Below are 71,565 nucleotides of genomic sequence, written 5' to 3'. Positions count from 1 at the left end.
ACATGTTACGTGTCTATGGGCCACGTCGGTAATGAAAAATGAGAATACATTTCTTCTTTCAAACAACTCGGGTTGAACGACCTTCCAAGTTTAAAGATGAGAATGATAAGGTCGTGAAAGAAGAACTGCCATAGAACCTTGGCCTAGTACCCCGATCACATGATGTTAGTATGATTTGGATCCTTCGCTTGAAGGCCCTTGACAGGCACTCACTTTGCTCAGTCTTTGGGTTGTGTTTGGCAACTTGTAGCACTTTGTTATTGTTTTTCACTGCACGGAATGAAAAAAGGAAGAAGAAGAAGTGTTTGGCAAACCCATCCGTTTCTCCAAATCCTGACTTTCTAATTCTAGCAGTAAATTAAGCTAGTTTTTCAAAGCAAAGTGGAGTAGTTTTGGGCGATTCTGCTTCACCTGTTTTGTCTGCTTTGAAAGTTGGAGAATGATAAGTAGTGCAGAGGTGTGGCCTTTATAACCATTGGACTGTAGAATCAGAGGGCGCTAGGATCATCATAATGGAACTATTTTTTGGGCACAACTTATTTACGTTGTGGCAAGGACGGTATGGATCATCCTATGGTGTGGGTCATACAGTACTTTTTGAAAAATATTGGACTATAAGGCTTACACCATATAAATACGAACAATATTTGGCTGCCCAATGCAACACCCTAAAATAAAGAGGAAACAGTGGTGTGGTAATATCAAACATGAGGTATGAAAATATCAGACCATGGAATTGATAGTGCCACACCCCCTGCTTTTAGTGTATTTTAATGCGTTACACAGGAACCTCCTGCGCAACGTTGTGTAGCCAAGTTTTTTTCAATAAATACTCCCACATTATGGATTGTTGCTCTTTTTTTAGCGGTCAATTAGGAGTATTTATAGGATGTCGGGGCGTTGATTTTATTACTTCACATGGTCGTTTATGGAAAACCTTTATAGACCATGGCAATGGCAGGAGCCTCGTGCACTGGGCCGCCCTTTTAATGTATTTACCTTGTGGCCCATCATATGTATGGTCTGGATCATCCTATGGTGTTATCTGTACACTACTCGCCATATAAAATCTCATGGCACCCTTGTCCCTCATTATGTTATTGATTACGCGCTGTAACGTGCGACACCGTATGCGTATGCCTTCACTTCAAGGAGATTTTATATGGTGTAAGCCCTTAGAGTCCTGTATTTTTTAAAAAGTACTGTACGGACCACATCATAAGATGTTCCAAACCGTTCATGTGATGGAACACAAAGTAAATAGGTTGTGCCCCAAAAATCATTTGCATAAGACGCTTGACTAATTGAGTTCGTCTCACAAATGAAATACCATGACGAGTACTACCAAATGGACGGTCTAGATCTAAGCAATTTCATATGTGTTTGGGCCGAATGAGGCTTCTTAAATTACAACATATGGAAAGTTCTCGCGCAGATCGGTACTCGGCTTTGGTCGTTCGATAAAAAAAAATTAAAAAAAAAGCTATGGTAAATTCGCACCCTCTGTAGGATGATTCGCACCCCTTGTAAAGGGAAGAGGGTTTTTAAAAAGTCTCAACAAAACATCCAATCGAATTTAGATCTCGATCAGCTAGTAACCAGAGAGAACGGTAATAGGAGATCGGAACCGATCTTCGTCAAAAGAGAATTCCCCTTTTTTTTACCTTTTTCTGGTAAAAATCTCATCTTCTTCTAATTATCTCTCTTAGATTTTGCAAAATTATTCTGGTAGTAATTCTTGAGCTTTTCCTCCGCACCTTAAAAATCTTTCTCCTTTTTTCAATTTATACTCATAGAAGCTGAAATCTCAATTCGAGATTTTTCTTGCCCTAATTTTGTACTTTCACCAAATCCCTCGATCAATTTTTTGTTTTCTTTTTCTTTGTTAGGGTTTAGATGAATCGAATTATTTGAGCATCATTGTATCACGCTTCATTCTTGTGTTCTCGATTTTCAGTGTTGATTTTAGGGTTTGTGAGATCAGCTTAGATTTCTGGTAGTTTAGAACGGATTTCGCTGAATTCTTTACAATAAGGTTAAGTAAGTATTTACTGTAAGTTATATCGACAGTTTTATTGTTATACCAAAGCAAATCATTGAGGAAAACATAGAACTGTATATGTATAGACTTTGTAGTGTGATTCTGTAACTTGCAGAATGTCATGTGGTTTTTCTTTTTGGGGTTTAAGTCCTACTTTTCTTAATCTGTGGTATTTCTTGATGAGATATTACTTTTCTTAATCTGTGGTATTACTTGATGAGATATTTTATGTGATGGATCTTGCGGAAATTGAAATGATCATTATGGTTGAGTTGGATTTTGTCCAAGTTGTTTACTAGTAGACCAGAGTGTTGGTTGAGGTGTGTGCTTTGCATCAGTTATGCTGACTAAAAATATGTATGCATGTGGTAAGAGTAATAGAAGTCTAGTTTGTGTATTTGTTGAGTATCTTTGAGTGCAGGTCCGTGTTTGGACACCAGACTTGGCTTTGAGGCTTCTTTGGCTTGTGTAAGATAGTGAAATCTTCCCCAATTCCAGATCATTGTATCTGTACTTGTCATCTGATAGACATTTACCCGGTCGGCTTCCATTCTTATTTTCAATGACCCTCGTCCATGGCTGCAGCATCTCCTCCCTGAACTTCCATAGCCACTTCCCAAGCAGAGCGTTCTTGATTGCTTTCAATCTTCTGATGCCAAGGCGACCAACTCTAATAGGCTTGCATACCTCTTTTTCCAGCTGACCAAATGAAATTTTTCGTTTTTTGTCCGATCGTCCCCAAGGAATTTCTTCTTAATATGTTCAATATGATTTATTACACTCATAGGACATTTCATTACTGAGTGCTGGTAGATAGGAATATCAGCAAGCATTGCTTTAATTAGGGTAATTCTACGCCCACCCCCCCCCCCCCCCCCCCCCCCCCCAACACACACCAATAAAACCAAGTTCATTTTCCATGTGTCCAATCTTTTCTCCACCCTCTCTACTATAGGGTCCCAATCCTTACTAGGTCTCCCTAGGCACAATGGAAGACAAAGATAAAGTCATCTGGAAATGATATTCTGAGTAGCCCATTAGACCTGCTATGATCTCAATCTCGGCATCAATTGTATGGATACCAAGAATCCTAGATTGCAGAAATTGGTCCTCTGGCCCGTTACCACCTCATATCATTGGATGATAGCCTTTAACTTCAACACCTTTTCTACCTCTACAGTACTGAAGAGGACTATGTCGTCTGCAAACTTGAGATGGGACATCTCCTATCCTTGATTTCCTATCTTGAAACCTTCTATCAAACCATTGTTTCTTCCCTTGTCAATCATTCTACTAAGGGTCTCTACAATGATTAAGGCTAAGAACGGAGAAAGGGGGTTTTCATGTCTAAGACCCCTAGATGACTTAAAGAAGACTTTAGAAGATCCGTTGATCAGAACCAAAAAGCAAGCTGATGATACACATTTGATGAGCCAGGCACACCACCTGCACCCAAAACCCAATCTTCCAAGGAGATAATTCAAGCAGTCCCACTTAACTCGATCGTAGGGCTTTTCCATATCCAACTTGCAATCCCTAATTTTCTTTGTTTACAGTAGTAATCCACCACCTCATTTGCGATCAGTGCACTATCAAGAATTTGTCTTTCTTGGACGGCAGTAAACTGATTGCTTGAGATTATCTTAGGAAGAACCTTCTTTAGGTGCTTTGCTAAAACCTTGTACACGCATCCCCCTAAGCTTATTGGTCGAAAATCCGCTACTTTGATTGTCCCTTTCACCTTGGGGATGATGGCTATGAAGGTAGCACAAGTTCCTTTATCTAGTTCCAGTCCCTCATAGAAAGACTTGAAGAACCACAAGGCATCACCTTTGGCATAATCCCGGTGACTTTGGAAAAAAGCTACGAAAAATCCATCTAGGCCTGTGCTCTATCCCTGCTTAGAGCAAAATAGACTCATCCTGATCTCCTCCTCAAAGGGTTTTTCTAAAGAGACTCTTTCCTCCATCGTGCTGGACATCACCCCATAGGGTCTGGGGTGATCCATTCTCTCAGATGCATACAAGCCCTTATAAAACTCCACGATCTCCTTTACTATTGCTTCCTTGCCCTCCCTCAGCTCTTCGTCGATTTGCAAGGTGCTGATACAACTGAAGGCTCAACGTTATTGCAGTTGAAGTTCGCTTATGCTTTCAAGTCCAACAAATCAAACCCAAATAACTACTCTGCCCTAATGTCCGATGATGCGACTTTTCATGCACCTTGCTTGCATGTTCACAATCCAGGACACAAGCCTTCACTTCTCACAATCCTTGTTCCTACCATGTCCATCCTTGTTTAGTTTTTTTCCTCCATTACGGTTTTGCTAGGAAAGACTTCCCCCTCTACATGGACCCCTAAACGCTAGAGCATAGACCAACGCAAATCTGTTTTAATTAAGTATTGTCCATTCTACTACAACTATTTAATTTATAATCCTTATACAACTAGATTCCGAAATGGGTAACTATATTAAGACATGGTTGTGTAAGGGCTGCCCCAAGCAGCCTCCTAATGTTGCCGTGTTTGCTAAAGTAAGGATATATGGTCATTTAAAAAATGATGGTATTTTTTGTCCAAAAGCTGTCATTAATGCATTGCCTGTTAGGTCACTTGCTAAGGAGGGCTGTTAGGAATCTCCCCGACCCGCGGCATGTCTTCGAACCACTCAGTCACCTCCAATCAAAGAAATAAATAATGAAGCAATTATCTTATGTTTTGATATCTCAATCATGTGTCATTGTTTTATTCTTATATAAAAATGATAACTTACTATTGCCTTTGTCCCTTGAGTATCCGTGAAATTCTTTCTTTTACTTGGGAACTATACCGTTGCATTTATTCCTATTCTTTGTCTACTTTTCTTTTGTGGCCCGTGCAAGTTTAAACTTTAAAAAGAATTGCTTAAGGTGAGATTTCTTTCTTTAATTGTTCAACTGCTTAAGGTGAGTTTTCTTTCTTTAATTGTTTAATTGCCTTTGTATTTGAGCCCCCAGATGGACGACAAAAGATCCAGTAGTAGACAGGAGACAAGTTTTCAGGATAAACGACTGCTAGAAAGGGAAGAGGTAAACAGCAACCAAACACTTAATACTATGCTACTTCTTCTATTAAGGAGGACTGATGCACTCTAGTGTTTCAAATTATGCTATGTCGCTTCTTGGATCTATGGGTTTGTTCCAAAAAAAGGGTTTAAGTTTCCAAATATAGTTGGGGTCAGGTCAGTTATTCTACTAATGGATCAATGAATATCCATTAAAACAACTTGTAGTATTTGACTGCTATTTTATTTATTTTTCGAATGGCAGCTTGACTGCTAATTTGAAAGTGTGTTTCCCTCATCGAAATATTCTTTTGCTGCTGCAATAGTTTAGAGTTTTCTCAGTGAACTTTTTATTGCTGTCAGATCTATTTCCAGCAAGACCATTGAAACTCCTAGAACCATCAAGTGTGCAAACTAATTGATCAGGTGATGGAAAGGATTGACCTTCCCCTACGGCTGACACGAGCAACCTTCTCAAGAAAAGTTTGTGCAGGATGATTGTACAACTAACACTACTGACTTCATCTTAAGGTTTCTCTGTTTTTTTGTTTCATTCGACTTTGGAGGACTCCTTCCAATTGTTTCTCATTTTTCTGCTCGATAGCAACCGTGCCACTTCTTTCTAGCCAACCTTTGTGACTGACTGTCGGATCTTTGTGGCAATAATTACCACTATTTTCTGGCTTCCCCCCATCTTTCTTGGACTTAATCTAGTCTATCCCTCTTCCCCATAGAAGACTATACATTGCTTCAATTGGCCTGTCTTCCATCTACAGAAGTGTCCTGCACAACCATATTATCCTTAAAAGCTTGACATGTTGGAATTTTGAAGTTTCCTTGCACCACCCAAGTCCATTAAGATTTCATTGAGACCCTTCAAACCATATGGGTGCCATGTTGCTACTTCGATCATCGCACCCTTACGAAGTGTAACTGCTGGTCTGTTAAATGTGTAAATTGAGGAACACCAATCTCATATTCATGGTGTTAAAAACAACACCCAACTAGAACATCACAGACAACCTGAGAACTTGACATAAGGTTGGCCCTAAGTTTAAGCAGTGATATTTGGTGTTGAAATCCTCACACCAATTCCACGGAGAGCTCATTCACCAACAACTTTCTTGTGCAACTTATTTTTCTCTTGAAATGAAAATGAGATACTCGTGTTTCGGTTGGAAACCTATTTGAAACATTTTATTATGAAACATTGAGGTTTGCTGGTCTGGTACATTCAAACCAAATTATATTGCAACATGCACGCACGGCAACTTAAACCTATTAAGATAGTAAGGAGGAGGAGGAAGTAGTGAGTGAGAGTAGAGGAATGAAGAGAAAGACGAAGGGATGGGAGGAAGTCTTGAGCTTAAAAGAGTGAGTCAATCCACTGCCCCGACATTGTCATGCTTAGAAGTGCAATGCAAAATGTTCTCTTAGCGTATTTGCGCTACAAGTATATGTCTGCGGGCAAGGCAAGCCTTACCCAAGCAAACATCGAGCTGGCTAAGATGGTTCCTATCTGCGTGGATGCATGCATGACTGCTTTATATAGTAAGCTGCGAAGAATCCACAAGAAGTACGGAAATCATGCTACACATTTCACCGCTCCGCCCAGTTATACTAAGGATATTGAACTTCCTCTCCCTTTTGCTGATGCAATTCAACAATTGGTGTTTTCAAAACGAAATGTATGGAAACCAACTATGTGATGGTCCCCGTCTATCCTGAAAGCGTTAAGCATGAAGGCCGTTCGACTGAAGAATGGCATGCGTACCAGTACGAAGCTTTTGTTCCGATTTTGAAAGCGAATGGTGTACCAGTTAAGTCTCTGGACACAAAGGTCCAATTTGGCTCAGCTTGGTGGACATATCGTGTCAAGAAAGTATATTCGACTTACGACTACGAATGTATCCTCCCCCCTCTGCATTACTCTGATCATTCAGCGATTCTCGCATCTGTGTTCCTCATTGTCGATTCCGACAAAGAAGATGAACCCTGCCCGATTGTCAAACCGAAGAATGATGATGCAAACTATGGCATCAAGCTCAGATATGTGCCGAACGGTATCCAATTACGGAGTTTCTCTGCCCTCTGCAGATCTCCAAGCGAAGAATGGATGTCCAGTGCTAGTATAGTCTAGCCTTAACAATCATAATTTGTGCAAATGTTGTAGCGAACATTTAAACAATGGTTGTTTTGTATTTTCCCTCTTTTCACCTAATATTCAAATTTGAATGTTTTGAACTTTGTTTAATCAATGTGATGATCACGGTGTAGTTGCCTAATTATTTATCTATAATTTTGCACTATTAACAACTTGGTGAGTGGAGCTTGGCTTTCTTGATGTCTCAGTGTAGACATTAAGACGCTTAGTCTATGAGTTAGCGAAAGCACATTACACCCAATTCAAAAGAAAAAAGATCAAAGAGTGGTGGCAATCAGATGTGCCATCAAGTTGGGTGGTCAGAAACTTGCAAGTAAGCTGAGAAAGGTGAAGGATAAACTGAAAATATTGGTTACGAATACAGAAATGGAAATTGAAGATAACACGTTGGAGGTGCGAATGATAATAGAAATGAGGAAGAGGGGCAACTGTCGGAAGAGGACAGTCAAAAGTATGTGAAAAGTAAAAGACGAGCTGAGGACAATAATCATCCCAAGATAATTAATGGAAGCAAAGTGAGAGGGTGAAATGGCTAAAGAAAGGAAATAAGAGTACTACCTTTCCCACAACATGGTGAATGCTATGAGAAGGCACAATCACATCACCAGCTTGTTAATCAATGGGGAAAGAAATATGGACGTCTCATCCATTGCAAACGAAACTGTTTGGTTCTAAAAGGAACGATATGCATCAGATCTGCACTTTAGTCCCCGGTCAAATGTGTTGGAATGTCTCTATTGATGAAGCTAATTGGAGCAAAATTGAAGAGTTTACTAAGAAGGTTGAGGAAGTGTTATTCGCAATGAAGGGGGTAGAACTTTTTTTTTTGAAAGGCAACTTTTATTAATAACAAAACAGTACAAGCAGGCAGGGACAAGATGTCCCCAGAAAAGAAAAAATTACAATGTTTTCACAGGAGGCCATCAATACCCGACTCGATTTGAATTACGAATCGAGTATCAGGTAGGTCTGCCCCATCTTTAGCCAGGACATCCGCTACAGTGTTTGCTGTTCTCCGACGGTGTCGCAGTAATGGATGAACCTCCCCCACTAGATCCCGAATTTAAGGGGGTAGAACCTTGGGTGTGCATGTTTTTTGTATGTTCTTTTTCCATGTTTGTTGGGGGTTCATAAATAAGTACTTAGTCATTTTTAAGGGGTTCCACTAGAGATCTAGGTTGGATACCACTAGAGATCTAGGTTGGATATGGCAATTGTGCTCGATGTTTAAAACTCCCCTAGTCAGTCAGGCCCGACTCAGCCCCCTTGTAACTTTTCTGAGTTCTCGTCTGAGTTTCAAATTTTGCCCAATCAAATCATTCAAAACTCCTTCGACTTGAGAGAGTTGAAGAAAATTTGACCGCATCAACAATTTACTCACTTTTACCTTGGCTGAGTTCTCATTTGAGTACTAGTTTTGCAACACATGATTCCAACGAAAGAAGGAGCAGAGATCTTAAGGATTACAAACCAATATGCTTAGCAGGGAGTGTGTCTAAGATTCTTGCGAAGGTTTTTAGGCAGAAGACTTGGAGGAGACTTGAAGGAGTTTTGGAATTCATCTTCTCGCGGGCCCATCTGCTTTTAATACTGGGAGTCAACTACTGGATAGAGCCTTAATGGCACATGAATGAATTGATGCTCACCATAAAAGTGGAACAGGAAGAATTATTTGTAAGATAGATATGGAGATGGCATATCATAAAGTGAAGTGGGCCTTTTTGAATTATATGTTTGGGAGACTTGGATTTGGAGATGGTGGATGAGAGCATGTAAGTCATTGGCATGGTTCTCGATTCTTTCCAATGGTATTCCGAAAAGCTTCTTGTCAAAGGTATATCAAACAACAACTTCAGGAATACTAAAGCGCAAAGGCAAGGCACCGGTAACTCTTTCTTTGTTTTACCGAAAGGCTAAAGATTGGTATTCAAATCGTTTCAAGTGATGCATATCTTGATCCTAGTGATGGTTCCCAGGGCTTTGATGAGTGCTTATTGTGAAGTGGAGGTTTTAATTAGAGGAAGTAGTAAAGGTTGATGACTTGTAGGATGATTGCTGCTTTGGTTTTTGACTTGGTGAAGTAGCTTCTCAAGGGATCTAGAACCAAGTATGTTTATTTTTAGGGTTCGTTTAGTTGTAGAAAAAGGAGTGGTTTGTAGTAGTATATGTTAGACCTATCATTCTTATTATCCACTTATGCGCTTGTTTTATTTTATGCACGTCATTTGTTGTCTTTGGTATTAGTTAAAATGTCATGTTTGCTAAAAAAAAATTACTTTTAAACAATTTTTGGGATTGAGACGGCTTTTGGATGGATGTTTGAAGTTCTCAAGCATTCCTTGCATTATGGAACATAAATAGTTGCATTTTTTAACTTTTTTGTCTCGGTGTTTAGTTATCTATGACTGCTTCATCTCATCCCAAACCAAAACCTTGTGGTTCTCTTCATGCCTACTTTTGTGCCCATGGATTTAAGAAATTGAAAGGGAAAATAAAGAAAGTTCGAGCTCTTTAATGCAATAAGATATTTACTTTTTGTGGTTCGGTGTTGTAGGCTTATGAAGATTCCCTTGTCGAGGATTTGGGAGAGGATTTTCGTCTGCCAATCAATCACAGACCCACAGAAAATCTTGATATGGATGATCTGGAGCAAGCTTCATTGGACACACAACTCACATCATCCAATATAGGGTTTAAGCTTCTGCAGAAGATGGGTTGGAAAGGGAAGGGCCTTGGCAAAGATGAGCAAGGTATTTTCTCCTTATTATTGGTGCCATATTCTCTATTATCCATTTATGAACTTCCATTAAGTACAAATTGCACGCTTTCCCCTTGATTATACTATTCAGATTGCTTTAGTTTGGAGTGGATATTTTCGTTACAATCTGCAGTTATTAGTCTTGTACTCGTAATTTTATGCATGAATAGGATGCAGTTCTTTTTCACATTAGATAGATAGCTATCAGTGTTGGCCCTTCTTTTATGTGCAAAAGGATGTTGTCATCTGTATTTTTTCTGCTAAGCAAGCAAACGGTTCTCCAGAAATTAAGTATACAGAGTGAGCACCAGAACTTAGTGTTTAGACTTTAGGCATACTGCAACCTCCAACGGACCTCAAAAATATGTGTTTATAAAACATTGTTCTGGGGTTCATAATTTGTCTATTCATTTTAGGGATCTTGACAATTTAAAATGCATAATGATATCCATCATGTTATGGCTGTAATAGAACTCTTCGAGGACATGCATCAAATTCCTCTAAACATTCCTAGGTTTCTAGAGAGACTCAATGCATAATGCATTTGCATCGGTTTAGTATTTAAAGTTACTTTATTATTTATATGGTGCATATATTCAGGCATAGTTGAGCCGATAAAAGCTGGGATTAGAGATTCAAAGTTAGGTGTGGGGAAGCAAGAACAAGATGATTTTTTTACTGCCGAAGAAAATGTTCAAAGGAAAAAACTTGATGTTGAACTAGAGGAGACTGAGGAGTTTGCAAAGAAGCGTGAGGTATGTCTTCAGATGTCTACTTTTATCCACTTGTATTTTTATTATCAGATGCTGTGAGGTTGATGCATGAATTCTTCTGAAACCTACATCTAATAGCAGAAGGCTGCATATAGCATATATGTGTGTTGCCTTTTGACGGGAATGATATGTGATAAGCGAATATCAACTTTGGAGGGTCTTGAGAATTTCGTGCAGTTTTTATTACCTGGTGGCTTCTACTGCCTGCTTCGTGCACATGGTGAAAATCCAGGTCATAGCAGAGCGTGAGCAGAAAATTCAAACTGAGGTGAAGGAAATACGCAAAGTCTTCTTTTGTGATCTCTGCAACAAGCAGTACAAATTGGCTGTGGAATTTGAAGCTCATCTGAGCTCGTATGATCACAATCACAGGAAGGTAAATCCAATTGATTTGCTTAAAACATCCATGAATCCTTTTTACAATTGATCACAACCACAACTTTGTGTTCCTGCTCACCCCCGAAAACTATGTGCCCTAATGCCTATGTTTCTTGGTTAAGCGGGAGATGGGGAGTCAACAAGAATCCCATTAAAATCAGAATGCAAATTTTATGAATTGCACCCAAAATCCAAATAAATTGCACTCAACTAGCTGTAGTCTCTGTCTAATAATCTATTGGGACAACATTTGCAGCGGTTCAAAGAAATGAAGGAAATGCATGGTGTCACGAGTCGTGATGACAGGCAGAAAAGAGAACAGCTACGTCAAGAAAAGGAAATTGCTAAATTTGCTCAAATGTATCCATTCATCTACTACTTTTCTGTCACAACTCTTTTTTATAATAAGTTTTATATCTCTTCTCCCTTTTATTTTCCCTCGATGGATATGATTTGCTTTTTTATTCCTTCAACACCTCAACAGTGCTAATGCCCATAAGCAACAGCAACAACAACAAAAACAAGAGGAAGAACAATCTGAAGTGCCTCTAGTGTCCAGTACAGTGAGAAGTGCTACTGCACTTGCGGTTCAAGATCAGCGGCAGACATTGAAATTTGGCTTTTCATCAAGAGTAGGTGCATCAAAGGTTTGTCCTCACAGAACGTCTCTTGGTACTTTTCTATAATTATTGCATAGAAACCATTCCAATACAGAGATGAAACTAATGCTGTATGACTTCTTGTTATCCCTTTAATTTATAATTTATAAAATAGTTTTTATTTCCCACATTATTGTGAATTCCTAGATTAAATTTCATAAGGCTTCAGGCAAAATATATATCTGTGGCTGCTTCTGGTTAGTATTTTCCAAGAGATTTAATATTGTTATGTACCAAGGAATTGACAAAAAACAGATACTAAGGTTACAATTGCCATGTTTGCCCAAAACCTTGTGAACAACAAACTGATTTAGCAAACTAATTTGCAAATTTTGATACTATCCTCTCTTCACTTAAATAGGAAGGTAGCAAGCAACGACCTCTGTGTAGGTTGAACTTACTGCAAGCCACGCAATCTTGAAAGATATTTTTCCCTAACCTTATTTGAGGATTTTTGGACCATTGCATCTGGACGATCCATGTAGGTTGAACTATTGCAAACCGGGCAATCTTCAAAGATAATTTACCCTGACCTGGTTTGAGGATTGTTTGAACCATTGCATCTTGATTCTTTGCTCCAGGAACCTGGCCTCTGACATGCCTTTGTTGCAGGTAAACATTCAAAAGCGCCATTGCCTGGACAGCATTAGTTTCCTCCTCTTTTACTTGTCTAACATTTTGTGGGTTAAAAACAATAAAGTTTAACAGTGTGCAGAACTTTTCTTTGTGGAAATTACTCTTTATTTCTATTTAGATCATAATTTTATATAACCCATCACCAAAGCGAAAAGATCATACTTTTTTTAATCTTCCTCTAACCTCATTTGTATTTGAGAATAATATGGTGTCTCCATGAATTATTCCTTGGAGAGATGGAGAAGGCAAAGCGACATGTTGGCAGCACCCACTGTATAATTGGGATCGCATTCTTCAGATGGATGAAGAAGCCATACAATGGTTCATTTGACTGGAAAACAACAAAAAAGATGTTACGTGGTTTCACTTTATGGAAGTCCTGTGAGTGCAGTTTGGGTATACTGCATACAAGGGCGTCCATGGTGCCTAAAAAACTGCGTCAACCATATGTAGTGCAGGAGTATCAAGCTATGTGCGAACTTAGAACAACTTTCCAATCGAGTGGCGTGGACCAAATTGATTCTCGTGGGCTATTTTATCAATGATCTAAAGGATGAGATTCGAGTGGATGTACGGAAGTGTTGACCCACTATGATGTTAGAAGCTATCGGTTTGGCTCATTTATAGGAGGAACAAATTTCAATCCAAAGGCATCAAATGAAGGCAGATTCTGGGCACATGAGTTTTCTTAATCCTACACTGTCTACATGCCCACCCACTACTCCCACCAACGGAAATGAAAGATCGTAGAATGTAAAAAAACAACAGCTTTTCCTCATGGAAGGTAGCTGGTCCGAGGATTTTGGAGGGCTAAGGAGTATATAAAATCCTCCAAAGAAGATTCTGGAGACTAAGGATCTTCTTGATGAATTGCATGGGGCCAAACATTTTTCGAAACTAGGTGATACAGATATTAGGATTTATTTCCGTATTATTTAGTTTCTAGTATTTTTATTTCCATGTTATTAGTTTCTAGGATTTTATTTTCTATGTTATTTAGAATTAGGGAAGTTAATTATTTTCCATGGAATTTTTTTTACTTTCCTAATTCTAAATAACATAAAAAATTAAATCCTAGAAGCTACTAACATGGAAATAAAAATACTAGAAACTAAATAATACAGAAATAAATCCTAATATGTGCATCACTAGGGTTTTGGTCTAGTTATTTTCAAATTCATGTTCCAAAAAACAGCCTTCAAAACTCATTTCAACCACTTCTAATTATGCCTTTTGGACCGGCGTGTGCGCCTTTTGCATTTTAAAGCTTGATGAGTGATGTTTTTGTCCATTTGTTGGTAAAATACAAAAATAATGCTGGTTCTAAAAGTCCAAGTTAGTCAATATCCACCTTGAGGATGGAGAGAAAGATATGATGGCTGGATTGCTTGGGTGTTCCATGGATCACTTCTTAACCACTTACCTCAGCCTTCCTTTAGGTGTGGGGAGACCAAAGAAGAGGACTTGGGATCCAATCGTGGAAAGGAGATTATCTAATTGGAAGCGAAACCTTGTGTCTTTCGGGGGCAGAATCACCCCTATCAAAGCAGTCCTCGCTTATATTCCCATCTGGCACTCATCGCTTCTTAGATACCAATTAGTGTGATTAAGTGCATTGTGCAGATTCAAAAGAAACCCTGTTTGTTGTGTTCGATGACAAAAAAAATTCACCTAGTTAGTTGGGAAGAGCTGTGCAGACTGATTAAGGCTGGAGGGTTTTGCATTTGCCAGTTAAGAAGTGTCAATAAAGCATTGCATGGTGAGTGGTTGTGGTGGGTTGGAGAGGAGAGGCATCATCTTTGGACGAGCATAATTGAAGGCAAGTACGGGGCATGTCCTGGAAATTGGGTCACTGATAATAAGTACAAAAGTAGTGACTTAGGGGTTTGGAGGGACATCGTGAGACACAATCATAAGTTCTTGAAGGCATTAGATATAGAGTGTATGAAGGAGACGGAGTAAAGTTACGTCTAGACAAATGGTGTATAGGAACATCTCTCAAGGACATGTTTCCTGATTTCTTTAGGCTGGCTTCTAATAAAGACGCTTTTGTTCAGGATTGTTTCAACAAGATAGAGGACCAGATTGCTTCGAAGCTTGGCTTCATGAGGAATTTCTTTGACTCACAAATCAACAGTCGCCCAGCTATTAGATATTTTGGAGCGTATGTACATTGGCAATAATGGCAGCGATAAAGGTGTTTAGATTTGGAACACATATGGGGTGTTTAGTGTCGAATCCTTCTGCCTCCATATTATTTCTAGCCCGCTTTGTTCACATTTGGTCGAAGTTTGGAATATCACTGCACCACGTTGAGTGTGCTTTCGGATGGACTACCATCCTTGACAAGATCCTGACAATTGATCATTTGCGCAACCGACAGATCCTGATCATACTGGCTTTCTTTGATGATAAATACTGGTCCACTAACGACCTCGGCTTCTTTTTATTAAAAGATCAAAGAGTTCATTTGGCGAGACCAAAGTTGATTATCTTGGTCAGATTACTTCTAAAGGAATTTCAGTAGATCCAGGCATTATCACGAGTATGTTGCAGTGGTCACGACCAAATACACTGAAAGGTTGCGTAGATTTCTCGGGTTTACCAGGTATTACTATAAGATTGTTAAGAACTAAGGGCAGATCAGCACACCTCACACTACTGTACTCCATAAGATACCTTTTAAATGGTGCCTTGATGTAGAGCAAGTTTTCAAAGCCCTAAAATAAAGGTTGTACCCAGATGGCCACAGAAGTACAACCTTTATTCTATCGTGTTTAACAGTAAGAAAACTTGCCCCTATGAAGTGAAATATACTTCATCATTCTTATTGTATGTTGTTGCTGTTCTCATCAGTCACACACATGGCTAATATACAAGATGACTACTGCATATTTCCTCATTCTTATTGTATGTTGTTGCTGTTCTTCATCATTCCTATTACCCTCTTGCCGGCGCCGTTGCACATGGGTACTGCATATTTCCTCTCTGTATCATGTTTTTATCAGTATTGTAGTTATGTATAAGATGACTTTCGAAGGCCCGAGCCTTGTTGTGGTGGCTAAAATGGTTCGTGGAGTATTTATTTTACCCTTCTGTAGTGGAGGGAGACTCATCTATCGTTATAGCGTGGACAAAGGACTCGTCTCCTGGCTCGTGGGAATTATTAAAAATGATTTTGGAGATCCAAGTTTGCTGTAGGATTTTCTGTCCCCAATTCTCTTGCATGCTTCCATCAGCAAATGAGGAGGCAGATAAACTCCCCAAAGAGGGAGTGGAGAAACTAGGCAGGAAAGTAAGAGTCACAATCTTTGGGTAACGGATGTTTGATGTATAGAGCAGATCAATAGGTACAACAAAGATTGTAATTGAGTGATTTGAAATCATCTATTTATTGTCGGAAATTAATGTAGTTACCAAAAAAGTTGCCAATATAAGATGACTTAATCCCAATGTTCTAAAAAGCGTTGGGCGGAGCTGGGCGGAGCTGGGCGGCTGACTGACCTCCCAGCGCCCAGGCGTTTTGAGGCGCTTTTCATTTTTTTTAGATATTAATATATTTTCATAATATCTTACATTTTTTTATATAAAATACAAATACTTGAATACATAACAATCCAAACAATTTTATGCATAAGCACTAAACACTAAATAATAACAAAAAGTCAAAAACGCCCGGGGCCTGGGCGGCCGCCTAATAACGCCCAGGCAGTGAGACCGCTTTTTTAAACGCCCAGGGCATGGGCGATGCGTTTTTTCTACGCCCAGCGCCTAGGCGGCCGCCTCTTAGAACAGAGCTTAATCCAGGAAGTTGATTACTTAAAGCTCGTGCATCCAAAGCATTTTTATTTATTTATGTCTAATCCAGGAAGTTGATTACTTAAAAGCTCATGCATCCAAAGCATATGTTTTTATTTATGTCTTTGTGTTTGAAACCACAGAGAAAACCACCATTCTCAATATTTGTTTCATGCTCTCTGCAGGCCTCGTTTGGTGGCATCGCCAAGAAGCCTAAAGTGACTGTTAAGGTATCCTCTGTTTTCGGTGAAGACAGTGATGAAGAAGTATGATGGTATCATTTTCTAGGATGTAGCTAAGAAAAATATGCTATACCATAAAAGAATAACTGTAACTATCATAACTTCATTTGCCTTATCTGTTCTCATAAATATAGAACAGGGAATGCTAAGTACAGGCACACACTACACCCAGTTGCAGGCGGTTTGAACCAATGTTTCAAAATGGGGATATTAGCTAGAATGTGGCTAAAGAAAACCATAGTCGTGTGGCCCAATCAAGAATTTCCGCGACGTGGACAAAGGAGTTTTGATTGACTTTTTAGGGCAAAACATGGATTTGGACAAGAACTCAGCCAAGGTAAAAAGGTAAAAGGAAGTCAACAATGATCAGGGGGAGTGTTGAAACTGTGGTTTCAACCCGTGGATCACCTTAGAATTAGAAACTTTGTTTCAATGTGCTTAACTGCCTAATAGGTTGCTTTGTCTATTGTCTTCAGATTGCACTTAGCATTCTCATATAAACATTTTATTTAGCATGACAGACTCGTGCCAAGGATGTTCCTAACAGACATCCCTATTGTGCCACGTGTCCTGCTGCATTTGTTACCATTTTTAATGACTAGAAACTCCCTGTATTTCATATAAAAAGGCAAAAATACTCTTACTTTGATACACATGGTAGTATTACGATAGCTGTTTGAGATAACACGGACACAAGCCGTCTCTCTATCATTTTCCCAAATTGGGATTTGCTAAGCCTGAAGTGCGACAGACCAGCCACAAAAAGCCTTTTGTGATGGATGCTAGCAGTTCCCATATTTCTTTACTCTCTTTTTTATAGAATTTGAGAGAATGAGGAATAAATAGGAAATAATTATTAAAAATGATACCTGAAAAGATAATATTGTGGCATCACCCTTGGTAGACCACACCAAGACGAAGCAATCTTTAGGCCTTGGTTGGATTGCAAAAATCTTCTGTAAAGGGAAAATATTTTTGAAATTTCTTTCATTTTTACACACTAGAAGGATAAGTTGAATAACATCCCTCTATTCAATTTTTAATTTTTATCAAGAGAGAACTTCAATTCATGATGACATCCCTCTAAATTAACCATGTTCATGTTGTTGCCTTCATGATTCTAGACCTTTGTGTTCAATCGTGATGAGGAAAAACACATGCACTAAATAGGAGTTTGCCACTCAAAACAAAACCCAAAAATAAAGGTTAAAACTAAACTCAAGAAAGGTGAGAGTTCGCCTCTCAAAATAAAACCCAAAAAGCGAAGTGAACATCCCTAGGCATAAAAACTGTACTTGAAGTCCATGCGTGGAACCAACGTTCATGATGATCTTAAATTGAGTGGGGCCACCACGGCAAAATCCATTTAGTGGACCATCATGAAACAATTCTTTGCTCCATGTTGAACAGAGATATAATTTATAAGTTTAAGGACTGTTTGGATATCCATGTTTTAGTTTGAAAGTGGTGTAAACTTCTGGATTTCAAGCAAGAAATCCAGGTTTTAGAAATCTAAAAGGACACACGTGACGATCTCCTAATCTCTAGTTCGACAAAAACAAGGGTGAGAAATCAGAAAACAACGGGACGGTCTCGATTTCGAAATCCAAGATTTTAAAATGTTGATATGCAAACGGCCCCTAAAAGTCCATAAAAATCATAACTTTAACTTCTAATCGGTGGAACCCTAAACAGAGCAACCAATCAAGGTGGGGCCAACAGCAATGGGCCAGCATGCAGCAGCTTCCATGATCTTACACACATCCTCAGATAGATATTCAAATGCAGGATTATCACTACTTTATGAGCCTCTTAAAAGTCCTCCCTAACGAGCCATTATCCATCTCTCTATTAGCCATCCATTTAAACTTTAAAGCTTGGGAAGCCTATGCCTAAAGTATTTAGAAGCTTTGATAGGTCTTAGGAGGAAGGTCTCTTAGACCTACTTCTGTATTACCCAGTTACCCCTTCTATCAAACCATTCAGAAACAACATAAACAGGACACTACATAAACCACTTTGATTCCAAGATAAATCAGGTCTAAACAACTTTCACCAAGCACTTTGACCAAATGCAAGGCATATAGGAAATAGTTTTGCTTTTGATGTGACAGCAGCCCATGGTCAAGCCATGACCACCCTATTTTCCTACCAACAAATTAGCCCTGGCAGATCCATTTACAAAATAATTGCAGGACAGAATGCATGGAGACCTTAAAAACTAAAATGGTAAGGCCAACAAATTCCTGGTTAATTGACAGAAATTATTTCAACTTCTGTGAGTTGTTCCAGAGGCTAAAATCTCTTTGTAAGAGGAAGTATGGTTTAAGTATTTATTTCTTTGGGTTTCCAATAATTTCACCATCCCTCCAAACCCAATTCTGGCATCTGTAAAATAGCTGCCACTTGTTTTTCTTTACCTGCTATATTAAAGCCAATCTGACTATGTAAAAAAAAAACACTACCAACAAATTAGCCATGGAGTTCCACTTACAAGATAATTGCAACAAAGAATGCATCCATGTACTAATCCAAAAGAAGCACCACAAACTAAGGTATAAATTTGTGTCCATGGGAATAATAAACACAGAAATTAAGCCAAAACATTGCAAAACCTGGTGGTAATTGGTAAGCCCAAGAACAATCATTCCTCCAAGCTTTTGACATCCAGTCTAAAGCTTCTTCGATATCAACCCCATTACTCAATTTGCATTCGAGAAATACTGTTAAAAAGGAAAGGCGTTGATTGATCTCTTCTCCTTCCTCACGATCCCTCCACTTTCCATCCATCTCTTGCTTGGTGGGTCTGAAACCAGAACCCAAAACAGGAAACTGATTTTGGGGCTCATCGATCTCAGCCATAGATTCATCTCTAATCGAGTTGCATCTGCGGCATCTACGTCATGTCACCTCGTTTGGTTGCTAGTCAAAAACATCCATTGGATTTTTGTGGGAGAATTAGTAGTGACATCAGCTTTTCCTTGGAAGTCTCCCATGTAATTTTCTAGGGAATGGTGCTCTCTCTTTCTTTCTCTCTCTTCCCTCTCTCTCCACTCATAGACGTCCTTGTCTAATAAATGCTTGTCTCCTCCCTTGTCTCCTCCCTCATTCCACAAAAATCCAATGGAATTTTTTTTTACTAGCAACCAAACGAAAAAGGGGACCAAAATAGAACGACTAAGCGCACGGTAATGTTTCGATCAATGGTGAGCATGTGTAATCAAGACCGTTGATCATGTACAACACTAAACAAACATACCTTATGATGCCACGTCACCGTGGACATAGAAATTGAAAATCCTGCAACGTCATTCCCGCTCCTTGGAAAAAGAATCTTTTTGTTTTTTTGAAAATTAGAGCAATGTTTAGGAGGAAAAGGAATCTTGCATCTTCATAAAATTATCCAAACCATACATTTGTTGGGTTTTAGCCAATAGATCATCTCCATAGGATGATCAAAACCCTCCGATCAATAAGGGGCCATTTGGATACACGGATTTTAGAATCCGGCATTTCTTCAAAATTGTAGCTAAGAGATAAGAGAAGAAGCGGACTAGCCGTCATTTTTGACTTATTTTTTACTTCTCGCCCTTCTTTCCGTCAGCAAGAGAGTAGCAAATCCTCCCACATTTCCAAGTTTTAGAAATCTCAGGATGCAGGAGAGATTTTTACAACCTGAATTTCTCGGTTAAAATCCAAGAAACGTTGTCAAGACAAAATACCGCAGCTTGATCATGAACTCTCATTTACACTGTTTTCAAACGAAAAACCTGGATTCTAAAATCCGTGTATCCAAACGGCCCTAAAGGTTTCCATGACGTGCAATCCCTCTATCCTATGAAAATGATTTTTGGAGCACAACCTATTGTGTGGTGGCCCATCAAATGTACAGTTGGATCATCATATGAAGTGGACCCTGCTGTAAGCCCACACATGATATAAAATCAGAAGTGTAAATCTTTTAATTTGTTATTTTTTTCGGCTAGGAAGCTGGGATTGAACCTCCAGCCTCATGGCTGAAGCATACAGCTGGGATTGAACCTCCAAACCAAACACGACCCAAGGAACCATTTACTCAGCCTGAACTTGACCCGACCCGAGTTCCAACCCAATGAGGTTCAACCGACCCAACCTAAGGGACCCTTATTTATCCAACCCGACCCGAGCTTTTAAGCTTTAAATATACAAACAAAAAACTAAAAGAATGTTGGGTTTCACTAGGGTCGGGTTGCCCAAGCCCTCAACCCGAACCTGACATCAACCCAAGTTACAAAAACTCGACCCAAACCCAAACCCAACACGACTTTTTCCGGGTTGAACCCGACCCGAGTTGCACCCCTAGGTGAAGTCAAACAAAATTCCGGAAACTAGTGTCTGAGAAGTTGCTAAAAACTAGTGTTTCCGGATTTTTAACTTCTCTTACGGGAAACACATTTCCGGGATTTGTTTCCTGCTTTTTAGCAACTTCACCGCATCTCCATTTGGAGACCCGATTTATCATGGAAAAAAATTCCCGGCAGCCAAACATGCCCTAAACCTTTAATTGCACAGGTGCAAAATACAATTTTGAATTCTTTTTAAACTTGTAAAACCCTCAAACCAGAATGTTCATCAGGAAGTGACCAGTCATCATGACCTCATAGCAATCAGAATGCTCCTAGTCCTAGCAGAACCCTTACTGTGACTTTATAGATAAACAGGACTAGGATCATCCATCCATGTGGGGGGGGGGGGGCTGCGAGCAGCGATGGGCCAGACTTGGGAAAAAATTTCCCACAAGGATGTTAATTCCTCATGAGATATAGTGCGGATTATTAGCCTATCCAACCATGGAGATTCCTATCAGCCCAAAGCAGAGTCCCTCGATCTATAGGAATATGCTATTAAGGTGATCTCTGTGAGATTTGTTTTGCTGACTTATAACCCTTGAGCCTACTACACCAAGGGTCAGCTTTCCTATCTGCATATATTCAATAAAAATGACCAGTATATCTTATTCTGGGCATATTTTCATACAGAGAGCCAGTTGCATAGATTGAGTTGATTTTTCAGTAGTGGGCTAGCTAACACACACTTCCCATCAAACTCTCTTCCAATGTAAATGGGGAGGCACTGGAAGAGTTTGGTCTCATCCGGCCACCTAGTAGGGATGATATTTGTTTGAAAAATAAGGTATTTCTGTACTTCTAATCATTTCTTTGGGTTAAAAATATGAATTTTACGTTCCTTCCTGAGATAGAATTATTGGGCGCCATTTTTCTACATCCGCCAATAACAATGGGTGAAAGTAGTGTAGGCATGTTTGACAACCACGAATATTAGTGAGGCCAGTTGTGAGAGATGGGCTTAGGGAGACTTTAGAGGTTGGGAGGGAGGAATAGCACCAAAAGCCCCTGAAAACAAAGAAAAAAACACTACTTGAAATAGCATTTTTCCCAGTATTTTAGGGATTTCTCAGACTCTCTCCATGCCCTCTCGACTAATGCCCTCTCTCCCCAGTGCTTTTTTTTTTCTCCAACAATCCAACAATTACTTCGTATTCAAGGTGAGACTGGGACTTAAATCCCAGAGCAAGAGAACAACAACCAACACTGGAATTTCAGTTCTTACTGTATAAAGAATTATATACCACAGTTCTGGTTCAAATACTACACAGCACATGGTAATGCAAAATGGAATTAAGAGAAATACCAAAGGGAAGAATTATCTATAACTTCAAAGTGCTTCAAAGTAAAATTAACCTGCAAAACATTTACTCAATGATGTTGGGAAAAAAATTGAAGTCTAAGGGCCATATGGCATGTAAAAGAAATCTGATTTCAGTAAGACTTGATCTGAATCATAGTTCAATCCGCCCACTCACCACAAATTGCCCCAAACTATGTTTCACAAGACCGCTAGTCATGTTTCCTGCACACCAATTGATGGGATCCTTTGGAAGAGACAATATCTCCTAAGACATCTCATGGTACTTTAGGACTAATAAACTAGGACTAATAAACTATGATCAGACTCATCCGTGAGTTATTATTTGGAGTATGTTCTTCCCTTGTCAGCTATTAGTTCCAGATTGGAAAAACCCAATGGCTTTGCTACTGTAGTGTTCATTTTGTTTCCTACGTTCAGCCCTTTTCAACTTTGAGTTTGGTAGATAAATCTAACTTGCGAAGAAAAGATTGTTTTGTTTAACAGGGGGATGATGCAGCTTTGAATTAGTTGGACGGTTTCCTTGTTTGGGTGATTAACCCATAATGCATAATATCTTGTCTTTTTAAAGAAGCAATAAAGCATACAGAGATGGAATCTTCAAAACTAAATCAAATGTAAACAATTCCATGCCGTAATATCCACACTGTTGGTCCTAGGTCCTTACAGGAAAAGGATAACAGACTCTAGCAACACCATATCTGGCATTCGTCCACAATCAAACAATCATAGCTTCCCTTCCCTGCGTTTCTTTTTTGAGACTTCCGATATATCCTAACCTATGGTTTTATGTTAAACCTTCAAGTTTTTCTTTTAATGGCAACGATTATATTAAAGGGCAAATCCCAAGGATCAAAATGATCAGAAACAAGCAAAATCAAGAAAAAAACAACCAGCCAAGCAAACAAAATATGGACGGGAAAGATGATCAAAAGTCTTTGCGACGCAAAACGAATCACCAGAAACTCGCAATTCTAAAATTTCAGCAACTTATAAAGAAGGTAATTCATTTCACTCGTGCAAAAATCTCACATGGTCTCAAATCTTACAAATCCTATAACAACTACAGTATATTTATTGTAGAAAAAAAATTAAGTTCTCAATCTACTAAGTTTATCATAGGGTTGGAGGGGTGCAAACGTATACCAGGAAAGTGCAAGCGAGAGTTTTGGGAAAGATTAAGGAAAACATGATGTTTAAGCTGAAATGGGATGAGTAAAACAAGAAAAACTAGGGTTTCGAGGATTTAGGCAAAGGAAAAGAATATTTGTGGTTTCCGGGCATATTGTTTTTTTAGAGGAAACCAAAAAAAGAAGAGAAAATAAGAGATATAGATTGCAAATTCTTCCTCTATTTTTTTTTAAATAAGAGATATACACTAAGAGTATTCCTTGCCATCTCATCATAGAAGAAGATTATAAAAGAATTGGGTGGAGGCTGCTGTTGAAACAAAGGGAATAAGATACTCTCAGTAAGGGCTTCTAATACCAAGGCCCTGTCAATTTGGACTAACACATCCCCTCCCATTGACTAATAGAAACTTTCTATAATCCCCTTTATCATTCGATAGACAATTCTTTTGATTTTGATTAGTCCTAATCACAACCAAAATGAATCCGAACTAAGACATAATACAAAGGCATGTTAGCAAGCGCAAACTTGATTAGAGTAATCCTACCTCCCATATGTGCTTAGCGGCAAGGGAGACCGTTGATCACCTGTTCATCCATTGTCATGTAGCAAGGGAAGTATGGAGTGGTATTCTGGCCAGGCTTAGTGGAGGGAGACTCCCTCAATGTGATTCAGTGGTTGGATGGGAGCAACCCTCCCCCTTGGAGATTTGACGACATGATCGATGAGATTTTGGATTGTTTGGAGGGTTGTCTGACTCGTTATTATCATTTGTGCTGGTCAGCAAATGGAGAGGCAGATCATCTCGATCATGGTAGAGTGGATAGGCAGTCATTGGAGATTTTCGATTACCTCCCTCCTTGAATTGTTTTTTCTTGTTTTATTACTGTCTTTCCTTTGCTTGTTATCTTGCTAGCCCAACCATCTCGATCGCTGGTCTTGGTTTCCTTTGATTAATAAATCTCCACCATTTTGAGGGAAAAAAAAAAACTCCAAGATGTTAGTGTCTATTAAAAATTGTCCTGATGTGACGTCTTGTTTCGTACATGCACCAAGATGACCAACTCCATGTAACCCCTTAGATAAGGGAGTTTCACTGAAAATGTTCACTTCTATAATTAGCAGTCTCACTTTTTTTTTTTTTTTCGAGGACTTTATCCCACTTAACAAAGGAGTTTCATTTTCTGTTTTCAGTTAGTTTCATTTTCTATTAAGAGTCATAGTTGGTTCCATACCATTAGGAGGAAACTTTGAAATTTTGTGGGACTTTTTCCCAATTTGGAGTAAGTTCACGCAAGTCTTTGGAAAGTGTCAAAATTAGTATTAGGGGCCATATAAATGTAGTAGGCCTTTCGCCATTCTGATATATGTTATGATTACAGAAAAAATATTAAGCTTACTTGCTTTTTTTGAATGGTAAATTAAGCTAGCTTGATTAGTGGATGGGCAATTCTCCAGACCTACGACCAAGGGTGTGATGCCTGATCACCTCCTTTGGTGTGATGCCTTTCGATTAGTTAGAGGTGTGATACCCCCCAACCCCAACTACACTTAAGTCTTTCCCAACTCAAGTTTCTTCTTCTTCATTTCTCCAAATCAATTGATCAAGGCATCAATTGATCTAATGGTCAGATTTAATTGAAATTCTTGTGATTTCCTTTAAGTCATATCCAGCATAACATAGACAAATCTCAGCCCGATCTAAAGGTGAGATTTTGATCTATGCTTAGGACCAGATCTGAGCATTTGGTAAATTCTGCAGACTTGGTGAAGTACCCAGATTTGTTTATTGAGATCCGATTGACCTCAATTTTTTATATTGCCTATGAATAGTGTCTTCCTGCCACCAACACAAAGTTTTCAAGAGATCCAATGGTCAGATCTTTGCCGATTCATTGGGACAATTGCCAAATTTGATCAATTTCTTTAATTCTGAAATCCTAAGCTATCTCTTCAAATCTTTTGGCTGGATTCCATCTAGTCTACTCTTAGAAATCCATATTTTCTTTTCTATCCACAAATCAGTCCATCCCTACAAATATCCTACGACAATTGCCAAATTTGATCAATTTCTCTAATTCTGAAATCCCAAGTTATTTCTCTTCAAATCTTTGGGATGGATTCCATCTAGTCTACTCTTAGAAATCCATATTTAGTCTTTTCTATACACAAATCATTCCATCCCTACAAATGTTCTACTCCAACTTTAGTTGCCAATCTCGTTGTATCCACCATCATACATACATTTTGTAACCATACTATCATACATCTTAATGAATCGGCAATTGGTGCTTGCCGAGATAAATGAGATAATAATTGCACTTCAAATTCAGTTAAATTGTCGTGCAGAGAGATGAAAAAAGAAATATTGACTGTACTCTCGCACTTCTATCATTATACTTCCTGTAGCAATATTTTTTTTATGAAAAAATCATGTACTAATATTTTTTTTTTTTTAATATCATGCACTAATATATATTTTTTTTGAAAGATGACACTTTTATTGATACTATGGAAATTACATTGGGGACCAAAGGTCCCAGCTAGCAATACATTGAATCAATTAAGGATGGCCAGGAGCATACTCCTAGACCAACTAAAACCAAAAGAGTAAATCTACTAATTCATCCGCTACAGTGAGCACCACCCATCTATGCGCTCCCATCCTATCGAGTAAACTAGTTTACTTCCATACTGTCTAGAATCATAGCCTAGAGAGTCTTCACCACTCTCATCCCCCACCCCCCTCACCCCCAAAAAAAAAAAAAACCATAGCACTACCCCAAGGCCTCCAAATCGAATCCAACATAAAGTGCCATATTTGGGGCCTCTCATGCAAAGCTTTCCTCAAAACAGATTTGTCATCACCATTTAGAGTCATTCAGTACGGTGATCTAGGCAAGCCATCAAAATCGAGAGAGACTCATCCATACTATGATGAATCTAGAACTCTAGCAGATATACAACCCCGAAAATCGAGATCAGGACTTCCAAAGGGTCGTTGATCGCCAGACGTTCCTCCACCATACGGCAACCCACCGCCTCAAGGTGGAACCAACTCAGTCTCCATTCAACCCATAATCCAATCCCCAAACTCCTGGCGGGATCCCAGAACAAAAGAGCGAGGGAGAGTTGACAATTTAAGGAAACCCACCAAAAAGCAGCATGTGCATAAGATGAGTGTAGCGGAGATGCGAATGCTTAGATGGATGTGCGGCCACACAAGGTTAGGTAGAATTAAAAATGAAGACATTCGTAAAAAGGTGGGGGTGGCTCCAATCGAGGAGAAGATGAAAGAGCACCGCTTAAGATGGTTTGGACATATCCAACGTAGGCCTTTGGATGCTCCGGTGAGAAGAGGTGACTCGTGCCAAATTGAGTGAGTAAAAAGAGGTAGGGGTAGACCGAAAATAACATGGGTAGAAACATTAAAAAAAGACTTGATAGCTAGGAACATAACAGAGCACAGAACCTTGGATAAGATAGAATGGAAGAAAATGATCCACGTAGAAGAACCCAACTAGAACCAGGATTAGAGCCGGGTAGATCCCTTTTACCTTCTTCATATATTTTTTCTAAAAGGATTCATTTAGCCGACCCCAACTAGCTTGGGACAAAGGCTTTGTTGAGTTGAGTATTCTTCTCGGATCCTCAAGGGAGGCCATTCCTACTTTAGTAAGGATCCTATCTTCAAAACTAGATGGAGAGGGCCTTTTAATAGCAGAACCAAGGACTATAGAGCATTGGAACTTCCACTCCTTGAGAAAAGTGCTATGAGTCTGTCAGTCCGCCTCCCTTACTACCAACGAAAATACAAAAACGATACATCCAACTACTTTTAATTGTCAAGACCTCTTTCAGCCCCGGGAACCCCAGCTATCGATTTAGCTATAGATAGGGCCAAACCTAGGAGGCCTGGAATAGAACTTTAAGAGCCTCAACAAACTACTAAATTTGTTCTTAGCACCCGATTTGGAACCCAAGATAGTGCTCATTCTATTCATAATGAGATATTCTTGGGAACTTGACCCCCTGACTGGGAAGATTGAATCTTTGTACAGGGGCGCGAATGGCGAGATTCTTCTTGGCGAGTGGAGCATGCTTCCGCCTAAAGTGAGGGGTAGGTTTCTTGGGACTCAACAACAAACCCAAAAAGTCTTCATTCCTCTGTTCAGGTCTCATCATGTCTTTTTCAAGAATAGCTAACGGCTCAATCTCAGACCTCCCAGCAAGGAAATTTGAATTTGAATTTGAAATCCTCATGGGGCCCAACGGCTCACCAGGCAAGGAGGAACCCGATTCCTGGGTGACAGATTCAGGGATTTCCTTAGAGAGCTCAACCCCAATGTGATAGTACTGGTCAAAAATTGAGTTTTACAACAGAAATAGGGAAGAGCCATCTAGGGGCTAGAATCTTAGCCGAAACGAAAGCCATACAGTTCTGATGGTTGCCCTCCATCTTGGTTTCTACAACTTTACCAAAGAGGCCCCCTAACGCCTCCACCGTAGAAACAGCCCAGGCATGCAAAGGGATGCCATAAAAACGAACCCAGAGCGCCTCCTCTCCTTGAGTAAAGTCCTTTTTCCATGGTAAGAGGGAAAGGAGATGGTTGTCCAAGGCCGTAGATCTCTTATCAAGGATCTGTGAAGCCTGCGATTCTGAATCAAACATAAAAACTTTGATAGTAAAGAAGGGCATTGTAATGATGGGAGTTCCCAGGACACACTTGTGCCCAATTCCACAGTTCCTGTAAAGTCTCATTATGGCTTTTCTTTTTTTCCAATCAAACAAGATCTGAGGGAACCTGAGGGAACCTAATCGCACATCTACTTCCTTACCTGAAATAGATAAAATTGGAACCACTGAGTTTTTATTACGATAAATTGTGCCAGAGTCAGGCCAAAGGTTATTTTCATCATCCTTATCTTGCGCCCTGGAAGATCGAGGAATCCATTTTAATGATGATCTGGTCGAGTGACACCAGCGACAATCAACCGGCCATTTATAGTTTAGGTATTGACAAGGGGAGCAAAACCATGCCCCGAGTCTTTTATCTTGAACATGTTTGGGCCTCCCTAAGAAAACTCCTTCCCCACCCCTATGAAGCAGGGGGGAGGGAATCAATCTAGCCTGTGGACAGCTTCTGCATCTAAACCTCCATCCAAAGTTATGATAGCGACAAGCACGGCACTGCCAATCCTCCTCCCCTCCCCGCATTATATGGCTCAATCCTTATATCAATCTAATTAGCCCTTTTTTAAAACCTAGAAAGTGTAACTAAACCCCTCCTAGGTAAACAGGGATTGAACATCGGGATTGAACATCTGAGCTCCAGAAGAACAAAGCCTTGATCATTGAGCTAGAGGCTCAATTCCTTCTCTTTTTCTCGTAACTCTCTTTGTTATAATAACCCTTGAGGCTTTGACCCGCATGTTCACCCCTTACCCTTCATGGAGTAATATTTTTGAAATAGGATATAAGCATAATCGATTGAAAGAAACTTTCCTTTACTTTTTTTCTTCATCTTTGCTCGAGGATCTTCTCTTTCCTATGAGATGATGCATCATCTAAAGCTGATGACACTAATCGGAAGCATATCCTTTCAACTTTCAGGCCACTATTTCACCACACTCAATAAATCAAGAAATTCTTTGATTTGCAGCAGTCGAAAACCTTTCCACCACACTCAATAAATCAAGAAATTCTTTGATTTGCAGCTAGCAGTAGAAATTTGGAATCTCCACCTTTATATGAACATCAAGTCCACAATCTAGCGCTGAAAGTTTGTCTCTTCAGCAATATGTGATGGAATTCCTTCCTAAATCCATTGGCGAGCCAGAAATCTTGTCTACCACGATATACAGCTTCTAAACAACAATCAAAGGCTCAAAATTTCACGCTTATACAGGGTCATCATACAGAGAATGGTTATAGAAGGGGAATTCAGGTTCTTCCATACCCAAACTATCATCGTATGGATCTAGAATTCTCGCACATTCTAGCCATCATGTAATGTAATCCATGCAAGTTGTTGCCCAAGTACTTGCATCTCTCCTTTCTCTAAAAATCATGACCTAAAATGTCTCTCACAGCCAGTCTACCACATCCACAGGCAGCCATGCAGTTCACAAGAAATCACAATATTCAACATGTAATTGAAGGATTCAGATGATCTTTTGTTTTTTTGAATGGTAATGGAAAAGATTTCATTAAGGAAAATATACAAGGGAAAAAATTGCGACCAAGATGGTCGGTGCAAATATAGAGAATGCGAAGGGGAGAAAAAAAAAAGCTATGTATATAGGATTCAGATGATCTTAATGCCAAGATGATGCAGACCCGAAGGATGTAGCTTGGATTTCGAGCAGAAATGAAGTATAAATAAGAAAGGAAAAATAAATGAGAAAAGGTGATTACTCCAACTCATCCAGCAAAAAAAACTTCAAGTTCCAAAAAAGTAGCTGTGTATTTCAATATTCCAATCGATATTTTAGACCCAAGCACCAATATCTATAAATCAAATTAAAAAAAGGCACATCCACAGAATACCAATGCACAAAGAAAAATATTAGATATAGAAAGAAAAGAAAATAATTGCTAACAAATAGAAAAGGGACGTCAGTTTCCCCTCTTAACAGATGGCTGAAAAGATCAAAAGGTAGAAATGATAGGAATTGGAAGGGCAGCTCATGGCCTTTTCACTATTTTTCTCAGTCTCCCCGTGAGAAAGGCTCTCAAATTTCCAAATCTAGACAAGATTGTTCTCTTTTGCAAAAAAATAGGAAATAAAAAAATCTCAGTTTATTTTTTAGAATAAAAAAATATACCATTGAAAAAATTTAGATATCATATAGTATTCAAACATGCCCTAATTTCCAACTAAATTGATCAAAAATGTTTTTTATGACATGGGTTGGAATTCCCATTAATAGACAGTACTAAAAGCTCCCAAATTTGTCTATTTTATCATGATAGAATAATAGACAATATTGATTATCAAATTTATTGAAACGAATATACACCAAGTTCTAGCTACGATTTGGGTTCTTTGGAAGGAAAGGAAAGCGGAAGTCTAAAATAGGCTCTATTCGAGAGGAGCCTTTACTCTCCTAATAACAAGAACACAAAATTAACAATTGCCAGACGTTTTTTCCATTGATTGAGTAAGTGTTTTTAAATACATAGAGAGAACGTTCATATTGATAAGCTCTATCTTATTTTCGATAGACTCCAACTATCCACCTCATCAATTATTCCTACTAATTCTCTACCAAACCCAACGACCTAACCCAAGAGACATATCCTAATACACTACTACTCTATCCTAATACACTCGTATCAATCCACCCCCCTTGCAACAGCCTTGTCCTCCAGGCTCACATCTGGAAATTTGGGCATGAGCTTTATCTTGAACTTTGGCTTGCTGTCCGTATGAAGTGAGATCCGATGATCGTGTGAGCAATCAAGCAAGCTCTTCATTCCCAGATCCATCGCAGGTGCTTCACGAGTCATCTCTAATCGAACAGTTGAAGGAGAAATGCCTTTCATATCGGTGACCTTCTTACTTTGTATTGTGCAGCCCCTTTGTCGTGTCTTTTTTAAATGATTGGAACGTTGACACACGGATGGCCATTGGATAAGTTGAGAGGAACGATGAATTTTCCGGCGACAACCCTGTCGAAATTGGCAATGCTGATAAACGCCTTTCTTTCGTGGCTTTTTCTCCATTTCTTCTTTCTGATTCTTTTGTTTTTTTCTTTTTCTCTTCATGGAAGCCTTCTCGACATTACTACTGCTGCTCAAATAAATTTCTTCGTTCAATTTCTTCGGACATGGGGGTTCATCTAGCTTTAGGACGAATGCTGACGCCATTCAATCATAACTGGCACTTAATGAAACTAGAAGCCTTTTGATCTCTCGTATATTCTCCTCCCAATGATCCATTGTTCCTCTGAATGCCGCGGAATCGTGCTGCTCTGATACCAAGTTGTTATGTTCGTTTTTCCTTATTTAAGGGGATTTCTAGACGCCCTGCTTTCCTTTTCATAAAAGTGATAGCCCTCTCGATTTCATGGGTAAAATCTCTCCCATGTTTCAGATTTATTTCAACCTACAACCTATGGGAAGGTTGGAAATAAGTGTGCTGGAGTGTGGAAAATAAGCAAAAAATAGTTCAAGAGCAGGAGCCCCTTGCGCATGGCTCCCTAAAGCTTAATTTTGACGGTTCGAGCTTGGGCAATCCAGGTCCAACGGGAATTGGAGGGATCCTGCGAAATAATTTTGGGGAGGCGGACGTTACAGAGGCTGAGGTTCGCGCAGTTAATCAAGGTTAAAATTATTGGCAAGAGGTCAAGTGGACAATGTCGTAGTTGAAGGGGCTTCACTTAATGTTATAAGGTGGCTTCAACGTGTGCACAATCACACATGGAGATTTGACAGATTCTTTGATGAGATGTTTGATTGGCCGGGTTCTTCCCGGGAGTCCATCTCGTTCGTCGCTTGGCCAATAAGGTGGAGGATAGCCTTGCTAGAGAAGGGGATTCTAAAGAAGTGTTGACTTTGTTTGATTTTCTCCCTCCTTGATTTCCATTTTTCTTTTAGTCTTTTTCCTTCTGTTGTTTTCTATTATTCGGTTTTGTACTTGAGAATCTCGGTCCCTTTTTTTGTAATATATCTGGCATCATTCGGGAAAAAAAACTGCACCAAGTTCACATTTAAGAGTGAAGAGTTGCTCATGAAGTGAAACAAAAAGACCATCTGTACTGGAATTTGGAGCTACATATTCCCAAACCTAGTTATTGCTTTCCTCAATGCTGCTCCAATTGGTGCAATTGGATGGGGTCACCCAATACGGTCATTTTTGGTAGGTGATATTGTAGGTCGTAGTGGCCATGAGAGACAATGCAACATTTGAACTCTACAACATCCCAATGTATCCTCTATAAGACTCAATGACAACCCATGCAAACATAAGAAATTGTTTCATAAGAATCATGACAACTATGGCCACAGTCTACATCATTGAAAAGAACAGAACTAAGCAACCTTATAAAAATTACACACGCCATATGAAGTTATACGAAGATCCTAAAACTGTAACTATTCAACAACCAAAATTTCAAAAGCCCAAACAAAGCATACAACTCACCCATTGATAATGACAGTGAAGCAGAATTTTAAAGATTGGGGAACACCAATAACACTGAATATGTGAAACTGCCAATAAGGAAGACAAAAATTCACAGGAGAATATTTTAGAGGGCATGCTCAAGTAATACGACAAACTCTAAGAAGCAGAAACAAAGACATGAGGCAAGTATGTACACATATAAGTAATCTCCTTTCTTTCCATCAATTCTGCCAGTTATTTTTCCAAGTTATAAACGACAAGCGATCTAGTGATCTCATATCATATGGAAAAGATGAAAAAAGGCAGAAAAAAAAAAGAGTTATTCCCAGTGTTCCTTACCTATATCTAAAGTTAAACAAAGAAATTCAAACTGATTAAATACGGATCAAAGTTTACTAATGAACAAAACATCAAATACTTACTACCCTCGATTGAAGAAGAACCCCCCTTTTAAGTGCCAGATTTAAGCTCCTCCAAGGTCGACTTGATCTGCTCCTGTACCAATTCCAAGCGCTTGGAATACACCTCCAGCTCCAAAATCTGCTGCTTCTTCCACCTCTGATCCACCGCCTCAGAACTCGATAAATTAACAGAATTTCCCCCAAAATTCAAGGGCAACGGATTCAACGCCACCCCTCCTATCCCTCCAATCCCTGAATTGCAAGGTCCATTGATAGCACAATAAAGCAACTCCTTAAACAAGGGCGAAAGGCAACTTCTCACAGTATCCTCAATCACATTCGGAACAGACGAAGGCACAGCCGGAGGAGGAGGAGGAGGAGGAGGGAAATTCGAAAGATCTTCCTCCGCCACCTCAGCCGATCTCTTCCTAGAACGTTTTCTTGACCTAGAAACCTTCTTTTCAGAACTATTCGCATGATTAACATTAGGAGTATTAGTATTATTCTGCAAATTCCCTTCTTCTTCTTCGAATCCTCCCTCTTCCACTCCAGATCCAAGTCTAACACTCGTACCGCTCCAGATCTTGCGCGAGATCTCAAACGTGGTCTGATCGTGAGGGCTTTTGAAGGAAAAATCCTTCCCGGAGCTGATCCGGCTCACGACATTCCGATACTTCTTTTTCAGCCTCCGGAGCTTCTCCACCAACTGATTCTTGTTGAAATCTAGCTGTAAACGGTCCTTGATCTGATCATAAAACGGTCCTTTATCAAGATGAGAAGAAGAATTAGAAGGATCTCGTTGTGATATGTAGTCTAAAAACCCTTGCAAGAGACCGATCTCGTCCTCATCGGTCCAAAGACGCTGAAAAAGTCGTCGCGAATCGTCTACGGCCGGAGAAGGTTTTTCGACCGTTCTCAGACGTTTCCGATCCGGCGAAAAAGAGGATCCTCCGGCCGGCGTGGTGGCCGCCGGCAGCGGATCGGAGACGGATCCGTTCTGAGGCGGTGCGGATGCGGCTAGGGCGACGGCGACGGAAGGGGAGACGGAGGGTTTGGGATCGAGGGAAAGAGGGTTAGGGTTTTTAGGGTTTTCTTGAGAGGATGAAGAGGTAGATGGAGAATGAGAATTTAGGTCTTCTTCTTCTTCATCTTCTTCTACTCTTCCTGTGATTTCTTCATCTTCTTCTTCTTCTTCCTCTAATTCTTCGCTCTCGTCTTCGTCTTCTTCGTAGATGTTCGGATCATCTTCTCCGGCCATCTCTCTCTCTCTCTCTCTCTCTCTCTCTCTCTCTCTCTCTCGCTCGCTCGCTCGTTTTTTAGGAAGAGAACGGGAGATTGGGAGTTACTTTACGGCAATGAACACTGCGAGAGAAAAAAAAAAGGTTTGTGGGGACCCCATAGTTAGATGATCTAAACCATTCATTTGTTTGATATGCTGTACCTTAAAATCCATGTCCGTAGGATGATCCTATCTTCGATTTGCGGTTGTTTTTGGAACTTTCTAAGCGGTCCATTTGAAGTATAATTTTGGGGTACATATCTACGGTGCGGAGCAACAAATGAATGGTTTAGATCGTTTCAAATAGGTGGCCCCAGTGTGTTGTATAAAATATGCCTGTGAAAAGAATAGTGTGGGCCCACAGAGGACATAAGTGTGATCCGACCCTTTATTCGTTTGAGCTTTATAGGATTAGGGGAGATGAAATCACCAAAAATTGCTTATCCGATGATTTTGCCTCTGAATTTAAGTTATTTGATCCAAAAATCAAGGGCCCTCGTTGAACGATCCAGATATGTTTACATGCATGTGGGGCCAATAAAATGGGAAATCCTAAACTGACTCCAATATCAATATAGAGTCCTACCCAACTAAGAGTTTTATCGCGGAGATGATAAATTCGCACCCTATGTAGGATAATTCAGACCCTTGTAAATGCCGTTCTGCCATCTGTTAAAGGAGTGAATTCCGCAGGCAGTTTTCCACCCCTCTTGAGAGAATGAGAGTTGAGACTGGCATCAAACTCCTTTACCCTCACATAACCACACCACCTTATCCAAAGGGCATATGCTCACATGGTTCCTCTTCTCCACGCCCTCAACAATAGAAACCCAACCCAAAAAAAACCCAAACAGACCAAAATAGGAACTCAATGGCTACTGCATCTGCAAGACTCACCTTCTCTTTCCGACTCCACACCTCCAAAATCCAACCCCCACGCCCAAAACCCAAAACCCATCTCCCCCTTCCCCTCCACCACTCCATCAAAACCTCAATTTCACCCCTCCACAGACACCCAAAACGCAAATTCACCTCAGCCTCAATCGACGTAACCAAAGAAGACAAACCCATCTCAGAAAACTCCACCCCAAAAGAACCCATCTCACAAAACCCCCAATCATTTACCATTCCGGCCGATGATTCCCCACCGGAATCCGGCGAGACGAAATTCGACCCTCGTCGTCTTGAGGAACGATTCGCAGTTTTGAACACCGGAATCTACGAGTGCAGATCTTGTGGGCATCGGTACGACGAGTCGGCCGGAGATCCGGCGTACCCAATTCCGCCGGGGCTGGAATTTGGGAAATTGCCGGAGGATTGGCGGTGCCCTACGTGTGGGGCCGCGAAGTCGTTCTTCGTTAGCAAGAGTGTGGAGATTGCGGGGTTCGCGCAGAATCAGCAGTTTGGGCTCGGTGGCAACACCCTCACTTCAGGGCAGAAAGCAGTACTTATTTATGGTAGTCTTTTTTTCACCTTTCTGTTATTTCTCAGTGGCTATTTTTTGCAATAATTCGGAGAAAGGTGAGGTTTTGATGTTATTGTAGAAATGTTTCTTGTTATCATCATCTTTGAAATTGTTTTCATATGTGTAATAGAAGAATTCTGATAAAGTATGTAGCCTTTTTTATGTTCTTTTTTTTTCTTTCATATTGAATCAATTAGGAAGACAGGATGGGATTATGTTATATAAATATTTATAAGTTTTATCTTTATGAAAAATGTGGAGTAGTCGATTGATTTTGATTTATCAAATGGAAGTTAGGAGAAGAGGAGCTCAAAAATTGTCTCTTTCAATGTAAACTGATCATTTCTTTTTCCTCTTTCCTTGAATTAGAACAAAATAGAGAGGGTAAGTATATATTTTCATGGCATGACTGTTCAAGGTCCAATATGTATAAAATTACTATTGATTTTTTTTTTTTTTTGAAAGGTTATTTTACAAGTGAAATATGTAAATGCAATACTTGAGGCTAATGCAATCCCCGTTATGATAATTTGATGAGTGGCAATTCAAAATTGAGTTAAGTATCTAGATGATCGTGAGGATTAGGAAGAAATCCACATGGTGGCCCTCGCTTTTGTAGCCATCTTATGGTATTGAGTACACCCTCTCCAATGTTTGGCATTACGTTGGAGTCCTCTTTGATTTGATTCTGCTCCAAAAACCTTGCCTTCGGTTGCACTCTGCAATCCAGCAATCCAAAGGGAAAGATGGCATCACCTTTTGCCGCTGAAGCTCCCCCGCCTGGGTTGCATTTTGTGGTTGTTGTCAAAATTTTGGTTCTGTTTATACTTTTTTTTGAAATGGAAAGATAAAATTAGGATTGAATAAATATAGGGAAAAAGATTGTCGAGTTTCAATATGGATGAAACCTAACTGTCCATCTTCCCCAAATCCTTGTTTCAGGGAATACTTTCGACAAGATATGCATAGCAAATACTACAACGCCGATACACACAATCCCTGCGTTCAAATTTTGGTTCTGTTTATACTTGATATAACTTGTGGTCTTTATATATACTCTTGAGGTCTAAAACGAAACTAGGTAGTTCATGTATACACTCAATTGAAACTGCGGTTCATCTCTTTTAGTGGACTCTCCAGTGTATCTTTTACAGCATTACTTACTAATTCTCTTATCTCCCTATTACTGCACTCATCATTTCTTTGCATGCCAGAAAACCCTCAAGGCATTTCTCAAAGTTCTTTGTGCACAGGGTTACATATATTCATTGCACACACAGCCACATATACCCCACTGTGGCTCACTTACATGAATGAAAATTCTATTTTTTTCATGAAGAAGAGAAACAGTAAAAAAGATGACACTATGCCCATTCCTGACTCATGCCTGGGCAAGTCATCCTCCCGCCAAACATACCTCTTTTTTTGAATTATATCTATAGAAATACATGTTGCTTTGACAACTTTCTAGCTAGTATATTACGAAAGCTTCCTCCATTGGCTATAATTTTGGTTATACGGGATGAAAAATGGTAGAACGGAGAACATGATGGAAGGTAAGGCTCTTCTTATCGGTTTAAAATGGTTCGCGCAATATAGAGGGAGACTCCTCAAATGCTTTGGCATGGGCTCAGGCCTGAAACATTAATCATAGAGGGAAACTCCTCAAATTCTTTGGCATGGGCTGCAAGCAAGGCTCCGGGACCATGGGAATTGGCCAACATCATCTCATAGATCCTCGACCTTTGTTCATTCGTGTGCCCAAAGTTTAGCCAACAGGATGTTAGTGAAGGAGGCTGCCTTTTTCATCGGTGACGTCGAAAGAGGTGTCAGAATTGATGGGGAGATGCAAATACTTGGCGACACGTTCCTGGATGAAATTGTGCGTACTGCCGCTGTCGACCGAGACCTGAACAGCGAGGTGGTGTATGCGGCCGGCGAAGCGAAGAGTACGAGGCGACGATTGTCCGGCAAAAGCATGGAGGGAGATCTCGGGGAGGGGGTCAATGGGAGGATTAGGTGAGGGCACGGGCTCTGGTTGTTACAGGGGGTCGGATTGGTCATCAGTGAGGAGGATGTGGAATTGCGGCTTGCAACGGTGGCTGCTGGAAACATTTTCATCGCAATTAAAACACAGACCCTTTTCTCAGTGAGCTTGCATTTCATCGGGTGTAATGCAGCTGACAGAAATCGAGGAGTGGTGGCGTCAGTTGGGATAGGTGGGGCGGGGAGGAGGGGAGGCTGATGCTGGAACAGAGGTGGGCGGTAGGGAAAGCGGCGGTATTAAGTGAGCTTGTCTTCCTGGAGCTTGGCGAGTCCCATGCCTAGGAGAGTGTGGACGGTTGAAGAGCTTGTACCTCACTGTGAATCTTGGGTTTAAGGCCGGAGAAGTAACAACTTAGCATGAAACTGTCGGGAAGACCAGTGGTGCGATTTACAAGGGCTTCGAAGGTGGCAATGTAGGTGAGGACGGAGGTGGTCTGGGTGAGCTTGGATAAGGCTCCTTGGTTGTCGACGTACTGCGAAGGGCCGAAATGAGTCTCCAATGCAGCGACGAAGGCATCCCACGTCTTGAAATGGTGGTTATGGAAGCTCCATTAGAATGAAGCTAGGGCGGGGCCATCCATGTGAAATGACAAGACGGTGAGGCGTTGGTCGTCCAGCATTTGATTAGCTTTGAATATCCGGCTGAGAGGATCGAAACCGTTGGAGCGAGGAAAATCGAGTTTCAGGTGGCGAGGAGCTAGAGAGGAGGGGTTTTTTTTTTTTTAGTTGTGTGTGTGTTGGGGGGGGGGGGGGGGGGGGGGGGGGGTCCGGTTGTTTGAAAGGGGTGGTGTTAAGGCGGAGTTGTTCAAGTTTACCATTGAAGGAGGTGACGGTGAAGACAAGAGAGGATAGTTGTTCGGTGGTGATGGTGGCGAGCTGGGTGGTGACAGTTCCGTCGACAATGCGCAGGCGAGTACCTTCTGCCATTGGTGCGGGAGAAGGGTCCATGAAAGCACCAATGATATAGTGATGAGGGCGAGATTAGACAGACTTAAAATTAAAGTTAGCAACGTGATGAGTTGGAATAGATACACAAGTCTGCATACGTTTTCAGGCGCGAATATGAAAACTTGCAAGTTGAGAAATTCCAAGTTAACATAACGCCCTCTTTCTTTTGAGATGCAAACTTAGATGCTGATATTAGTAGTCGAGCTCTGTACTTTACTACCACACACCTCTGGCACAAAGTGCTCAATAATTTAAACTAAACAAATGCTGGTTGTAGAATTACCTTTGTCTAAATTCCAATTGTCCCCACCCTAGAATGAAACCATTGTGTGCAGGCGAACTTTCTAAACATGAAAATAAAGGAAATCACAATCGTAATGATCCGGATGACAACCAAAACTTCGACTTCTAAATTGACATTCAATAAGAAATTATTGTATTACTATCGAGTAAGATCAATTGTATTCATGACCATCAACTTAAAGCTTTTATTACCAAAGTAATAAGTTTACCATGAATTGGATCCCCAATTAGTAAATCAAATGGAATTCCACGGCAATTGGTGGACCATCTTCACGATAATGCCTCCCTAATTTCCATAGGCCCCCCAACCTCCAAGTAGTAACTTTAAATTGCAGAAAATAGACTACTGATATTGGCACTGCTATGATTTTACAATTAACTCATCTTTTATTATTTAAACAGTAAATTGCAGAAAATAGACTACTGATATTGGCACTGCTATGATTTTACAGTTGACTAATCTTTTATTATGTAAACAGCTTTGTTATTACAAGTCCCGAAAATCTGTCAGTTAGGGGTGCAACTTGGGTCGGCCTCAACTCGAACCCGACAGGTTTAACCCGATTTTGGCTCGGGTTGGGTTGGGAAAAGCCAACCCGATCCGAACCCGACCTCCGCCGTCTAATTTTATCCTGATTATCTAGGATTATACTTTTTTTCTTGTATTTTTCTATTTGGCCCTGGATGAACCCGAACCCAGCCAGACGCAACCCGATTTGGAGGCCAGGTTGGGTTAGGGTTGACCATCCTCAATCCGAGCCTCGGGTTGGGTTTGGTTGGGTTAGGGTTGATCTCGACCCGACCCGAGTTGTACCATTATTGTCAGTAGTTGATTAAAAAAATAAAATAGAAGTTCCATTTGTGCAATTATTAATATTAAAAACATGGTAATGCCAATATCAGTACCCATATCCGCACTTCTTATTCATAGTTTCAAATTTCGGTAAACCAAAACTTTAGGCCGAAATCCTATGAAACAGTAAAAAAACATTATTTTTAATTCATACCAAATTTCGGCTGAAAATATTAAATTATTAAAAATTTTGAGATTTTTGGGTAGAAATCCTTAAATTTCGACAGAAATTCCGGCCGGAAAAAGTAACTTTTCGGGTATCCCCTATTTGGATTTCGGGGTTGAAGGGCAGTTATCCGTCATCCCAATAAAAAATTAAGAAATAAAAAATAATTTAATGAAGATAAGCAGGAAAGTATAATACCAAGCTCAAACAAACAAAGATAAATAACTTGATCGACTGCAATGGTTTCCATCTAATAACGTGAACAACAAAACTAAATCTCAAAGGGATCTCCATATTCAAAATAAATAGCAAAAATGATAAAGAAGAGATGATAGAAATTTATATCCTCAAGGCTCTGTTTCTTTCGATGTAAAAATGGACATAAGATTTGTTTTATGTTGTAAAAATGGACATAAAACAAATTTTTAGTCCATTTTTACGTCTAAAGAAACGGAGCCTAATTGCAAATTTGCAACGTGAGACACAGCTATGTTTAAACCGATCAGTGACCTGCAGCATCCACCTTGCATCGGCCTCGGTATCTCTTATATGCTGAAGCTCAGTTTCTCTATGTGCCCGCTTTAAATCCTCCCAAACTTGTTCAAACCATTCGGCCCTTTTTCCCTACAAGAATGGTAAGGGTAATGTCTTTTGCTTCGGTCGTGGTTGATTTAAATACGAAAGAAGAAGGGAGAGGAAGAGGAGAAGAAGAGGATGAGAAACAATTTAAAAAAAAAGAAAAAAAGGAAGGAGAGATTGTGTTTAGACGTGGAAAGAGGTGTAAAATGGTGTGAGGTATTTATAGAGAATACTTGTACGAATAGATAAGCCGTAGAGAGACGTCACTTGGTGGGAGAGAAAGGGGATCATGAGCAGTTGCTGAAAACGAGGAAAACAAGACTAAATAGTTAGTTTATTTTTCACTAGTTTTTAGGAATTTGAAAGTCATGTGATTACGCTTCTAGGCGCTAATTTCGGCAAGAATGAGAAGCCTTACTGAACACTATTTCTTACTATTTCAATCGATGATAACAAACAATTTTTGGGTTCCACATGCACCCTTGATCTGGACCATTGATCTTTTTTTTATGGGTAGGCCATCGGCCAAAATTCGCTCCCTAAAATAACGTAAAATTTTAAGTTTTAGCCCTAAAATCTCTTCCTCAATTCCTCCAATCTCTACCCAAAATCATTCCCTCTCACCCTGAATCTCTCCCATCTCTCCGTAAACTGCCTATATCTCCTTCCTACCCCCATTAGTTCCAGTTAGGACGTTTCTAATAATACTCCTAAATGTTAAAGCCAATTCTATATTCTCCCAACCATGTAAAGCCTCATGGAGAGCTTGATGGGTTTTTATGTTTTTGAAACAAAAAAGCAAGAACAGATGATGGGCCTTGGGGCTGATGGGCTGCTGAGATCCCATATCCGACCACGCAGACGCAGTTGTGGCTCGGAACCTATCGTACAACATGTCAAGGGACCTTCCGCTTAGAATAACGTCCATCTAAATAAGCCATCTTCCCCTTAAGGTCCTATTTGGATTGCAAGAAAACCATTTCTGATCGAATTTTTTGGGCAGTGATATTTTCCCCCCTCTGACGGATATCCCCCCCCCCCCCCCTCTCTCGACAGATATTGCTAGGATATACAAAGGGGTGGAGGAGCTACCGTTAACTCCAAAAGGCTTAAAAGTTAACGATTTGTGTGTGTGTGTGTGTGGTGGTGGGGAGGGGGGGATATCCATTAGAAGGGGGGGATGTCATTGCCCAATATTTATTTTTGGGAAGATTTTTTCTATCCAGGATTTAGAGGGAAATGATATGATTATAGTTAATTTTAAAGGGAGAAATTATATGGTGGACGACCATGCATGCACTGGAGCCCAAAATTACAATGGGTCCTCATTGTTTGGGTGATCTAAACCATTCCTTTGTAGGGCCCTAATGTAGATAAGGTGTGCCCAGAAAATCTTCTCCATAGGATGATGATCTTCACCCTCCAATTAAATTCTCATTTAAAGGGATATCATATTAAATTGAAGGCCCTTCTAGGAAAAAAATTGAAAAAGGTTGGTTCAAGTCGGTTTTTTCATGTGTAAACAAACTACGAAGTTTTAGGCGCCGTTTGTATATGCGGATTTTAGAATCTTGGATTTCCTCAAAATTGTAGACGGGAGACAAGAGAAGAAAGAGGCCAGCCGTCATTTTCTGATTTCTTGCCCTTCTTTCCAACAGCAAGGATGGGGTGCTTTTAAATGCCTATATAATCATAATCAGACCCTATTAGTATTAGACATGCCATTCAAAAGAGAGAGACACACACACACAGAGAATGTACAACCATGGTGTAACAATTGTAGATTGAAGAAAATATATTATAACTTTTTCTCATTCAACATGTAAAGCATAGGAATGCCAATTGTAGACCATCCCATTTCTCAAGATATGATTAATGATAGTTTACGGTGATGATGTTCCTAATGATGAATCCGTTATAAGCATGAATTTTGTCATAGTGATGAATATGTCCCAATGATGAGTCCAGAAAGTTTCAGCCCTCTCAGAACAAGTTGATTGATCGACTTTTGTAGATGCAAAAGTAGAAGAATTCGCAATACTTTGTGGCCTATAAATACCCCTAAACTCAGTTCATGTTTGTCCGAACCAGATTGCAAATGCAGCCCAAAGCTTCCTAATTTGAGATCGTTGAGATCAAGTCTGGAAACCAACAAAACAGCCCAGAGCTAGGCAGTTTTTAAGCTATTACCCAAATGTAAGATTGTAGATTCATGATGAAATCATACAAATCGAAACGTATGATCATAAGATCTGAGAAAAATAGTAAGAATGAAGTTTTTTAGTTCACATCAGAAATTGAGCTCTTTCTCTCCACTTTTTGTGCCTATGAAAAGGTTCTTAGCCAATGAGTTCGGGGAGAAGAGTTTCCACTCAAAAATTATCCAAAAAAGAGGCAAGTTCCCTCACTTTGAGAGTTAGGGAGTTTGAATTCTCGCTGGAGATGACCGGAATCTGACTGAAAGTCCAACCGAAAAAATTTTAGAGGAGAAGTTGGGCTAATAAAGGATTTCCCAACATCCTCCGACAAATTTTATGATTAGATTATCAGAAATCGCCTGAGGGGCCGGAGCGGCACCACTCAGATCGTCGGAGTTCGCCGAATTTCTTTTTTTCACGTATTCCTCCTTTTCTCTTTATATTTCAATTTTCTTTGATTTCTTAGAGAGAGATTGATGGGGGAAAGCCATGAGAGTTAGGGTTTCATACTTTAAATCTCAAGCCTTCCCCCAATCCAACTAGGTTTAGATCTAGGAATTCCAATTTCTTAGATTAGATTAGATGTTTTTCTTTCAAATTACATTGGGTTCTCATGAGAGATCATGAGAATTATGGAGATTATTCCATAGTTCCCATGGATCTTTAAGGTATTTTCAATGGATTTTGAATATCTAAAGAGATCCAGTGAGTAAATCTGTTGGTAAATGGTTTTTAATAATCCCCCATTATGTTTAGGATCTTTGAAATTTCAGAAAACGTTGCAAATTCCTTAAGAAATACAAAATGTACTATGCATATTCAAAAGGTGGTTCAAGATTGGGTCCCTCCGGCTCCTGGCTTCTTAAAACTTAATTTTGATGGGTCTGGGAAACCCTGTTCCTGCCAAAATTGGAGGTGTCCATAGAAATGATTTAGGGGAGGTTATTTGGGCTTTTGCGGGTCCTATTGACATAGCCGATGCTAGTAAGGCTGAGGTGCATGCTTTGCACCGAGGCATTAACTTGCTAGATAAAGAAGGCATGAATAAAGTTGTGGTGGATGGGGATGCCCTAAATGTTGTTCGGTGGGTGTCGCGCTCCCATTATCACCTGTGTAGATTTGATCGTTTCTTTGATGAAATTCAAGACTGAACTGGTTCCTTAGCTATCACCTTTCACCATATCAGAAGATCTGCAAATGGTGTAGCTGGCAGTTTAGCAAGCAAGGAGGTGGATAAGGAATTGTTAGAAATTTATGATTCCTTGCCTATTTGATTTAGTTTTTATTTCCTCTTTCTTTTGTCTATCTTTGTTCTTTCTTCAGTTTTCCTTATTGGATGACCTTCTCGTTCCTAGTTTTATTAATAAAATTTCGTCATTCAAAAAAAAATATATCATGGAATTTCATTTGATATATACAAATGTTGGGCCTCAACAAAAAAGTGCGGTATGGCCCACACCATAAGATGATCCAAACCGTCCATTACATGGGCCACAGCTTAAATAGGTTGTGCCTCAAAAAAATCATTTGCATAGGTTGATCCTAACCCTCCGATCTGAATTTTAGTGGGTTGATCCATCTAATGGACGGTTTGGATCATCCTATGTTGCGGGCCATACCGTACTTTTAATAACATTTCCCTTTTTATACTGTAAAATCACTCCTAAGAACCTGTAATCTGTAAAACCGGTTCACTTTTCTAGAAACCCCGCGTTCGCTCTCGTGCAATCGCTCAAAATCGAAACTACAGAACCCACTTTCCCTCTCGTGCGAACTTCTGAAAACCCAAAATATAGACTGAATGGAGTTTGACGACTGGGATTTGAGCACGGAAGTGTTGGATTCTCTCGAGAAAGACGCTCTCAGAAAGATCGCAGATAGGAAATCCTCTTCTTCGAATACATCCATAAGCTCTTCTTCTTTTTATCCCCCTCCTTCTCAACACAGTCCATCAAAGAGTCTATCACATAGTAATCCCCATAAAACCACCATAGAAACACGCTTTAACAAGGTATGGATCCTCTACATTTTACTTATATAGGGAATTGTAGTGTTTTATTTGTGATCTAGGGTTTTGAAATTGCTCAGATATTTGTTAGCTAGCGTTTAATTGCATCAGGTTTTGAAAGTTTGAATAAATGGAAATCATAAAACAGAAATTAGGGCATCTTTGGGTCATTCCTAAAATAATATTTGAATATAACCTTATATTCAAATGGTTTTGGAGTTGAATTTAATTATTTGCAAACATTGGTTATATTTGTTCTAGAAATGTTATAGGCTTCCAAAGAGGTATCAATGTCCCATTTGGCAAATATGATGTTAAAATAGTGTTAATTGCAGGTAAGGACCGATTTCGGTGGCATTAAGAGAGGGCTTCAATTCTTTTTTCATGCCTAGGATTGTAGCCTGGGTACATTAGTGGGGGTTTTGGGTTGGGTTCCTTGTTGTAGGAATAAGTCAAAACTTAATTTCCTGCATTATTCAATTTCAATCCCTGACAGGGCATTTGGGGAATTATGTTTAAGCACGAGTCATACTAGGATGGCATTCATGAAATTCGTCACATTTGTTTTTGCTAGATAAATATCCTACCAACACATTATAATGCATTCAAAACATTCAACACCATAATCTACCCCCCATTTTTCATAAATGTTAGGAATTGAGTAGATCTCATGAATTTGATCCTTTATAGATTGCAATCAAATCATAATTTTGATCTTATTAGGATCTTCTCTTATTTTTATAAGCAATAACAAGACAGATTTTAATTCAAGGATCTAGCCCGCTAGCCACCGCTGATGCAACGACAATTTCGAAGCTCACACGGTTGTTAGAAAAAGTTAAAATAGCCCCATCAAGCGTATTTGTGTAAATTTACATTATGTCATCGTAAACCCTCATACTAACATTGAATGAAGCAAACTCCCACTTCTCCTTCACAACTTGCTTCTCTTCCTCTCTCCTTTCTTGATCTCATATATTCATCTTTCAAATGGTATATGAGTGGATAAGATCACGATCTCAGCTAAGGGCCTAAATCCAATTTTCAAAGAGTTTTTTTTTTTTTTTGAATGGCAATGTATTAAATGGAAAGAAGGAAAATACAAACTGACCGAGAAGGCCAGCAAAGAGGGAAAAAGTACATAGAAAAAGGGACACCATCAAGGCAAGCCTTCACAGGGGAAGATAATAAAAAAGCTCTAGCTCCCTTATTGCCACTCCCACTCTTGCCAATCTATCTGCAGTCGAGTTTGCCGATCTTTTCACATGATGGAAAGGAACTCCAGACCCCCCAACCCGATCCATAATCCCATTAATCCAGCGGGCAAACCTCCATGGGTAGAAGAACGCCCTTTCAGCCACTTGATTACATTGAGGAAGCCTCCCTCCACTATCACCCTAGCCATGATGGATGGCTCCATCAACCTAATACCTCAGAGAACCACCCCGATCTTCGCTTCATTTGAGGCTTCAATCCCTATTGGACCGGAAACAGCACAATTTGTTGCTCCCGCCTTGTCTCTAAAAAGGCTGCCACTCCGCCGGGGCCTGGGTTTCCCAAGCTAGAACCATCAAAGTTTAGCTTAAAGAAACACAGCGGATGAGGAGCCCATCTTTGAACCACAAGCTCAATACAATCTCTTTCATAGAGGTATTTAATCTCCTTCAATCCCATTATTGGTTTTTTTAATAGCAAACTTTCTATTTAAAGGGCAGAAGCCCGATGATTGAGGTTGTTAAAGAGAATACAAATGAGAGTAAAACCAAGAAAGCAACAAGTAATAAATACAGTGCAGGACTAAACCCAACAACAGAACATTGTCAAGGATGCAAGGAATCAAAACTCTCAAACGCCTGTCTGTCCAGGCCGAAGCAATCCAGAGCATCTTCTTCCGAATTAGCGGATCGCCAAATGTGTTGGACCTGAAGAAGATCTTGAACCTCCGCCTCGTGAGATCCCTTCACCTCAGTGGGTGCCGAGAAAGATCAAGGGACTTCACTTCATAAGCCTTCCCCATTACATGCAAGGGTAGGTTTGTCAATACTCGAACAATCAAAATTCAGCTTCAACCTCATAACTCGGCAAGGCTTGATAACCACTGAACAACCGTAGAAATTTTCTGTCTTTGAATAATCCTCGTCCCTCTCGATTCTCCTTTGAAAACTCCTGTTTCTTTCCTCCCATACAATCCAAAGAGTGGCTGTAGAGAGAGATTCCACAAGATTCTACCTCTAGAATCCCAAGGAGCAAATCTCCAGGAATCAAAATGTCCAGCAATGTGCTCAGGGAGAACCCCACATGCCTCATTCAGTTCCATTATCGGTTCTTTCTTATATTCTTCACTTCTATTGCTTGACAAATGGCTGTGGTAGCTTGGGGATGAATGAGGCAACATTTGGCGATAGGTCATTGAGGAAAAGTATGGCTTACGCTTTGGGGGCTGGATTATGTCGAATATGTTCAAATTTCAGGGTATCACAGCATGACAGGATATCATGATTATCTGAACCACTTTGAAAAAGGTGTTCGCTGTAGAGTTGGCTTGGGAGAGAGGGTTAGATTCTGGCACGATCCTTGGTAGAAGACTACCCTTCGCTTTGCAACATTGCCATAAAGAGATGGATTAGTATGGGTGCCTCTTTTACTTAGTAGGATGTGAAGGTGGTTTGGAAGGTTCAGTTTTGCAAGCATTTTTTTAACCGGGATTTGGATATAGTTGCAAACTTTTTGGTGTGACTGGACTCAATGTTCAATGAGAGACACAGACAGGTTTGGACATGGCGGTTTTGTTGTGGACGCCGTAGTGGAAGTTATTGGTCAGTTCCTTTTCAGACATCTGGTTTTGTCCTCAGTTCTCTTTTTTGTCCTCAGTGACACCAGGTGAGTGCCTTTTGTTGGACAACTTGCTTGGATAAAATGCTTATGATTGACCACTTCTATGCCCGTGAGAGGATTTTTATTAATTATTGCTCAAAGTGTTCTGCCAGGTCGAAGACAGTGAATCATCTCTTCGTTCATTGCAGTTTTGCCTTCGAGATTTGGACAATCATCTTAAGCCTCTTTGGGGTGACCTGGTTTCTTCCTGATCACATCTCTGACCTCTTTGAAAGGTGGGCCTTTCCTCCCTGGCTTGCTAAAGGTTGAATTCTTTGGATTTTATCCCTTTTTGCAACGTTGTGGTTAGTTTGGATGGAAAGAAACGTAAGGGCGTCCAAGGGGTCTCTGGAGGAGTTCACAACATCCGACATCAGATTATTTCTCCAATTGCTCACTGGGCAGCGGTCTCTTCTCCTTGGATTTTTGACGTTATGCTTTAATGGTTCTGGCCTTGGAAACCCACGTCCTGCTAGGAGCCTAGGATCCGTGGTCTTCTCCGCAGCTTGGAGAATATGATCATTGGACCTTTTCGGGGCCCATCAACGTGAAAGACTCCAACAAGAGGTTGAGATTTAAAAGCTTTTGATTGGGTTTCGGTCAGTGGACCATTCCCTCTTGGATGTCCTTATTGTTGAGGAGGTGTTGTCCATGATCAAAAGTCATGCCACAGCCTTTCGACAAATTTTCGATCAGCCAACAATGCCGATGATCATCTAGCCCTCACCTTCTCCCTTGAGGGGTATTCATTGTACTTTCTTTTTTTGTGTGGGTGTTGTATCTTGCCATCTCAATCAATGCGCTTTTTTATCCTTTTTTAAATAAATCTTTACCATTCAAAAAAAAAAACCCTAGATTGGCTATATCAGGGTGACTTTTGCATAGCCGAACATTAGAGGATATCTTAATTTCTAGTTCTGCATCAGTTTGTTATTAGAACTACAAGAACTGGTTTTAATTCCTATTGGCCATGCATCAATGACCGTCGAATCCTCAATCCTATGACAGTTTCTTGTTGAATTTAAGACATTCTCCATTTCAGGATCCGGTGCTCTTTTCCAAATCTTTTGGAAATTGAGGTAACAATGATACAAGATGAAGTAAACTTTGATTTATAAATAACAGATTAAAATTTCTTCATTTCAGGGACGTGTTCTTTCTTCAGAAAAATTTAGATTTTGATTACAGACTTTTCTTTTCTATTTGTTAGAATAGTGTTCTAGTTATTATCTATATATTTCTAGGTGTTTCTTATTCTTGCGACCACAACAAAGTAGCGCCGACGATGATAGGAATTGGAGGAAACGTTTTTCTCCTAACCCCTTTATCCTGACCAGGTGGAAGCTTTACCTCCATTGGCCTTGTCCACATCAGATGCACTCAACGAAACAGGTAAGCCTCTTTTTACTTCTACGTATATTCTATCTGATTTAATATTTATTTTGCTGTATTTTCTGCAAATAAATGTAAATCTTCCTGCTTGTTCTGTTTGGAGGTTTTAGTCTGATCCACCACTATATTCCATCTTGTGTGAAGAGAATGATAGTGCAAAGGAAGTGCCAAAGCTCTCGATGCGACTTTTTCTTCATGCTAGTGGAAACATCGCTGCAAAGTTTCAGTACCATCCAGTGTTGTATCTTCTATTTACGTGTAAACTTTCCTTGCTCTATTTCTCCAGTTAATTTCTCTTACACGCTCCTGTTTTATCTCCCTCCAGTTACTTGTAGGAGCATTCCACAAGATCCCCAAAGCTAGCTGGCATGCAAAAGAAAGGTTACACAGCTCTTTATCTGTAGCTTATGAATGTTAAGGAATAATTTGGATATATAGGACAAAAACATCGTCCGCTTACAGCCGTAAGCTGATGCTTTTCTGACAAAGCCTGCAGATTATGGATGTTCCCGGTGTCCTCTTTGCCTTTAGCAGAGAAAGTTCTTGATGAAATGGTTGGTGCTCATGTTGAGGTAGCAACTCAGTTAAATCTCATGAAAAAGAATTGTTGGGGAATCATCTTATGTATTAAAAAGAAATGTTGAGTAATCATCTTGTGTATTTCTCCCTAGGACCTTTTTAAACCGTAGATATTATAGCTACTGGGATGGATTATAACTATTGAAGAATATTCCTCTTGAAAACCCACTTCCTTTCTTTGTATTTTTTGTTTGGATGTTTTGAAAGTCAATAAGACCACCTTTCTTTGTTTGAACATGCCTTAGGTTCTCACACATGTAAAACTGCTTCAACCCTAAAGCCTGTATTTATGATATTCTTCTCTAAGAAATGCTTTTTCTTGGCAGTGTTTGTGGTGGACTGATTATCTATAATAGACTGGAATTTGTTTTTGACCTGAAGTTTGTAACTTAATTACTTCTTATTTAGCTTTTCCTTTTTATGCATGTGTGGCAGGTACAAAAGTTAGATCCTTTGGTACAAAGTGCTCTCACAGCTACTTCTGGTATTCCAGATCTACGAGGTAATTGTTGAAATTTATGTCCCTATGGCTGATGATAGCTCTATATAAGGTTCTATGAGATATGGGGGACAATGGCCTATAAAGTTGGGGTCATCGTTGTAGGATATTTCATCCCAAGTCTTCATTGAATATGGGCATCTAATGATTAAAGTTTCTCCTAGCGGAGTCTCTGGGTTGTTCCCCTTAGCAGTGAAAGATGACCTAGCAATCCTAGAAGTCTTGTCTTAGGGGCAAGGATGTGTTGAACTCGGGATAGGTTGTAAAGATCGTTAACCACTCAATCCTTTTCTTTGAGTGCCACGGTCCCTCCTCGGGAATGCTTAACTGCAAGGCATGATCAGGTTAACTTTGAAAGTAGCCAGCCTTCTTTACAAGACTGCCGCAAGTGCTTAAACCACTCCCTTTGTGACTGTTTGAGAGCGCACAAAGCCTTCTTTAACCTGCAAACCTTCTCTTTGCTATCAAGAAACTGGAACACAGGAGGTACTGCCCCCTTGATGTTTACGAACAAAGTTCTTCACTTCCGAATAGGTTTGGGCTGTAGCACCCCAAATATCCTTTGCCGTCTTCAGAAACATAAGGCCACCGCAAACATCTGGCACCTTCAGATTAATAAAAAATGATATGATAGTGAGATTCTTTGCTTCCTACTTTTATTAGTCAGTTCAATGGAGACGGGTTCTTTTGTCTTCCCGATTAGGTACCCAAGTTTGCCTCTCTCCCCCCCACACACACACACACACACACACACACACAAACAAGGAACATTTCATGACCTGCAAACACTGCAGCCAGTTAGGGTTCTCTAGGGAAGATCCCAGGGTATTTGAACTCCATGAACCCTCGGTGTTAGGACTCACATCAGTAAGTACCGCTGTTTGACATCTTCAACACTAAAATAAAAGTACTTCCAAACAGAACCTGCCTCCTACAACAAAAAAACAACTTTTTTTTGAATGATAACAAAATAACTTTTACAAAGCTTCCTCAGGATTAGGTTCACATCAATCCGACCCCAAATAATATTCAGGATTACAATTAGAGGCTGTTTGATTCACCAACAGTCTCAAACAATGTTAATGGATCACCAAAAAATACTGCTAACAACACTCATCTGGTTTACACACTGAAGTGCCAAAAAAATATGAAAAAAATCCTTCGGGCAGCAAACCCTAGAGTTCTAGACCCAAAAAAACGTGAGCTGTCTCTCAAATCTTATCCAAACTTCACGAGATTAGAACCAACAAATTCCTTACCAAAATGAGCCAACTAGGTCCAATCCACTCATGAAAAATGTCCTCAAATAATTACAGCCACCTGATTTGTGTTTCAGCCACATTTTCCCAAGCTTCAAATGACAAGCTTAAACGCCCATCAGACGGCGTCAAAAAATTCTGTCTGGCATAGGCCTCAATCAAACTTTGTCTCCTTGACTGTATGCTTGCTGACATCATGTGACACTAGCAAAGCCTTGTAGATCTTCTAAAGATCTTCAATCAGCCTGTGCAATGTTGATTAGTGGCTCTGATACCAACATGAAAAACTGGTACGATGAATCTAGGGTTCAGAAGAAGAGAAGGAAGTGAGAAGAAGAGCGAAATAAAGAAAAGGGGTAAAACGCGAAAGTTCACTCACGTTTCACTCCTTTTGTTGTATTAATGTAACATCATTTGATTTAAAGACCAAACTGCCCCTAACTACATACATAATGTTAGACACAAAAGTAACCCATAGTTATGGACAGAAATACCCTTACATCCCAACAGACTAGGAAGAGTGCTTTGTTATTTATATCTCAGTTGTTTCAAGTACATGATAATTATGGAGCCATCGTGTATTAGGTAAATGATGGGTGTTCTGTACTGCTGCTTTTGAGAAATTTTACAAGTTCTTTTTATTGCTTTCATATTTTTCATTTTGCTTCATCATTTTGCATTTTTGGAATAAGTCAACTGTAATTTTACTAAACATTTGGAGATGATGGTTTGCTTCCCTAATTAAAAAAACTTCCTTTCTTTGGATTTAATTACTCACCCTACTTGCAACTTGTGAAGACTGTTGGCTATACTTTGGAAGTGTTAGTTGTTCTAGCTTAAGTGAGAGCTAACAAGATAAGTAATCTGTGAATGTTTCCCTGTATTACTTAGTAAGTAATCTATGAATCTTTCCCTTTATTACTTAGGATTGTAGCATTTTGTTGCTATTAATTTCCAATTTCCCACTTACTCCTGTCTAATTCTAAAATTAACAAAAATAAATTGCTTTGTGCCATTAGATTCTTATTTTTAGCATTCTTCTATTTTCAATTTATCATGGTATAATGAATGATTGGGATAGCAAGATGCATGAAGTGTTTTTTGGCCAATTTTTTGCTTTTTCACGGGGTAGTTCTATTCTTGGTAGATTATTTATGACACTCAAGGTTACAAAGAACTAGATATATGGATTTGACAAGTTAATAATTGACCTCTGTTGGGATGCCATCATAATATTTGTTGCCTGTAATTGTGGATATTTGCTGTAGATATTCCCATGATTGATTACTAACTTAAAATTGTTTTGACAAGACCTATATGATAGGATGCCACACTTTATTGAATCGAAGCTCCTTCCATTTCAGCGAGATGGCGTTAGGTATGGAAAATTCGAATTTTGTCAGATAATTTATGCATTATGTGTTTCTAGGTTCAAGGGTCTCAAGTATCTAATATCGTTCATCGTGTTATTCTGTTTCGTCTTAATAATGTGGTTTGTACTATCGGTTACTCTCTTAAAATACTACTGATCCTGTTTTCCTATATACTTTAATGCACCATTTTAATTTCTTTTTATAGGTTTGTGTTGCAGCATGGGGGACGTGCTCTCTTAGCAGATGAGATGGGTCTTGGGAAGACTTTGCAGGCATTGGTTCTATAGCCTCAAAACTTCTTTCGAATCTCCTTTTATCTCAATATGGGGCCTTTTAGTTGGCGATATCCTGCTGTCATTTCAGTTTTGAGCAGTTGTTGCGTCAATGCAGAAGGGTTGATAAAATTGACATTTTAACTTTTTACATCTTGCAAGCATCCTCTAAGTCATAAGAATGGTGGTTGACCATTTACTAATATTGCAGCAGTTAACCATTGTTTCTCGGGCAACAGGAATGATCCGTTTTTTTTTGGGGTGTCTGCAGGCAATTGCTGTTACTGCTTGCGTTCAAGATTCCTGGCCTGTTCTTGTTCTCACACCATCTTCATTGCGCTTACATTGGGCTTCTGTGAGCTGCTGCATTTATAATCCTCATTAAATATTATTTTTATTGACTTCTCGGACTAAGTTACTATTTATTATCATTAGAATGAAGCATTATGTGTAAGTGCATTCATTGAGTTGCTTTTTGCAGATGATTCAACAATGGCTTAACGTTTCTCCTACAGATATTCTGGCATGTTCTCTTGTCCTTTTCTGCGTTATGTTAATTTTATTTCTTTACCGAATCCAAATATATTTCATGTGGAGTCACAGTTGGTAATATTTAATCATTCTTTATTCCACGTTGCACAGTTTGTTCAGAACTACATGTTCTATTGGGAGATGAATGTGCAAATCCTGCCAAAAGTTTTTTCCCACTGCATTTTCCTTTGCAATAATTTGTGCCGGGATACATTGTATTTAATTTTCTTGTTCTGAAATTCCAGTTTCTTGTGTCATGTACATGCTAACATATACTTGAGTAAATGGTCTTATCATATTGTGAAGACCTAACAATATTGTGAAGAATCAAAGTGTTAAACACACACAATCTGACTTGGGCCAACGGCAGTGAAAGAGTAAATCATCTAGGGGCCGTTTGGATACGTGGATTTTAGAATCCTGGATTTCTTCAAAACTGTAGCTAAGAGACAAGAGAAGAAGCGGACCAGCCGTCGTTTTTGACTCGTTTTTGACTTCTTCTTTCCGACAGCAAGAGTAGGAGAGTAGCAGATCCTCCCATATTTCCAGGTTTTAGAAATCTCAGGATGCAGGAGAGATTTTTAAAACCTGAATTTCTCACTTAAAAACTGCTTGATCATGAACCCTCTTTTACACTGTTTTCAAACTAAAAACCTGGATTCTAAAATCCGCATATCCAAATGCCCCCCCCTAGTTTCTAACTCTAATGGGGAGCTTTATTTTATCCTTGGATGGACTTGCTATCCTCTATTCGCATCGACCTGTGTTTTGAATAAGATATTATTAGAAAAATTGGTTAATAACAGATAGGTTAAAGATAAACTTATCCATGTAGGATAGACAATCCCAAGAATATCTTATCCAAGGATTTCTATCTCCATGGTGAATGCATATTTTCAAATTTCCTTCGAAACATGTATATAGAAACCAAAATGAATAATGAAACCAAAACCATAAGTATATTATTAATGGTGTACTATACTAGTATGTGTTACATAATAATATTTATATAAATTTTATTGAAATATGGTGTATTTATAATAAATATGTATATGAGTTATATATGGAAATGTGGTATGTACGAAATTATCAGACATGCGCGACCGCGCATGCCACTGTTAAACCAATATGAGTAGATTTTTTTTTTGCTTATGTGATAGTTTTTTAGTGTATTTGTGCTTATTCTAGTACTTCCTGAAGTTTCATCTTAAATGTCCATCTTCCTTTATGGGGAAATCTTATTTCTTGATTTCGGAGAAGGTTGTAAAAGCATCTTGTGGCTGGGCTTCATGACTATTGGTCATAAATATGATGGCTACATATATAGAATTGGTACTGCGGTGGAGCAATTAAATTTTATAGGTTATTAGGTCCTGTAGGGGTGCAGTGATAATAATGGTCTATTGATGCTATTAATAATATTATTCATTAAAAAAGGAAAAGGCAAAAAGTAGCATTTTCACATGAAAGGAAAACTTTCTATGTGTGCAGCACATGGAAGACTGTCAAGGGAGGTATATAGTGCCAATTCATAAATGAATTAGAAATTGACGCTAAAATTTGCAAGTTTACCTGCTTAAGCTTTGCTTTAGTTGTTGAAGGAGGTGTGTAGTGCCAAACTGCCAACTCATAAAAGAACTAGAAATTGACCCCAAAATTTGTGAGTTATCTGCTTAAGCTTTACTTTATTTGTTAAAGAAGGGATAGGGAGGTATATGGTGCCAATTCCTAAAAGAATTAGAAATTGACGTCAAAACTCTCAAGTTTATCTGCTTAAGATTTGGTGCCAACTCGTAATAAATGAATTAGAAATTGACACCAAAATTTGCTAGTTTATCTGCTTGAGCTCTACTTTATTGGTTAAAAGAGGTTTATAGTGCCAATTCATAAAAGAATCAGAAATTGACACCAAAATCTGCAAGTTTATCTGCTTAAGCTTTGCTTTATTTGTTAAAGGTATATAGTGCCAAGTCATACAAGAATTAAAAATTGATGCCAAATTTTGTGAGTTATCTGTTTACAATTGCTTTATTTGTTAGCCTTTTTTTATGATTGTTTTGTGAAGATTGTGGAGAAATAGTATCAACATATTCTACCCCATTCTACCTACTCTAGCTTCTATTCCAGTGCCTCAACCTCACACACTTTGCACTCAAACTCATAAAGGTAGATTCGTGTATTTATTTGTACAAGTAAACCTCAAGATTGTTGGGTAAGAACTGAGTCTAGAATATTACGTTTGTAGGTGGTTTTATCTCAAGGGGGTGGATCCAACAGGGGAGGATTCACGATAGAACACTCAAATGCTAAGGACACCATTCACCTTGACGGTTTATTCAACATAATTTCTTATGATGTTGTACCTAAGTTACAGGATGTACTTATGGCTTCAGATTTCAAGGTAAAGTGTGGCATATTTCTTTTAAGATTGTTTTATTCTGTCTAACATTGTTCTAATTGCTTGTGTCCACAATTTTTGTTGCATACTAATGATTTTGCTGACCTCTCTCATCTTCAACTTAAACATAATTGGGTAGACAGACTAACATTGTTCTGGTTGCTTGTGTCCACAATTTTTCTTGTATACTAATGTTTTTTATTTTATTTTAATGGTTGTATATTAATGTTTCTTCTGACCGCTCTGTTCAACTATAGCATACGTAGTTATACAGACTTGTAAATTTCTTCTGACCGCTCTGATCTTCAACTATAACATACATAGGTAGACAGACTAGTAAATTTCTTCACTTATAACCTTTTTCTCTGATTTCTTTAGATTTGTATTGATGGTGCTCCTCATGTGGACTCATTTTTTCTGGGTTTTGGAGAAAATATAACTTGTGGACTAATTCTCCTTTTAAGAAGCAAAAAGGAGAATTAGTGTAAAAAGGGTAATCATAAATGTACTAGACGGGGTGGCCCGGGGAAGAAAAGGGGGCTAATCTATCACTTCCCGGCGTATGTTTTAATAAGAGTGGGCCTCTTTTTAAGGCGACAAGGTTATGAAGCTTCTCCTTTCATTGTCAACACCATAGCAGGAGAAAGCCCATTGAACAATCTTCTTACATTCCAAAAGTTGAAGTTTAGCCTTTCTGGTTAGATATTCCAGATGTCCCCACTTGAACATTTCCATGTTTCTGCATTTCTTTGACAATAATTAAGATGGATGTGCCTGTGAAATTTGAATATTATACTAAGTCGTTTCATGTTTAGTCCGCGAACTTTGGAAGTTGGTTTCACAAATGCATTCATTGTCTCTGGAAACTGACTCCGAGACTTAAAATGTTAGGCGTGGAGCCACGATTTCTGTAAAGTATAATTATTTGGTAAATAATGAATGTGGACACATGAAAAGTGCTGGCCTTTTGGTCTGGATCTGGTGTTCTGCAAGCTAGTTATGTTTCTATTAGTAACAATGCCTTTACTCAGATTGTGATTGCAGATGAGTCGCATTTCTTGAAAAATGCTCAAGCAAAGAGGACAAATGCTTCCCTCCCACTTCTAAAGGTTAATCTATTCGCCCATTGCTCTCACACACACATGCACATCTAGGTATGTATGCATGTATTGCTTTGGTCATATGGTTTAATAGTTTCAAAACACCCCCGCATCTTCGTGCACTCCCCCGAGTCGACTCCCTTTTACGTTGGCCACGTTATTTGTCTGAGTTTGCGTTTTGCCCTACAAAGTCCATTAAAACTCCTTTGACTCTCATGAGTAATGACTGCATCAAACGAGTACTCAACCGCCTCAACCGAGTACTTGACCGTATCGTGCTGAGTCGATTAGGATTTGCCGCCTCAACCGGATACTTGACCATATCGTGCCGAATCGTTTAGGATTTGCTTTGGTCCGTGTTTTGAAACACTTCAAAAGTGTGGAAAGCAATACAATGACAATGGTTGTTCATCAACAAAAAATAAAAAGAAAAAGAAGCAATCAGGAGGCAAGGACCAATGATCAAGCTGCTAATAGAAAAGAAAACCAATATTTATACCTGGAAATATCCTTGGTGTCTTTGTCTACTTATTTAAGTTATCTATTTATGCTGATCAAGCCCCGACCAATGATCAAGCTGCTAATAGAAAAGAAAACCAATATTTATACCTGGAAATATCCTTGATGTCTTTATCTACTTATTTAAGTTATCTATTTATGCTGATCGAGCCCCCTTCAACAAATGCTTCAGATGGAGACGACTAAGACACCAGGAGCCTCACGTCAAAGCCTTAGTTGTCATTCTTGAAGGTCCTCCATACCTTCCTTTCATGGTGTTGCTCCACTTGTCGCATCAAAGTTTTATCTTCCAATCACCACCAGTAGGTGGTTTCCATGAATAAAATGAATGTGTAGAGAACTCTTCACAAACCACGTTCAATTGAAAAGTAGCTTCACCACCTCCAATCTTTCTCTATTCTTTGATTCCTTCCCAACTGCTGCGCACAACAAAAAAGAAAGAGACTGCAACTGCTTCACTCTTATGTCATCCTTTTTTTTCATTTTTTCTTTTAATTGATTATAATATGTTAACAATGTGTTAAAATTTTAGAAAGCTCAATACGCGATTCTGCTGACTGGGACTCCTGCTTTATCACGACCAATCGAGCTATTCAAACAGGTGGCTACTAATGTTGTAGAATTGACAGCTTCTGTCTTCTTATACACACACACACACATATATATTCTTGCCTTAATGTAATTCCATATTATTTTGTTCAAAATCTTCAGCTGGAGGCATTGTATCCGGATGTATACAGAAATGTTCACGAGTATGGAAACCGGTATTGCAAGGGTGTAAGTTCTAATTCATATCTTTACTTCATAGAGAGCTGTTTTGGTGCCTAATCTTGTTTACTATCATAAGGGAGGTGAACTGCCTAATGGTCTTGAGATTTATTTCGTAGGGTATATTTGGATTGTACCAAGGTGCAAGCAACCATGAGGAGCTGCACAATTTGATAAAAGCAACTGTGATGATCCGTCGGCTTAAGAAAGATGTTCTTTCTGAGCTCCCTGTAAAGCGTAGACAGCAGGTAATATTTCTTACTCGTTTCTCATTGTCAATCACCTAGGTAGCTGATTATGAATGTGGATGATCGGAGCTCGGTAATCTCCACTGCATGTACGAATTTCAACTCGCTTAGTTTATTGTTATCCTTGGCTATCCATCAGAATTTTCATTTGGATTTATCAATTATGTGTATACCTTGTGGACTAATTCTCCTTTTAAGAACCAAAAAAACTATTAGGAATTAAAATTGCTTAGATATTTTACCAAAGTGTTCAGGTTGGCATCGTTGAGCTCCCCATTTGCACGGAGAGGCTAATTTTGGCTTTGAGACTCGCAATTTGTTATAGAGTCCTTTAGGTTATGTTCTCGACACCCTTGGCATTGAGCACATTTCTCTATGTTCCTAGCTTTATTCATTAAGAGGTGAGGTTCTTTAGTTTAGTTTTACTGATAAATGTCCAAGGCCACTTAGTGATGTATTTGTACAGTTGTACTCTTGCAGCCATTCGTATTTATTAGTTTAGCATGGATAGACAGGAGATGATGGTGGGTCGTATTGGTGCCGTGGATGATTGAGGACTATGTTCTTAGAGATTTCGTTATGATATACAGCTATAACAAACACACACACCATTATAAACACAGAGGACTACTTCTAAAAGAAATTTTTGTTCATTGCATTTCTTTGTTGTCCATTATTGTTTTCAGCTTTCCCTTATTACTATAAAAATGATTGAAGAAAAAGAAAAGCTTCTTTTATGTACGCATCACCCAAGGGGGCTCACTCCTATAGTCCTATCCTATCCAAGAGGAACATGTGCAGACTACCAAGACCACACCAATTGAGGGCCCGATTTTGGAGGGTTCATAGCTGTGCAACCATTGATGTGAGTTTGAACTATTGGCCTCTTTCATCCAACTGTTTTGTATGGGAGATCAAATGTGGACCTCAACAGATGAACAATTACTTGTGTGTTTTGCATCATGCGCACATGTTTTTCTAGTTCATACATTATACATTATACATATTATACATTTATATTGTTATACATATTATATTTATATTATGCATAATATATATGCGAGTGCTATTTCTAACCTAAAAATTGGGCGCTTCTAGTATGGTTATTCTTTGTTTGTCTATGATCATATGGAACAATGGAGCTGGTACCATTCAAAAAAGATAAAAGATAGAGTTTCTAAAAGTTTCTTTCATTGTGCGATCTTGGCATCCCCAAGCCACTTTACCTCCATCTGCTGAATATCACCTCCGAGTTCAAACACTTCGGAAAGGAAACGTTGACACCACATTGTACCTGTTTTGGTCCGCATCATGCCCTCTTCCATGATGACAAGCAGAACGATCCATACAGAATTCATCTCTCATTGGTGTTCTTGTTCTTCAGAAGATTTAGCACTGGCAAAGGAGATGGCTGAGTTTCAATCTCTTAGGCAATTTGGCATGCTTCCACCTTTCCTTACGTGTTTATGTTCTGTAAATCTGTTTTGATTTCTTTAATGTTTTTTTCTTTCGTTCATATCCATCTTCTTTGATCTTCATGGATGCTGCAGACCTAGGGTTTGCAGTTGAATTTACTGGAATTTGGGAGTAATATATGAGTTTTAACTCAACAAAACACAACAAAATAGTAGCATGCATCGCCAAATCAGCATAAACAGATCATATATAATCAAATACAGCAAGGCTTTTTCAATAAATGCTAAGCTTAAGAGTTCAACCATTGAAATGAACTAAACCCAACCAAATCTTCTTCTATACTATAATTCCCATACGAGAAAATAGCTATCTAATTAATTAAAATCAAATCTCACCGTCAAATCTGTCCTAGAAAATTAGATTGGTAACTAAGGCCCAAACAGTGCTAATAGGGCAAGTATATGATAAGGACCATCTTAAGGTTTATATTCTAATTGTTAAGTGTCCTTTAGGTGTCTTGTATGTCCTTTAAGCTATATGAGGGGTACCACTGTCTTTCCCACTAATATCACTTGATATTTTAAGTTGTATGTGCTTAAAATGGTGCTCAGTTTTTTATTACAAAAATCCAAATTGATACAAGCATTTAAATCATTTATGGTTAGTCATTTCAGTTGTTAAGTGTCCACAAGGACCCACATTGCAACATATGGGAGTCCTTGTATTTGTGGACTTGAAGTGAGATGAGTTAGGAGTTCTAGTGTGTTTGAAAAGTCTTATTTTTACTTGTAGCAAGGAGGGTCCATCTAATAGTTTTGTTTCAATGATGAGTTATTAGTTTAAGTATGGTAGGAGTCCTAATTCGACTAGGGTCCATGTAATAGTTTTATTTCATTGATGACTTATTAGTTTAAGTACAGTAGGAGTCATAATTCGACTAGGAGTTATTTTGCAACAAGGATTAAGCTGTTTTAGTTATTTAAAAACAGGACTGATTTTTTTTTTTCTTCTTTTTTTTTTCAATTTTCGTATGGCTTGCATAAATATGAAAGTCCTATTGGCCCAGAAAAGAGTTGAATACGAATGAAAATTGATGCTTTCTTATATTGATTGGGTGTGATGCTTTATATCCTAAGGCGTAGTGACTAGAATAACCCTGGTCTGACTCTAGGTCAGTTTCTATCCTCATATCCCATTCTTTCTTTCTCCCCCGCTGTCTTTTTATTTCTATCTTTTCTTCCCCTCACCTTCCACCACCTCTCTTCCTGAAATAGCTTGCTCTTAATATGGAGAAAACATCCTTTTTTTGTTTAAAGTTTGGAGAAAACATCTTTAAAAAGTAAAAATTCCCTGATATTGCTCACAAACTCTAGGATATTATTGATTGTAGTCTTAAATATTATCATGTAATTAAAAGAAATGACCTTTTAACATTTTCAAATATCCATCAAGTAGTTCAGTGAAATCCCGATTATTTAGTATTTTAGAAATTTTCTTGCCTTTATGGGAAAGGGAAATGTATGAAATTTGGTGGGAAATGTGCCAGTTCTTACCAATGGAAAGTAAATTTCAGTTTCTTTTTTTTTTAAACGTATTTTGGCAAAAGAGTTAAGATGTGTTGGGTATTGCTAGCAAAACATGAATAATTGGGACTTTTTTTTTTGAAATCTGAAATAGGATAAAAGGACAATGAAAAACAAAAGGATCTTCATTAGTAGATAGGATGAAGCTTGTTCTGACGCTTCTTTAGTTGATTTGCTTTCATGGTGAAGCCAAATATAACTGGTGATAAATGACAACATCATTGAGTTTTGCTTGTTCATCTTCACGATTCTCACTCTAGGACTTGCTTATGTTTGTCAAATAGAAAGTGCACTGGCCTTCTTACATTATATTTCCCTAATATGAGAAACAAAAATCTGAGAAGGAAAGTGAGTCTACTTAGACTTTGCCACGAGGACTGCACATTATACCATGCTAGGGGTTGATATCCAAATTGGTGTTGAAAACTCTATACCTATATTTTTGAATAGAATGATCGATGAATTGACATTGGGTGGGGTTTCATTTGTGCGGTTTAACTCTGATGAGGACTTTCAGATGGTAAGCCATTGGGAGCTTATGATCGTGGATGAGATCCTGGCATTCATTGGTTCTACTTACATATCTTCATTTATAGAATATTGTCTCAATCTTGTCAATGATTATGTTAAAATTGATCTACTTTATTCAACAAATAAGCTGAACCCTTTTATCATGAAAGCTCCTAGTATGCTTGCTTAATTCTGAATTAAATTACTGTCAATATTCAAAAGTACTCACACCAATTTGGCTGTTGCTCATTGGTTTCGTATGTGTAATTAACTAGGATGGAAACTGTAGAGTAATGGTTAATCAATTTGGTTTGCGTATTTCTTTTCATCATTTCTTTTGCCAATTTCTCAGGTCTTCTTAGATTTGGACGAGAAGGATATGAAACAAATTCATGCTCTATTTCGTGAGGTAATCTTAACTAGGCCTCCTTGAGGCCTCTATTTTCGTGTCTGAACTTCATGATTCATGGTAAGTTTGAAATTGCATACTTTTAGCTGGTTCTGAGAATCCAAGTGTTTGTTTTAACAATATATCTTGGGAATGATGTGTAGGAAAAAACAGTTTTCAAAACACAGTTGCAAGTTTAGTAGGAATTTGCACACTTAAAACAAATGTGTTGATATTATTCAAATAAACTTCTCTATGAGCTGTAACTTGAAATGGCTCAATTTTCATAAAGTTAGGTAAGCTAAATAAGAAGTCATGCAATCATGAAGAAGTCCCGTATTCTATTGATATTCTTAGAAAAACCCAAATGGGTGTTATTTAATAAAAAATCTTTAAAATATTCTTGAGAATTTGCATATAAAAAATCTTTAGAATATTCTCGAGAATTTGCATGTACAGATTTGAGAATTAACATAGTGGGACAGCCTAATTTCAAAAGTTAGCCGAGTTGATTTAAGTATCTTAGAATTTCACATCTACGTGTAGCGATGTACTAATGGGCACTTACATTGTTATTTTTAACCCACCTCAAATCATGTAAAAATTGTTTGGTGGCAACTTCTGGTGTTGTTTTTGTCTACATAGTGGTGCGTGAGGGAATTTAAGTGCCCGCCAAGATTGTGAGAAGAATGAACCAAACAATCCTTCCTGAGAAACAAAATCATTCTCTTACTCTGCTTCAACAAATGATTTAGACACCACTTCCTGTTTCTTACTTTTCCATGGTATCATGAATTTGTCAAAGAGGAATCCATCATCATCTGGTAGCGGAAGAACAACTAGTTTTAGGCATATTCATGGTTCTAAATTTCCCCGAAATTTCTCTGAAACGACTGTAATCCTTCCGTTTCCAACCCCACCGAAACAAAATCTCAACGGATTCCTTCCACGTCATTATTTCTGATCGAAATCCATGTGATCAATAATACCTCGTAACTCTATGTGGTATTGACATAGAGTTGGGGTCCTTGGAGGGGTGACTGGTCATTGTACTTTCTTATACTTCATTACGTTGTGACTATGTGATGTGATCAGCCATTTTAATAATAGCTTTCTTGCTTATGTGATAATTTCTAAGTATGTATTTGTGCTTATTCTAGCATTTCCCAAAGTTTCATTTTAAAATTTAATCATTTACGTTTCTGTGATTTTACAAGATTTCCATTGAAATTTCCACCGAACCCGACATGTTTCCATTTCCGTGCCGACAGAATCCAAAATCGAAATTTAAAACTTTGGGCATATTACCTAGTCAGCTTCAGCCAAGGAATGCAGTCTAGAGTAAAGGATGCTATAAAGAGGGGTCCACATCCCAAAGTGGTGTAGAAGATTTTGCGAGGAAGAAAAATTGTAGAAAAAAAGAAAGAGAAGAAGAGAATGAAGAAGGAGAAGAAGAATGAGTCTTAAACCTTTCATGGGATTCCTTCTCACTTTTTTTCACAAAGTGTAAATTATAGAAATGCCCTTTCTCTAAGAAAGCTACATAAACAATTGAAAAACAATGAAATAAGAACACTCACCCTCAAGCTGGCACATGGATGTTGAAGGTGTCCCACTTGCAAAGAGTAATTTGAAGCCGATTTGGAAGAACAACTTTGTAGAGAATGTCGGCAACATGATCTCCTAACCTGACATATGGAAATGTAATGGTCTTTGTCTCTACCTTCTCTCTAACAGTGGCAGTCAACCTATGTGTTTTGTTCTCTGATGGAACACCAGGCAAGTTAATTCAATTAGCTGCTTGATTGTCTCAATAAAGCCCCATACGACTGCCAGCTCTTACTAAAGCTCTCAAGCGTCATGTGTTACAGCCATGTATTCAGACTCAATTAAGATCTTGCCACCACAAATAAATGAGAAAGTGGGAGACAAGGTTGTGGTTTGTGAAGAACAAACAACTTTATAGAATGAGATTTTATTTATTTTAAGAGTTACTTTTGTCATTCTAAAAAAGGAGTGCAAATATAACACCCTCTCCCCGCGTGTGTAAGACATGGATGCAGGCCAAAACACATGGTTTTGAGTTTTGACCGTACTGCATATGAATGTGGGCCAAAACGCGACTCCATGGATTACTTGGTTGACGTGTTCATAACCTGGGGGACTCAAAGGAGTATTGGTTGACGTGGTAGAGCAAAGTGCGGACTCAGACAAGAACTCAACCAACGTAAAAGGTAGCCAACTTGGGTGAGTCAATGATTGATGTGGGTAGTTATGAAACAGTGATATGTATACATACAACAGAGAGAGATGAATTCTCTTTAGAATCTTTTCTTTGGAGATATTTTGTTTTTTTTTGGTGGGGTGGGGTGGGGGTGGGGGGGGTGGGGGGGGGGGGGGGGGGTTGAGATTCTCTTTATAATGTTTTCTTTGCTCGGGTCATGTGTTAAACGACCAATTGTTCACCATTTTATGTGTCTCCATCTCTGTCATCATTTATAACACAGGTGAATTAGAAATGAAATTACTTCTATTCCATAAACAAACAAAAAATTCCTGTATTTTAGTTTCCTTGTAACTTCTCTATAAGATGCTACTCCCTAATAATGGTGAATGAGAAAGGAAATTAGTTCTATTCCATAAACAAAAAAAAATTTCTGTATTTGAGTTTCCTGGTAACTTCTCTATAAGATGCTACTCTCTAATAATGATGACTGATTCTGTCTGTGATTTAAGTCTACTATAAAACACTGATGCTTTTGTTTTTCTGCATTACTTCATTGATTTGGCATTTTGATTTGGGTATAGCTTCTTGCTGGATTCATCTTCATCGAACACTAGTTAATAACATTTAAGAATTCTGGTGTTTAAGCTTGTGGATTGGTTTGTCATTGGCATATCATAGTATTATTTTTTGGGATCATCTTGATGTTGTTTATTGTCTTGTTCTCACCTATATGAGGAGTTTGGTTGTCGTGGAATTCAGCATTTTACCTCTATCTCATCATTTATCCTGAACAAATTATTCTTGAAAGTTATCGTCATGTTACCTTTTGCAGTTGGAGGTAGTAAAAAGTAATATTAAGGCTTGCAAATCCAATGAAGAGGTTGAGTCACTTAAATTTTCTGAAAAGAACCTTATCAACAAGGTTTGTGAACTCCATGCATTACTGCTATACATTTCTTCATGTAGAACTTGTTCTCTTTTCCAGAAATAGTTCTCTTGCAACACACTTCTCACTGCTTATAGGCATTTAGTGTAACTATATTACACTTGTGTTTATTTACAATTATCTTTAATGACATCCCTATATATGACAGAAAGTATCTTTCCGAACACGGACATGAAAGCTTCAGAATTCACATTTAATGGCTGAGCAATTAGCTATACTATATGTGAAACGACCAGTTACTCCAAAAGTTTAAGCTGTTTGAGAAGGCATTATTTAATCTTTTATACTTTAACACTATCTATCTAGCTTAGGAATTTGCAAGCTTTTACGGTGTGAGCATGGCCCATCGGTTTTAAGGAGTTATTTTTCAACATTGGACATATCAAAATTGCCCCAGGAGTGGGATAATATGGATCACACGTTTACATTCATAATGCACGTACCAAAAGTGTTTCAATAATAGATTAATAAGAATTTCACATTTACTGATTTACATCTAAGCCACTATGTGTGGAGTCATGCCCCAATATGCTAATTTGTGAGTTTGCAGAACCATAACCATGGTGTTCTCATCTTACTTACTAAAAAATGCACCATGCCATACTCCTGGCGTTCCTGTCTTACTTGCCAAAAAATGCACTGTGGTCATATTGATAAGATATGGTTATGAAAAAATAATCATTGAAATGATGCTCTCATGAATGTGCTTAGTTTAGGTACCACTGGTAGGGAGAAAGAGGAAGGATGAAGCTTTGTTCATTAAAAAAGATACAGCTGACGCTGCTGACCCACAAGCAATCTTCCAAACATTTAAGATAATCAACACCTCATCTGTCCTTGAAACCCAGTGAATGATGTCATCGATGCAAATATCCCATTGTCGGTATTATCCTGATATGTTGACTAGCCAGAAGTTGGTCAAAATAATTATATTAAGTTCTTGCCAAAGGATTCTTGGTTCTCAAGAGGATGTTCTTTCTACCAACTGCCCCCTCAAGCAGCTTGTTTCTGTTTAACCACTTTATCCCTTCATGCCGATTGAGTGATCACAGTCCAATGAAGGCTAGTTTATGGCTGAGCTTACAACTTCCCATGTCTCTCTCTCTCTCTCTAATGGAAAAATAGAAAATTACTGAGGAACTTCATTTTACAAAATGCAAAAAGCTTGTCTGATTTTTTCAGTGAATGCAACAATCTGAGAACCTTAATCTACTTTTCAGCCCTGCTACTATTTTTGTGGTATTTATGAACCTATTTTATTTTCATGGGTTTTTTTTTTTTTAATTTTCAAACTTTATAGCCCAAATGTATAGATTTTTTGGCATGTTGGTTTCCTAGCTATGACTACATCTAATACATCTTGGACCCATGTCAAGGCATGTTGCACTACTGCTTTATTTTTCTTAGTTTCTCTGCCCCTTCCCTCCCAAGGTTTTCATTTTTTCTTTTATCTTTCAACTTCAGATTTATAATGATTCAGCTCAAGCCAAGATTCCAGCAGTTCTTGACTATTTGGGTACTGTCATTGAGGTAATTATTTTTGTTTTAAGATTATGCTTGGATTATGGTTTTATTAGGTTGTTATTATTTATTTATTTTTTTGGATTCTAATGACAAAGTATGCCGCCTCATTTAACCGTTTAAAATGTGTACTTATCAAAATATAACTGGAGATAGAACTTGAGCACATTATTCTGTACATGAATCATAGATCTTTGTTGAAATTCCCCTTCATCCAACTGTGTGGGAGATTAAGCCACTGTATGTGCAAACGATTTTTGTGAAACGAAATGATATTTCAGGATCATATCCTGATGTACTAGTCTTACTTCCTCTATTAGTGCAGCCTTTCTTCGGGTTTGTGGAGTCGGGTATCCCATTTACCCACATGGCCACAACTGAGGAACCTCACCCACTCTATGAATGACGATTCATGAACACTCTCTTCATCAAAGTTGATTTTAATTCATTGTAATCAACGTGTTGCCATGGGCATTTCTAGATGGTTTGTATGAATGATACCAGATACTGTTGACCTTCTTGTGTTTTTCGTTCTTGGGCAGGTTTTTGAACTTTTTTCTCTGCTCATCATTGTTACAGGCAGGTTGCAAGTTCCTAGTATTTGCTCATCATCAGCCCATGATCAACGCAATATCCCAATTTCTTCTTGTAAGATCACTCAGCTTTTGGTATGCTTCTTTAAAGGCTAATCTGTTCTGATCTACAATTATCAAATATTTCAGAAGAAGAAAGTCAAATGTATTCGAATTGATGGCAGTACCCCACCATCATCTAGGCAATCTTTAGTTACAGACTTTCAGGAGAAAGATGATATCAGGGCAGCAGTGGTATTAACTAGAAACTTTGTATTCGTTTGTTCTGTTGCTATATTCTCGGCAGTTAGGAGTAAAATTGGAAAGATTTAATTCCTGTACCAAACGATGAGTTCTTTTAATTGCTTGATAAAAATCGTCACCATGTAGCTTTCTATCAAAGCTGGAGGGGTTGGATTAACTTTGACAGCAGCGAGTACAGTCATCTTCGCAGAGTTATCTTGGACTCCAGGTGACATAATTCAAGCAGAAGATCGTGCTCATCGGATCGGTCAGGTAATAGAAAATACTATTTGTATCATTTTTATTTGTCTGTAAACATCTTTCTGGGCTTCCAATTCAGGATGCAAAAGGGGCCATCTTTCGCGTGCATTTTTTGCTTCTGTTACATTATCTTTCCGAAACAATATGTTAGCTTGTGTTCTTTCAAATTTCTCTTATTAGATCAATATTTTCTGTAGAATTAGAGGTTAGTTGAATGTTGTTGCCGCATTTGTGCTACTTATACTGGATAAATTAATTTTTAAATTTCAATAATATCATTTCCATTTTTGCAATCTCGAGGGCTTCTGGTAAAATATATTCTTTTACCCAAAAAATGTTTGTTTAATTCATTGTGATATCAAATCAAAGTTCATGAGTTGTAATTATGGCACAATGGATGAGTAGGTGGTGGAATAGTTTTTCCAAAGATGAACATGAAGCATGAGTTGGTAGTCACACCAAAATGCATGGGTCGGTGATATTTAGGGGCCGTTTGGATACGCGGATTTTAGAATCTTGGATTTCCTCAAAATTGTAGATGGGAGACGAGAGAAGAAAGAGACCAGCTGTCATTTTCTGATTTCTCGCCCTCTTTCTGACTGCAAGAGAGGAGATCGTCCCATGTTTCCAGGTTTTAGAAATCTCAGCACGGGGGAGAGATTTCTAAAACGAGAGATTTCTAAAACCTGGATTTCTTACTAAAAGCCCAAGAAACGCTGTTAGGACAGCATACAGCAGCTTGATCATGAATCCTCTTGTACACTGTTTTCAAACTAAAACCTGGATTCTAAAATTCCCGTATCCAAACAGCCCCTTAATTTAGGGAAATGATATCAGCACAACCATGGTTTGATAATTGAACTAACTCATCTTGTCTTTTATTATTTAAAGAGCTGTCAAGGGTTGTTACAGTTCCCAAAAAGTTCTTATAAACCTATTAAAAATTAAAAGACTAGCTGGGTTTGTGCAATTATTAAAGTATGGCTGTGTTAGTATGTTTGTGCAATTACTAACTCATCTTGTCTTTTTACATCCATAGTTTGTCGGGTGAGCTTTGGTGATTTATTTTTTAACAGTAATAAATAAACCCTGATTTCATATCTCAACCTTAGTGTCCTCATTGTGATATATTCGTTTGCATGGGCATGCAAAACATAATCCAAGTCAACTTTTTCTATTGACATTTAGTTGCATCTCATGATGGATTGCTCCATGTACTGTGTTAGGTTTTCTTTCCTTCCTTGAAACTTAACCATCACTTAGCTACTTGCATGAATTCATTGTATATTGATTGCAAGTAACAAAACCGTTCAAAAAAAAAAAAAACAGTAATAAATAAACCACCCTGATTTCACATCTCAGTGATCATATTAAATTTATAAATGATATAATTACTGGCTTCCACCTATCATGTCCCACTTGCAAATAAAATTTAACATCAAGTGACCTTATTTCCAAACAAGGATCCATTTCATGGCATCCAAAGAGACCCTTGTCAACCATAAGAAGCATAACGTGTTATAATGGACCCTTTGGCAGGTATCATCTGTCAATATTTACTACCTGCTTGCCAACGACACAGTTGATGACATAATCTGGTATGCTTTTCTCCTATTGATCATGCTTGCTGGGAGGTATTTTCTTTTGTTTTGGAATACTAATCTACGTTGTTTTGCTTTCCAGGGATGTTGTTCAGAGCAAGTTGGAAAATTTAGGCCAGGTTATCTACATCTTTCTTTTACTAGTGCATTCTTCTCTATCATTTTTATATTTCTGTGTACTCCGTGAGAGTATATTATATTTAAAAATCCATTTAATACTTGAAGGAGATTTAAAGCTTATACACCCCGAAAGCATAGATATCTCCCTGTGATTTGTCAAGGGCAAGTGCAGATCACTAGGCTTAGGCTTCATCAACATTTCTATATTGATCACTTCTATTCCTGTCCTTTCTCATTTGCTGCTTGAAAGGAAAATTAGTCACCAAAATTTCTATATATTCTATGTGCAAGTTTTTCTCGGAACAATTTGTGGTATGATTTAAACCTGCACCATGAAGAATGAAATTGGTTGTTAACTTTTAAAAAAAAAAAAAAAACCTGCACCATGAAGTATTCTGGTCAACCAAATAACATAATTAATATTCGGAATTTCGGATGCAATATTTGAAAATCTGGATTGTGCTTAGTGTCCGTTGCAACTTTTTGTTGGGTATTATTGTACGCTTGATATCTGATGAATTATTGTAATTTTATTAATACTCAGATGCTTGATGGCCATGAGAATACATTGGAGGTCTCTGTCAGCCAAACAAGAAGCCCTGCAAAGCAGGTAACTCTCGACTCTTTCTTGAAACGGTGCCATGGTATTTCTGATAACAAAATGGGTGATCCCAAACCCAAAAATCCGAGATTCTAAGTCATGTATTTAGAGCAATGTATTATATTACATGTTCTCCTTTTGTTTTGTTAGTTTTCTGAGGATTTCAATTTTGTGCGCGCCCGTGTGTGAGCGCATGCTTGGTGAGGCGCTTTGTTCTGATAAGTTGTCTTTTAATTTTCATTAGATGTATGTTTTGAGAAAACATTTTATGGTTCTGGTGGACTCTACCATGGATGTGCTGTTGTGGGCTTAGGCCCTGTTTGTTTTGGAGTACCGATTGTGAGTCCAAAGCTGATTATTGGAGTCAAAATTACTTTTAAATTTGAGTCCAATAATCAGTTTTGGACTCTCACAATCAGTTCTCAAAGTACAAAACAAAGAGGGCCTTAGTTGTCCTTCTGCATGCTGTGAATTTGATTGTTAGCATACGCGGATTATGCTGCTCGATAAATAGCCCCGAGCTAAATCATCCTTTTTTTTATTATTAAACCACTCGGGGACTATTGTCTCATAGGTGGTACATGAAACTTAGTGCAGTGATATATTACCCCGTTTTCTTCCCCAGGCCACACCCTCAAGTGTATTTATGATATTTTTTACTACGAGGTGTTGGGCCCGGGAAGAAAGTGGGTGAATATATCGTTTACCTAATAAGAAAAATAGTAAAGCGGGGCCCACCTGGTTTAATGATCTGAACCATTCATTTGATGGTACCCAACATAGATAGGCTGTGCCTCAAAATATTCCCTATATGATGATCCCAGCCCTTTAATTTGTGGGGTTTTTATACCGTAATTTTTTAAACTTTTGAGCTGTACATTCTACGCCAAATAAATTTATCGGAGGGATGGGATCATCGTATGAAGTTTTTTGAGGCAGTCCTTGTCTATGTTGGGCAATGGTTTAGATCATCCAAACAGGTGGGTCCCACACTTGTTGGGGGTTCCACGTGGAAGCAAAATAGTCCCACATCAGAAAAGTGTAACGATGTGGATGGG

The 71,565-nt window shown here is 38.8% G+C and overlaps 4 protein-coding genes and 1 non-coding gene across 6 annotated transcripts; 3 read left to right on the top strand and 2 right to left on the bottom strand.

The window, feature by feature from the left end:
• The first annotated feature begins 1,460 nt into the window (after positions 1 to 1,460).
• On the top strand, positions 1,461 to 17,143 carry LOC143852650 (D111/G-patch domain-containing protein). 2 transcript variants are annotated; one of them, XM_077362152.1, is made up of 8 exons: positions 1,461 to 1,673; positions 5,031 to 5,109; positions 9,803 to 9,998; positions 10,607 to 10,761; positions 11,012 to 11,155; positions 11,414 to 11,517; positions 11,642 to 11,804; positions 16,436 to 17,143. In XM_077362152.1, the coding sequence occupies exons 2-8, from the start codon at positions 5,038 to 5,040 to the stop codon at positions 16,520 to 16,522; spliced, it is 921 nt and encodes a 306-aa protein (XP_077218267.1). In that variant the 5' UTR covers positions 1,461 to 1,673; positions 5,031 to 5,037; the 3' UTR covers positions 16,523 to 17,143. The 2 variants fall into 2 exon arrangements, with proteins under 2 accessions (XP_077218267.1, XP_077218266.1); XM_077362151.1 differs by having other exon boundaries at positions 1,462 to 1,673; positions 5,038 to 5,109.
• A 15,508-nt stretch (positions 17,144 to 32,651) lies between these two features.
• LOC143852597 (putative transcription factor At3g04930) lies at positions 32,652 to 34,185 on the bottom strand. Its single transcript, XM_077362051.1, has one exon. The coding sequence runs from the start codon at positions 34,117 to 34,119 to the stop codon at positions 32,911 to 32,913; it is 1,209 nt and encodes a 402-aa protein (XP_077218166.1). The 5' UTR covers positions 34,120 to 34,185; the 3' UTR covers positions 32,652 to 32,910.
• Positions 34,186 to 34,804: 619 nt separating this feature from the next.
• On the top strand, positions 34,805 to 35,907 carry LOC143853390 (Rubredoxin-like superfamily protein). Its single transcript, XM_077363146.1, has one exon. It carries the CDS (start codon positions 35,012 to 35,014, stop codon positions 35,648 to 35,650), a length of 639 nt encoding a protein of 212 aa, XP_077219261.1. The 5' UTR covers positions 34,805 to 35,011; the 3' UTR covers positions 35,651 to 35,907.
• Positions 35,908 to 36,470: 563 nt separating this feature from the next.
• Positions 36,471 to 36,611, bottom strand: LOC143853568 (small nucleolar RNA snoR135). Its single transcript, XR_013237185.1, has one exon. It is a non-coding gene; the product is annotated as a small nucleolar RNA snoR135 (small nucleolar RNA).
• A 7,764-nt stretch (positions 36,612 to 44,375) lies between these two features.
• On the top strand, positions 44,376 to 70,782 carry CHR18 (chromatin remodeling factor18). Its single transcript, XM_077361581.1, has 24 exons — positions 44,376 to 44,709; positions 48,918 to 48,972; positions 49,117 to 49,208; positions 49,298 to 49,353; positions 49,469 to 49,544; positions 49,987 to 50,053; positions 52,621 to 52,687; positions 52,888 to 52,954; positions 53,226 to 53,309; positions 53,436 to 53,477; positions 55,731 to 55,886; positions 56,915 to 56,992; positions 58,035 to 58,103; positions 58,214 to 58,279; positions 58,390 to 58,518; positions 62,380 to 62,436; positions 65,475 to 65,564; positions 67,053 to 67,118; positions 67,689 to 67,757; positions 67,832 to 67,936; positions 68,072 to 68,197; positions 69,725 to 69,783; positions 69,869 to 69,905; positions 70,451 to 70,782. Exons 1-24 carry the CDS (start codon positions 44,500 to 44,502, stop codon positions 70,601 to 70,603), a joined length of 2,076 nt encoding a protein of 691 aa, XP_077217696.1. The 5' UTR covers positions 44,376 to 44,499; the 3' UTR covers positions 70,604 to 70,782.
• The last annotated feature ends 783 nt before the right edge of the window (positions 70,783 to 71,565 follow it).

Source organism: Tasmannia lanceolata, unplaced genomic scaffold (assembly GCF_043159265.1).
Source record: "Tasmannia lanceolata isolate RefF3 unplaced genomic scaffold, GAP_Taslan_0.1 ptg000019l, whole genome shotgun sequence".
Taxonomy (NCBI): Eukaryota; Viridiplantae; Streptophyta; class Magnoliopsida; order Canellales; family Winteraceae; genus Tasmannia; species Tasmannia lanceolata.
This window is presented reverse-complemented; position numbering and strand designations above follow the sequence as displayed.

What these genes read in the sequence shown, in the direction of transcription:
- LOC143852650 (XM_077362152.1), top strand. Translation starts at nt 5,038, where the DNA reads ATGGACGACAAAAGATCCAGTAGTAGACAGGAGACAAGTTTTCAGGAT. An exon ending in ATGATCACAATCACAGGAAG is followed by an intron (nt 11,156 to 11,413) that starts GTAAATCCAATT and finishes CAACATTTGCAG; the next exon opens with CGGTTCAAAGAAATGAAGGA. An exon ending in CAAGAGTAGGTGCATCAAAG is followed by an intron (nt 11,805 to 16,435) that starts GTTTGTCCTCAC and finishes TGCTCTCTGCAG; the next exon opens with GCCTCGTTTGGTGGCATCGC.
- LOC143852597 (XM_077362051.1), bottom strand. Translation starts at nt 34,119, where the DNA reads ATGGCCGGAGAAGATGATCCGAACATCTACGAAGAAGACGAAGACGAG.
- LOC143853390 (XM_077363146.1), top strand. Translation starts at nt 35,012, where the DNA reads ATGGCTACTGCATCTGCAAGACTCACCTTCTCTTTCCGACTCCACACC.
- CHR18 (XM_077361581.1), top strand. Translation starts at nt 44,500, where the DNA reads ATGGAGTTTGACGACTGGGATTTGAGCACGGAAGTGTTGGATTCTCTC. An exon ending in TTTCAGCGAGATGGCGTTAG is followed by an intron (nt 52,688 to 52,887) that starts GTATGGAAAATT and finishes TTCTTTTTATAG; the next exon opens with GTTTGTGTTGCAGCATGGGG. An exon ending in ATTTGGGTACTGTCATTGAG is followed by an intron (nt 67,119 to 67,688) that starts GTAATTATTTTT and finishes TCATTGTTACAG; the next exon opens with GCAGGTTGCAAGTTCCTAGT.